Source organism: Emys orbicularis, chromosome 10, assembly GCF_028017835.1.
Source record: "Emys orbicularis isolate rEmyOrb1 chromosome 10, rEmyOrb1.hap1, whole genome shotgun sequence".
NCBI classification, from domain to species: Eukaryota; Metazoa; Chordata; order Testudines; family Emydidae; genus Emys; species Emys orbicularis.
In genome coordinates, this window is record NC_088692.1 from 33,807,765 (window position 1) to 33,868,835 (window position 61,071).

The 61,071-nt window shown below is 48.7% G+C and overlaps 1 protein-coding gene across 1 annotated transcript; it reads left to right on the top strand.

Moving 5' to 3' along the window:
- Positions 1–26,314: 26,314 nt before the first annotated feature.
- CDIP1 (cell death inducing p53 target 1) lies at positions 26,315–57,358 on the top strand. Its single transcript, XM_065412157.1, has 5 exons — positions 26,315–26,465; positions 51,869–51,967; positions 55,090–55,236; positions 56,016–56,277; positions 57,156–57,358. The coding sequence occupies exons 2-5, from the start codon at positions 51,883–51,885 to the stop codon at positions 57,265–57,267; spliced, it is 606 nt and encodes a 201-aa protein (XP_065268229.1). The 5' UTR covers positions 26,315–26,465; positions 51,869–51,882; the 3' UTR covers positions 57,268–57,358.
- Positions 57,359–61,071: the final 3,713 nt, after the last annotated feature.

Below are 61,071 nucleotides of genomic sequence, written 5' to 3' on the forward strand. Positions count from 1 at the left end.
GACACTGATCCCACTCCTCCCTTTATGGCATCAATCATGACACCACCCTGCATTATGGAGCTCAGATCAGCCAGGTATCTGAGCTAACCTTGTTGGTGTGCGGGCTCAGGGGTGTGTTGAGTGAGGATGCAGGCTGGTGCCAGTTGCTATACTCCAGGGTGCAGGGCTGTGGCTGCTAGAGGTCCCCCATAGATTTCAGAGGCCCAGTAGCACAGGGAGTAGAGTGATTGGCTGGGGACTATAACCAACCCCTGCAATAATCCCCAGGGGGCATTACTGGATGCTGAGGATTGGTCATGAAGGGGTGAGCCGATCCCAGCAGCAGGCATGGACTGCTGGGTTACAGGGCAAGTGTGTGTGATGGCAGAGGAGTTTAGTGTGACCTAGCACACCCTGAGAGTTCAGAGGCTTCAACTTTGCAGCATTTTCTTCCCTCTCTGAGACACCAACCCTCTTGTGCCCTGGATTGGAGCTGATCAGTGATGAGACCTACATGATCTTGATCTCAGCATGAGTCAGTACAGTAGCCCTGCCTCACCCTGCTGGCTCTTAAAATCTGATCAAATGGTGAACAATAATCCACAGCAAAGCCAGAGGGAGCTGGTTTGCCCCATTCAAAGAGTTGTGATGGACACAGGAACACAATTCTCATTGCTCCCAAGATGCTTCTGCTCAACTCTCCCTCGAGTGACCCCTCAGTTCAGGATAAGGTCCCCCAGGCAGGCGGGAATCTGCACCTACCTTGTCAGTGAGCGAATCGAAGAGAGAGCTCCACTGCACTATGTCCACCTGCTCGGGGAAAGAATTCAGCTGTGCCTGCATCTTGTCCTGCATGTAGAGGAAGAGAAAAGGAGCTGCACATCAGAGGGGAATGGCCTTGCACTTTATATCAGAGTGAGGGATGGGCAATCCGGGACAGGGCGTGCAGGAACAAACCCAATCCTGCCTCCTGCCAGACCCAAACCTCTCAGCAGATTCAGCAATGGCATCATCCCCGCAGTATCTTTCCCTTGCACATGGCCATGGAGTTCAGGTTCCACCTGGCACTGGAAGTGCGGAAGTACCATGATAGAGCCTGTCTGCGGGGGATCTCCAGCCCCAGGAATTTCATTAGGCAGCCAGCTCCCAGGAGATTGTCAGCTCCATTTTGCAAGTTGAAGAGAGGACCGGTCCTAGGAACTGGTGGCCTTCTAAGGTGCCTGAGGGCAGTCCATTGGTAGCAGGCAGGCAGGGAGAGGCCAACGTGTATGTCACGGCTCAAGGATGCGGCTGGAGGTGGTTCTCAGCAAAGGGGATCAGAGAGGACTGGGAGGGGAACCTGAGACTCTTTCACGGTGTGTGTAGGGGTCATCACTGCTGGGAAGCACAAGGGGGGGTCACACCAGAGAGGCGTGCTGGGACACTGCACCCACACCCAGCAGGGCACACCCTGTGCAGTGACACCCTTAGCCTGCTCTAGAGCCAGCCTCCCTTGCATAGTTCTCCAGGCACTCCCCCAGCCGGCACCTCCCCAACCGGCAGGCCGATCGCCCACCACCCGCTGCCATGCGTTGGGCTGTGCAGGGTGCGCTGCTGTGCTGAATGCAACTCCCCCTGCCCGAGCCCCAGGCAAAGCGAGAGATTATCCGAGCTGCCAAATTCAGAGCAGAATGCGAGGCCCAGAAAAGGCGCATGTGGCTCACGGGCCATGGACTGAGTACGGCTGCTACACCCTGTGAGCAGCAGGGGACATTACTGCAGATAATCAGGGGCCAGGGCCCCAGGCCAATGCCGTTCTCAGGAGCAGAGGATGGGGCGAGGACAGGATACACTCTGCACACTCACCCACTGAGTGCGAAGGCAGCAGGAGCCTCTGTCACCCTTCCTGTGGGCACCCTACTTACAGCTGCCTGCACTGGACGGGCAGGGTGCACCAATACTACAGGCTGCCCTCTTCTCGGGCTGCACAGCACAGCAGCAGGACACAGGCCAGTGCTGGCAGGTCCAACCACCTTGAAGACAAGTCGGTTCCCCCACTGCCAGTGGACGGTGTGAAGCGGCTGCATGAATGTTGACCGGGCAACCTTTGGTGTAGAGGCCTGGCCGTGCTGTCAGCTGCTCACCCGCACAAAGCCCGGCTTCCGATCCAACGAGCGCACAGGTAACATGGCTACTGAGCTGGAGACCTCTACCCATCTGGACTGACCAGGCGCAGGGCCGGCTCCAGGCACCAGCTTACCAAGCAGGTGCTTGGGGCGGCCACTTCGGAGAGGGGCGGCACGTCCAGCTGTTCAGCGTCAATTCAGCGGACGGTCCCTCACTCCTGCTCGGAGTGAAGGACCTCCCGCCGAATTGCCGCTGCAGATCGCGATCGCGGCTTTTTTTTTGTTTTTTTTTGTTTGGCTGCTTGGGACAGCCAAAACCCTGGAGCCGGCCCTGACCAGGCGTAAAGACTGCCGAGGGACTGTGTATATTATACACCGCACCTAGCTTGCCCTTTGGTGGAGCTGTTTGTTACTGATGCTATCACAAATACAGCCACACGGCTGGTTAGGGAATGGAGATGGATTTCACCAGGGGAGGTGAACTTGTGGGTCCAGATCCTCCACTGGCGTAAATCATCCTCGTTCCGCCAAAGTCAGTGGAACCCTTTTACACCAGCTGAGGATTTGGCCCATTGTTCCTAAAGATTGCTTTGGATTGCCTTTGCAGCCCGGGGTGGTTTGTGAGCTGCTCCCTTGAGCTGGGCACGGATAGTGCCGTGGGACTGGTCACCTGCACTATGTGGTATGGAACTTAGCAGCGTAACTAACCCTTCAGAAAGGCCACGCTCTGGGGTCTATGTGAAGGGCACTAAAAATGCAGCATCACTAAGTTCTGTGCTCTGCAGGGCTGAGCGGAGTGGCCAGGGGAGTTGGGCAGCTCGTACCCTGCACTGGCTCTGAAAAGCTTATCTCCCGAGGTTCCCAAATGAAGGGGCCAATGCCCACGGTAGGGCTGGAGCAGGCTCTGTGGCAGCCCGGCCTGGCTCCTCCTGGCTACGCTCCCTGAGTGTGCGGGCCTTCTCCAGAGCCCTTTGCCACCAGGTTCTCTCTGATTCCCAGAATCTCCCCACTCACCAGCCTGTCCAGGATGGCTTGGATGAGCTGGCTCTGCTGATCCAGCTGCGCGAGTCGCTCTCTCATTTCATCCATGTTGACCTGTTAAACAAACCACATCGGCGTGACGTGCAGAGGGAACGAGCGGCCAGCGGCGTCCTGCCAGCTCCACACTCCAGCCTGTGCCCTGGCTCTGGAGTGGCCAGGGAATACCTGACTAACTGCACAGTCGAGAGCCTTCATGTCTCGTACCCGGGACTAGCCGAGGCTCACTGATCTCTGTGGTTACACACAGCACACACCACAGCACGAGAGGGCTGAAAAAGGGCCCCCCACCCCCTGTCCCGATTTTTCACATTTGCTGTCTGGTCACCCTAGCTGCACTGGGGCTGAGCCACGCAGGGAGCCTAGTCTTGTGCTCCTCACATTAGCAGCTCAGCTCCTCTAATGGTGAGGCAATGTTCTCTGAGACTCAGTGGCCCCCTCCGGGTAATTCAGGAATGCCCTTGGCCAAGGACGCTGTGTCCTGGCTTCAGTGGTTGGATGGACGGGAGCTGGGGGACAGGGCCTTGGAGGGAAGGGTCCCACAGGGAACAAAGCAGAGGGGCTTAGGCAGGAAAGGGAACTGCCTCACTTGAAAGACAATAAGCATGTAAAATAATCCCCAGCAGGGGGCAGCCTCCGGCTATATGTCAGCACCCAACTCTGTCAAGGGGGACCAGGCCTCATGCCTTGGCTCGGCAAGGAAGAGCATGGACCAAAGTGTGAAAGGAGCCCTGTGGAGAGCAGCCCTGGAAGGATGTCGGCAGCACTGCAGCAAGAGTGTGCGCACGCCGTGATCTCGGCTGTGCTTGGACTCAGGATTTCATGGCTACTTAATTTTGTCTAGCGGGAGGCTTGTTGTTCCTGTGTCCCCCCATCAGAGCACCCAGGTCTCACTCCAACCCCCACCCCCATCATTTTTCTTTGCTATGGCGAGCAGGAGCACAGGCAGGGAAGCCGGATTCCCTGCAGGCCAGTGCAGTGCTACTGAGTCACCAGGGCGCCCCTTTGCCAAGAGAGCTCTCCAGAGGCAGCTCCCCCAGCCGCCCCTTTGCCATGGGCAGACGTACGTACTCGTTGGAAGTTATCCTTCAAGACCCCCAACTCTTCCTGGAAGGTGCTGACAGTGCTTTGCAGGGAGTAGATGTTGGTGAGCAGATCCTGCAGCGTGTTCATGGCCTGAGGAAGCGAAGAGGACAGGGAAATGAAGGAGTCAGCACCAGCTCGAAGCAGACTGGGCAGGACTGGAAACAAGCCAAGAGCGCTCTGCATGGACAGTCAGCCTGGCATGACGCAGGAGCACACACTCTGCCCATCCTGGTGCCAGAGGGCCATACCCAACTTGCTGCCGACCGAGCCGACTACAGCCAACCAACCTCTCCTTTAACCCAGAGCGCAGCCATGGAGACTCCAGGGGCCCAGAAAACAATGTTCTCTCTGGAGCCAAGTAGCCTCTCCCGGGATAAAGATGCAGCATTGGATGCTAGGATCTGTAGTTTACATGGATTACACCTCTGTGTTAAAGGGCACCTGGGGCAAACTCCTTGGGAGACTCCCAGGTCACATTGTCCATCCTGCAGAAATTAATGAGTGGTCACAGATTAACTGTGGCAGAATACACCCTCAGGGGCCTCTGGGAATGGTCCGCTTCCTTACCTGCCACCATGAGCTTATTATCTCTCCTAAGGTACAGCTGGAATAGCCATGCCTCCCTGCTGGAAATCTGGCTTCCAGTTTTATCCTGGGGGTACCGGGCTGTGATCAGGCGAGCATCCATGCCATCGCGCAGGTTGATTCAGTTCAGCTTCTATGAGCCCAGTTCCCATTTCCTCTCTAGTCATTGGTTTCCTCCCACTGGCCCTTACCATGGGCAGAGCAGTGTGAAGTGGTCTTTGTGCAAATGAGAATCAGACCCTACATTTTCTGCCAGGACACCTAGGAGAGCAGTGCCATGCCCTAAGAGGTGTTAGCCATCTCTGGCAGTGGTGATATTGACTATATGGAGGAGGCAGCCTGTTGGCTGTTCTCCCCTGGGGAGTCCCTCAGGACTCAGTCCATGCAGGGCAGTCTCTCATGTACAGAACACCCAGCAGAAGGCTCTGCCTAAAAACAATCCCCAAATCTAGTTTCCAGAAGGGATTCGCTCTCTTCCATCGCCCTGCTGGAGCCAGAGCGGAGAGGGCTGAGCCTTGCTGAGGCTCTGTGACGTCATTTACACTCGTGCAATGTGGTTCTAAAATGCTACCAAGCGAGACCCCTCCATGTGGTCCCGCCTGCTTGGCATGGCTGTAAATGGCTCTATGGGGGAGAATCCAGCCCTGTACATCACGGGGAGTATGAACTGCTGTAGGTCAGAGGAGAATCAGGTCCTGGATACTTTACAACGGAGCTGTGACGGGGGTGCAGAGACCCCATGCGGAGGAGGAAGGGGCCAGAGAGGTCCTGGGGGCAGGGCTCCTCCATCCCTCTGGCCCTGTCAATCACACAGGACAGGGAGGAGAGGAGACCTTTAAAAGGGAGGAAGCTGCAGTCAATGAGGGGAAGGAGTGGGATTACCCTAGGAGTGACTCCTGAAGCTGTGGAGGGAACTGCCAGGCAGGAAACCTTCACCCTGCCCCGAGGAGAGTACAGCGCACTCCCTGGTAACACAGATAGTCTGAGCCTGCCTCCCAGACTCAGCCAGAGCCATTGTACGGGTGCTGGTTTGTTGGCAGCACTGTAGATTTGCCACCCCTGGAGTGTGTGTGGGGTTTATGACTTTCCTTGTGATCCCCCAGCTGGAGAGACTTAAGGAGGCCCACAAAGGGCAAAGCCCCCCTGCAAGGAGTGGGGCCTGGATTGTGACCACCCAATGGATGTTGCTTGGGAAGGGATTAAAGCAAAACTGAAAAAGCTGCTCATATAAGAGCAGCCACATGTAGGATCTGACTGGTATAACTGTGACTGATTCACTGGTAAAACTTCCCATGCAGACAAGCCCTCAGTGACTAGAGGCAAGGATCTGATTCTTCTCTCACGCTGGTGTAAATCAGGAGTAACTCCCGCAGAGTAACCCAATGTGAAACCAGTGCCCATTAGATCAGAATCAGGCCCAGGCAATCCAAAGGCAAGGCTGAGTCTCTGGCCCCAATCCTCGGCTATGGCCAAGGACTGTGCAGCGCAGCTCAATCCAGGGCTGGCTGGACATCGGGCTGGTCCCCAGCCTAATTTAGAGCAGCCTGGAGGCTGTGTAAAGTTGTGCAAGCTAGCGACAGCCCCAAGGGATTGACCCAGCAGGAAGCACTCAGCAGAGCGTGGGGCTGCTGCCCTGGTTGCAGGGCAAGGGTGGCATAGAGCCTGGCACTCTCTTCACTTCCAGTTGCAATTCAAGGCTCTGACTCTGACCTGTCAGACCCCATAGCAGACTGGGGGGCTCCTGCATCGTAGATGTAAACATCAGGAGCAGGGGGAACTGAGTGCTCCCCAGGAGTCCAATGCTTTGCTGCCCTGCCAGGCCCAGAGGGCCCAGGGCCAGGCCCATCACAGTGCTCGCACCCAGGGGCAGTTAACTTTGGGGAATGCCCATCTCTCCAAGAGGCAGACGCTGCCCGCTGCATTCCAGCGCTTCCTACACAACGGAGCACGTCGGACTTGGGCTCAGCTGGGGTGCCTGGGAGATTGTTTGCTGTTAACAGAGCCCCCACAGCGGGACTCGCAAGCTGAGCTGCTGAGCATGAGCCAATCTTGATGTGTCCAGGCTTGTGCTCCTAGCTAGCACTTGACACAGTGTCTCTCAGGCCCTGACAGGAATGCCCAGGGAGAGGTAGGGTTGCCAACCCTCCAGGATTGTCCTGGAGTCTCCAGGAATTAAAGATTAATCTTTAATTACAGATTATGTCATGTGATGAAACGTCCAGGAATATGTCCAGCCAAAATTGGCAACCCTAGGGAGGGGGCAGGTGTGTGCGCACAAGGAGGTCTGACACTGCTTGGCAATCCTCCCTCCCCACTCCCCCCCCAGGATGGGTGTGTAATGCAGGGCAGTCCCATCCTATGGAGAGCTCTGGGAACCAGGGATTGTGCTTCCCCACAGCACAATGGGGGGGGGCATAATCCCTCCTAGAACTCCCTGCATGCTGGGGACTGCCCCCACCCTATATGAGTGTGCAGCTCCCCTCTGCAGCCAGCCAGCTGTCCTGTGAATTGGGGAATGCCCTTTTGGGGTGGATATGCCCCATGGCACCACCAGGGGACAGGCCTAGAGCTCCCTCACTGGCCTTTACAACATCCCAGCAAGTTGCAGCTGGAAGGCTGTGCAGGACCCTTTAAGGCCACATCCAGACTAAGAAAACAGGCCATGTTTTAAAACACGCCCCCTGCTCAGGTCAATCCTGGGAGGAGCCTGGATTGGCCCCGGCCAGCTGTCACAGTGCTGAGACCATTGCCTTATGGTCTTCTTGTTTCCTTGTGCTCCCCTGTCTTCCGTACTTGTTACTTCTTGTCTTGTACTTTGGGGCAGGGACAGTCTTTCTCTTCTGTGTCTATACAGCGCCTAGCACACTGAGGCCCCAGCCCATGACAAGGGGTCCTAGGTGCTAGGGTAATACAAATAAATAATAATTAAACTCAATTTGCCCTGCCTAGGCTAGGTGCAAAGTTCTGTGCCAGTAGTGATTGCTCAAACAGGCAAGCTAGCACATTTCCAAACAACAGCCAGCCTGCCCCAAGAGACTGCGGCTAGAGCTGGCTGTGAATGATGCTTCATGAGAACATTTTAAACAAGGTTTTAATGCTATTGGTGGAAGGGAAAATCATGCTGTTATTTTTTTTAATCTCTCCTGCCCCTCCCCCTTCTTTTTTCCTTCCTTCCAATGGAAAAAAGTAAAAAAAAAAAAAAAAAAAAAACGAGAGAGAGAGGAGAGAGCGAGAAAAGGGATTTTCATCATTTCAACCCAAAACATTTAGAAAAAATTTGATTTTTTTTTTCGGTTTTAAATTTTTCCTTTTGAAATTTCATTGGAAAACAAAGAGCTGTTGATTAAAAATGGCATTTTTCTGCAGGTTTCAGAGTAGCAGCGTGTTAGTCTGTATCTGCAAAAAGAACAGGAGTACTTGTGGCACCTTAGAGTTTTGTCATCTTTAAACCCCCATTTTTTGGTTAAAAAACAAACATTTTTGATCACCTCCTGTCCCAAAGGGGCTGCCAGGGAGGAGCGGGGCCAGACATCACCATGGTAACAACATGACAAACATGGAGCACGCTAGTTACTTCTCAAGTCCACGCCCCATTGGTTCCGCTGGGGTCAGAGGTTACCAGGGTCTGACCTTGCACCGTAACTCCCATTGACTCTGTGGGCACTGCGGGTGTTCAGCATCTTTGAATCAAGCCACAGGTTGGCTGCACTCACAGGTAACAAGGGCAGCTGGCCCAGCGCATGTTAGGAGCCAGATTATAGCAGCAGCAAGAGATCGGACTGTGCCTGGTAGCTTCCAGCAACAACAGCCCCTGTGCCATAATGCATTTACAGCCTACAAGCAAGCAGGTTCCACCCCAACATGCAGCAGCTGATTGCCCCGCACAGTCGGCCGTTCACACAGAGAGCTTTCCTCCCAAATGTCCCCTTTGGCCAGGCAAGGGGAAGCCAGAAATGTATCCCTCTCCTCTAGGTCTGATTCAAACAAATTAAATAAGAAATCTGAGCAATCGCCTGCCCCAAGCCAGCACTGAATCTGTTGCATTAACCCCTCCTAAGGGTTCGCTAACCTTCTTTGCCCTGATGGTGCTTGTCCCCTGCTGCCACACACAGGCAAGCAACAGGAGCAGGCTGGCACACCAACAGAAGGGGAGCAGCGAGCCCAGCTGGCTGGTTGCACATGTGTTCGTGTATCAGCAAGCAGAATTGTCCCAAATAAGGAGCTGACACAACAGCAATCCCCGTGCACCTGTGCCAATCCCTGGGCCCAATCCCTAGGCAGCAGGGCTGGGTAATCTCTTTGTTTACACAGAAACAACTTTCTCATATTCCTAACTTGGGAGGGAGAAGCACCAAACAAAGGGAGGCTAGCTAAGCACTGCAACAGGTCACCCAGGGAGGTCATGGCATCCTTGCCTTGTCACTGAAGGTTTTTAAGAACAGGTTAGACAAACATGTGTCAGAGATAGGCTAAGTTTACTTGATCGTGCCTTAGCATGGGGGATAGGTGAGATGACCACTCAAGCTCCCTCCTAGCTCTACATTTCTATGATTCTATGACCTAGTACTGCTATCAAAAATGCTTCCATTTTGTCCTCGAAATGTTTATTTAAAAACATAATAATACCAGATGTTTCTAGACTAGAGTGCCCTAAAGGAGACCGTTACAGTGATATGCAAACTCTAGTATGGTGCACGTGTGAATCACTGCACCTACCACTGAAATGCAGCCACTTCTGGGAAGGAACCCAGCTGCATCGTCACACAACAATTGATGAGAAGGTGTGAATGGGAATGCTACATCTGATTGAGCTGACAGGAGATTTAGTGAAACAAAATGTCAAGTCCCAGGAAGTGGGTTTCTAACTGGCTAGAGCTTGACAGACACAGCTGAACATTTGTCAGCCAGCAAGGTCAGTACACCACTAATTCAACACGGGCTTACGCTGGGATAATAATCTTAAAAGGCAAGATGACTAAATATGGCAATTACATTCTGGCCTCCATAAATTCCCCCTGCAGGTTCAAATGAATCTCATTTCCTGTCTGTCCTAAAGTATTGTGTGATGTTGCTATGTGCTGTTAAGCAGCTGCCGCATTCCACCCCAGAGATGGTTACATTTCAATGGTGGGTAAAGTCCTTGCTCCATGGCCTTCATGTGCCTCACAGGTGCATTGTCAGTTGTAGTCAGTTAGCATTTGTGAAGCACAGCAAGGCCCTCAGGTGAAAGGTGCTATGGAAGTGCAGAGTATTATTAGTGTTGTGACTTGCAGTATGTTTAGCACCATGATGTGTGGTTGCTGGTGGTACTGGCTGTGTGCCCCTTCGGGGGGACAACCTACTGAAGTGATTTGCTGTCTGGCATGTGCCCATACAAGGGACATCTGCCAGCTGCCCAGACTGCGATGCTGGCCCTTTGGTACCATATGCAGGGGGAGTGTAGGTCTGCGCTATTTGTTCTCCTACTGCCCCATTGTTTGACTCCTTTCTCTCGCCCCACCTGGCACAGCAGCACCACCTGTCAGTCATGGGGAGGAAGTGCGTGCTCTGCCAAGGTGGCCTTCCCAGGTGATAGGGCTCGGTGCCTCCCGCTCAGGGCACGTCATACTCATCTGTGTGCTCCTGCTCACGCTGTTTCTAAACCCTCGGAGCTGAGTTAGATTCATGGAAATGCTGCTGCACGCAGAGAAGAAGTGGACTGAAGTGACTCTCTGTCCACAGTGGAGAAAGGAGGCAGGAGAATGACCCTGGAACAGCACATGGGACCCATGTGGGGAAACTTCAGAACAGCCCATTACAGCCAGCCTGTCCCTCCTGCTAGGGGCATGGCAGCCCATGAGCCATTGGACTGGTGGGGAATACAGGGCAATTCTTATGCATTTCCTCTGGGAAAGCACAGATTCATCCCTGGGTGACCCCCACACACCCTTTCCCAAAAGGGAAATGAATGATACTCAAGGGGAACTGCAGAGACAGACCAAGGATTACATCAAGGGCTGTAGGTGGGATGAGTGTCCCAACTCACCGGGCTCAGGGGGCACCGGCACCCTCTTCCCCGCTAACCTGGCCCAGAGGCACTGGCACCGCCACCGCTGCTAACCTGGCTGCTAATCTGACAAGATCATGTGCAGACGGCCAAGGAAAGCCCCTCTCCATCTGACCAGGAACAGGACAAGGAGATGGTGCTTAGAGAACTCACAACTTTCCCTTGTTTCACGTCCTCAACTACACCCAAACCAGGCAACTGGACTGGACCTAGACTGAACAACTCTGTTCAGGCCAACACTCCTGGAACAACAATGCTGGTTGGGGGTAAACTGCCTGCCCAGACAGTGAGAGAACACCAGCACTTGCTACCTGGATGGAAAGCCAAGAGGACCATGGGAGGATGGGGAATGGAGGATCCTAACTGGGAAGCAACAGCTGAGCTAGTTGTGCTGCTCTCTGTCTGTGCAGAGCTCTGAGTGAAGGGGCTTTCTCTGACTATACTGGGAAGGGGTTAGACTCTTGTGTTTTCAAACTCCCTTCCTGAGCAAGTAAATGAAGAATTTAGCATGTGGTTCTGCTCTGGAGAGGGGCTCGGTGACAATCACATCACGGGGTCCCAATTGCCAGATCACGTGGGCTCTGTTTACAACTACAAAGATTTTTTTTTCTGCCAGTCCTGTGTCCTCCCCATGGACTCAGAGAGTCACACTGGGCTCCTTCCTTCTGCACATCAGTAGCAACAGTAGTGAGGACTTTGCAGGTAAATTATGTCCTCACAGGCAATTCTGATGATGCTGGAGGAGGTGTGGATTCCAACTCCTCCCAGAGCCGAGCAGGGCGGAGGGGAGGGTAAAGCACTAAGCAGTCATGGCTAGAAGATGATGCTGTTTTTACATAGTCACATATCAGGGTGACAAACTGCACTTTAACAACAAAATAAGCTGCATTCCGAGCAAACTGAAATTCCCTGTGCAATTGCAACGCGTTTTCTAGGTACAATATGGCCTTTTAACATGAATGAGGTCTCCCAGAGTTAAGCCCGTTGATTTAACATCAGAGAACAGAAATAAAAAGGATCAGATTTTAGATAACGCAGAATGTCCCTCCTTGCCTGGAGAGTGATAGATAAGCTCCCAGGGTCAGGGTCTGACTCCATCTACATCTGTGAAGGACAGGACAAACTGACAGTACTTAATAATGAAATAACACAGTAGTGTTGGATAAAGAGGAGGTGCCAGAGGAACCATCTTTCTCCTAATTCTTTTCCAGCTCCGCCATCAGTAATGTCACCTAAAGCACGTAGGGGCTGCCAATTAACTACATGCTCAAGTCTCCTCTTCGGCCTGTCACTCAAGACCAAACGCACTGCTCTTCTGCAGTGGGTGGACCACCACTTCCTGGAAAAGTTAACACCGCACTCTTGCCCTTGAACCCATGTCTTCAGAATGGCTGTGTGTATCTTTAGCTCAGGCCAGGAGATGATGTGTCTCGGGGCCTGATTCTCCATTGCCTTGCACCTTGTGCAGTCATTCCCATCAGTGCAGAGGGGATGTGAGACCATTCTGATTCGGTGGCGTTTTATACCCACCTTGCCCTGCTGTCAATGATAATACAAGGTGCAGGGCAGCAGAGAAGTGGGCCCTCTGGTTTCCTTGTCCAGTGCAGAGTCTTACCAGAGGCATGGTGTGTCGATGGGTAGAGGATCTTGGATCGCAGTAATGACCTATCAATACTGAAATGTGTTGTGGGGAAGGTCTAGGAGGGACCTTTCTCAGGGGTCACAGGCCTGCTAAGGACTTGAGCCTGCTCCCAGTGGAGTCAAAAGCAAAACTGAAATGGACTTCTTGGGACGCAAGAGGGGCCCCCAAGTGAGTTATTGCTAGGGACAGACATAGCGAGAGCCTATTCCAGTGGAGCAGGGACTGAAACCCAGTTCTGGGTGTCCCATCTTCTGCCCGGAGTGGATTAACAGCAGTATGAGGGAGTCCTCTCCATGCTATGAAATAGACCACATCAAACCAGTGCTCGTCAACTCAGTTTGATCCTTCCTCTATGAACTGGACCAAACTGGGCTGTAACCTGCTCAGATAAACCTGCATTAGTGCTGATCAGATTCCTAGGAGACATTTCCCTATAGAGTCCATGGCCTAATGATTCCCAACTGCACTCTCTGGGCTCCTGTGGACCAGACACCCCTTCTAGCTGGCTTTGGCAGGACACTGCCCTGGGTATGTCAGTGGCAGGAGCTGTAGGCAGTACGATTTACACCCAGTGAGGATCTGGCCCTGACAGACCGGAGGGAAGGGAAACAGGAGCTTTCCCAAAGCAGGGCTGTCTCACCTTAGTCATTCCTTCCTCATTCATTTCCATCTTCTTCTTCAACTGCATCATTTGCCACATTTCCTCAGCGGGCTTGTTGAGGGACTGGCTCCGAGACAGCAGCTCTGCTGTGGTAGGGGGATTATTCAGATGGAGCAGCTGACTTTCGATCCTCGTCAGCCTCTCCTGAAGCTGGTGAAAGAGCGAGCTGGATTTCCTCTCCAGGGAGACCTGCTCCTGGACCTGGCCTTCCGCTGTAAAGCTAGGGGGAGGCTGGAGAAAATCCCTCTCCTCCTGGGAGATTTCCTTCTTGACATTTTGGAGCTGGAGGTGCTCCAACAGGCCGTGCAGCAGGACATGCAGGGCATTGAAGTTGACGTTGCCGAGCTCAGGCGTGCCAATCGCAATGTTCACCAGCTCCGCGAACGTAACGGAGAAGCTCATTTTTCGTTCAGTCTCTAGCCTTGGGAGACCAGCAGCTGTGAGCACTGAGGCGGCCTCGATACAGTGAGGTTAGTTCCCAGGACCAGTCGTCCTAGGGATCCACAATAACACACCCTGATAGGCTCAAAGTTAATAAGTCACGGCCATGGGCATGTGATTGGCTTATGGGAGCATCGGTCTGGTCTGAGCTCTCCTCGGAAAGTTTCTGCTGGTTGCTAGGATACCAAGGAACGTGCTGAGATCTGAAAGGAGATGGACAACTTAAGAAACGTGGCGAGATGGTGATGAATGGGGTGAGTCACTGTGCTGTTTGGCTGTGGACCAGGGCAAATCAGAAGCACGGTGACACCTGGTACAGGAATAAAGGAATGTACTCGTGGAAGCAGGAGAGCCCGGTTGTTGAGAGCATGAGGTAACTGTGGCCGGTTACCTAGGGATTCTTCTTGAGATTCCGTGCTCGTCTCTCTCACGCCCAGGATTTTACTCAGCTCCTGGGGATAAAATACAAACCGCTGGCAAAGGCAAATCCCCCCACTCTGGTGGGAGAGTTAGACTGTGTAAAACATCCCGGGACGTCCTCTATCAGAGAATGAGTGTTCACCCCAGCAGCCTCACCAGATTCCGGTGGGAAGGATTATATGGCACCTGCCTAAGATGATCCTCATCATGTTGTCTGGAAAAAGATGCCCCTGGCTTTTCTGTCCATGACACGTCAGGGTAATTCCACCTCCCTGGCAGCCAGGAAAGTCTCTGTTTTCAGAGCCTGCCTGGCATCCCAGTCACTTCTATAGAAACAGCTGGCTGGTCCTGGTTTTTGCAGCCCTCATCAGAATCTGGCAACCTGAGGCAGCTTCTGGCCAGCTGAGCCAGCAAAACGCCACAGGCTGGCTGAGAATGGGGGTCCCTTGGGCCACGCCTCTCTGGGCTGCCATCTGGCAGGATGACCCCCCCTGACCCAAGCAGGGAATTGCCAAGCCCCAGCATTTTTTCCTGGGTTATTATTTTGTAGCATCTATGAGCCCCAGGAATGGCCCAGAGCCCCGTTGTGCTAGGTGCTGTACAGACACAGGACAAGAAAGGCAGTCGCTGCCCCAGAGAGCTTAGGCAGTTTGTAAGTCTGCTCCCAGCCCTGATGTATGGTTGCAGGAAGGAAAGAGAGAGATTGTAAGGCCGTTTGGACAAGAGACTGTGTCTACCTCTCTGTTTATACGGCTCCTAACTCAATAGGATCCTGATGCCATCAGATCCCTTAGGTGGCATAATAATAATTAATTGGCAGGCACCCTTTCCCCCTGGATTCTCCTGGATGACAGCCACTACAAGCAACACGTCTGGGCCAGATTCTGCCAGCTGTTAGCCCAGGGTAGATCTCGAGTCACTCAATGGACTTGACTGGAGTTGCCCAGTGTAGAGTAACTCCAGTGGAGTCAGTAGAGTTACTCAGATTTAGGCAGGTGTAACTGACAGCAAGGTCTGCCCCATGATCTTTACGTAAAACACAGGACTTCCTAACTTGTATTTCTAGCCTTGGGCAACACTAACTCCAAAATACAAACCCTAATACAATAAAGACAGCACCAGATTGACCGATAAACTCTGTCTGCTTTGCAAAGCAGCTTTACACAGCGCAACTGGTTGGCTGCGCTGGGGTTATGGATGCCCTGCCTCACCCGGCTCCGACCAGCAAATCTGCTGGCCCACTGTCCATAGCTCTTTGCAAAGCCACAGGGTTTTAAAGAGCTCAGTGGGCTGCATTGTTATTTTGGTTTCTGCACAAAACAGTCACATTCCAGTTCTTCCCCTTAGGCTGTGTCAAGATGGCACCATGGTAAAAACGCCTCTGGCCTGGATATATCGCCATTGCTGGAGATTTCCTGACAAAAAGAGTGAAGTCGAGAGCTAAGAGATCACATGTGCTTAATCCATGGAGTGTACGTCACAGCAGTCTGGGAATTCAGCATGGAAGAGAGCTAACGCCTATGAGTTGCCACCATACCCTCCCCACCCCCTTCCCACTTGTTTGTCTCTGCCATGTGTTATGTCTGGTCTTTAGACCGTCAGCTCTTTGAGGCAGGGACTCTCATTTGCCACCTGCAGGTAAAATGGAGTCCTGATCAGCTGGGCCTATAGGTGTTAAGCTGTCTATAGTGGCCCAAGAAGGTGAGTGCCAGCCTCAGGGCAGTCTGTTAGAAACCAAGGCACAACCCCAAATTGGCTGTGAGTTCTTGTGACGCAGTGCACCTGGCCCTTTGAGGCCCCCTGCTGGAGGCCCTACAGTCCTACCATACCCCAACCCAGGAAGGAGCAGCGAAGGTGGGTCCTCCAGGCCTGCCCAGAAAGGCTGCACAGAAGCAGCCAATCAGAGCACAGCAGGCTCAGATAAAAGGAGCTATAGGGGCTAAGTAGGGCAGTCCCTAGCTGGGACCAGAGGAGCAGGGGCGTGGCGTGGCGTGGCTCGGCTCTTGTGTTGTATGTCACAGGAACTCAAAGGTTTCCCAGAGGATGGATTCTGGTGGTATTTTGCATGTAGCAGGAAGGAAGAGGATCTGAGAACTTCAGCACTGAGGTCAGGGTGAAGAGAAGGGGGCTACGGGGGAAAAGGCCCAGGGAATAGCAGCAGTGAACTGGAGGCAGTGATACATGACTGCTGCGTGTAGTGTCCCTGAGTTGGGACCTAGAGTAGTGGGTGGGCCTGGGTTCCCCCACTATTAATTGGGAAAGTGGCCTAAGCCCTGAGAATGGGAGAAGGCTTGTTTAGAAACTTGAGTGAAGGGTGGGAATTATAGGGCCCAGACGTGGGCTGAAGACCCTGGTGAGGGCAGACACTTTTGCTAGACTTTTGCTACCCCAGAAGGAGATTATGACCCTCTGCACCTCATAGTCACCATAGTGGTATGATTATGACATAATTATGATGCATTTTCTACAAAATATGTCATGTGAGGAGTCAATGGAAAAGTAATGGTTTGCTGAATATTATTATCCTATTTGTATGCATGTAGCATTTTTGTATCTGGAGTTATGAATATTGACTATACATCTGTATTTCAAATGTGCTCGCTCCTGGGTAAGGTAGTTTATATCCAGTCTAGCCAGCACGTTGTGAAGGGACTATTCAAGGTAATGGCCCATCAAGGAAAACAATGGGCCAGGGGAACGCTTCAGCCAGTATATGGGTAATGGCTGCTATGACTCATCGAAGCATGCAAGGGCATGTGACTAGATCATGTGATACTAGACTCCATGCATGTACTTTTCCACAAACTGTTCTGGGGCTTTGTTTGGGACAAGGAAGTTCCCTCCACATGGAAGACCCTATAAAAGGGGGAAGGAGGAGCAGCAGCAGCAGTGTCCCATAGCCCCCCAGAGCACCTAAGATTTAGTCAGGGTATTTATAGTACAAGTCATGGACAGGTTACGGCCTGTGACCTTTGTTTATTGCCCATGACGTGTCCATGACTTTCACTAAAAATACCCATGACTAAATCTTAGCCTTACTTATTTCAAATCCGGTCTAGTTTATAGAATGTAGATTGTGATTTTGTTTTTCTGAGGTAACCAAATTTGATCTGTACACTATTACTTATAATCACTTAAAATCTTTCTTTTTGTAGTTAATAAATCCGTTTTTTATTTTTTTTCCCTAAAACAGTGTGTTGTGCTTGGGGAATCTGCTTAGGAACAAAAACCTGGTGCATTGTCCTTTCCACATTGAGGGATGGACTGGGTTAAACTTACAGTGGTCAGGCTTTTGACCAGGACAGGACAGCTCTGAGATTTGGGTGGGCAGGGGGGAGGGAGCTGGCTGGAGTCTCTCTACTGTTAGTTCATGAGTGGCTAGGAGAAGCCTTCATGTAACTGCAGTTGGGTGTGTCCCTACTTGTGTAAGGCCTGGAGAGGACTGCAGCTTGTCACAGCCTGACAGCTTGAGAGGAGACCCGGATTGGTATGCCAAAGGGCTCTCTCTGGTATGCCAGTGGTACTCCAGTCCCAGGTTGCATCCTGGGGAAGTCTGTCACAGACATTGTCCATTATTGACTGTGTGACTCACCTAAACGACTGAGCCGCTGAAGACCACTGGTCTACACTATGAGTTTAATTGGAATTTAGCAGCGTCCACACAACGAAGCCATTTATTTCAAAATAAAGGGCTCTTAAAATTGATTTCTGTACTCCTCCCCGACGAGCGGAGTAGCACCGAAATCGATATTGTCATTTCGAATTAGGGTTAGTGTGGCCGCAATTCGATGGTATTGGCCTCCGGGAGCTATCCCACAGTGCACCATTGTGACCACTCTGGACAGCAATCTGAACTCGGATGCACTGGCCAGATGGACAGGAAAAGCCCCGCGAACATTTGAATTTCATTTCCTGTTTGCCCAGCACAGGAGAGCACAGGTGACCACAGAGAGCTCATCAGCACAGGTAACCATGCAGGCCGATAATCGAAAAAGAGCACCAGCATGGACCGTACGGGAGGTACTGGATCTGATCGCTATATGGGGAGAGGATTCAGTGCTAGCAGAACTTCGTTCGAAAAGACGAAATGCCAAAACTTTTGAAAAAATCTCCAAGGGCATGATGGAGAGAGGCCACAATAGGGACGCAGAGCAGTGCCGCGTGAAAGTCAAGGAGCTCAGACAAGCCTATCAGAAAACAAAGGAGGCAAACGGTCGCTCCGGGTCAGAGCCGCAGACATGCCGCTTCTACGCTGAGCTGCATGCAATTCTAGGGGGGGCCGCCACCTCTGACAATGGATTCCGAGGCGAGGGTAATCTCATCAGCCACACCTGAGGATTCTGCGGATGGGGAAGAGGAGGAGGAGGAGGAGGAGGACAAGCTTGCGGAGAGCACACAGCACTCCGTTCTCCCCAACAGCCAGGATCTTTTTCTCAGCCTGACTGAAGTACCCTCCCAAGCAGGTACCCGAGACCATGACCCCATGGAAGGGACCTCTGGTGAGTTTACCTTTTAAAATATAAGACATGGTTTAAAAGCAAGCATTTTTTAATGATTAATTTGCCCTGAGGACTTGGGATGCATTCGCGGCCAGTACAGCTACTGGAAAAGTCTGTTAACGTGTCTGGGGATGGAGCGGAAATCCTCCAGGGACATCTCCATGAAGCTCTCCTGGAGGTACTCCAAAAGCCTTTGCAGAAAGTTTCTGGGCAGTGCAGCCTTATTCTGTCCTCCATGGTAGGACACTTGACCACGCCATGCTAGTAGCAAGTAATCTGGTATCATTGCATGACAAAGCCTGGCAGCGTATGGTCCCTGTGTTTGCTGGTATTCAAGCAACATCCGTTCTTTATCTCGCTGTGTAATCCTCAGGAGAGTGATATCGCTCATGGTAACCTGGTTGAAATATGGGAATTTAATTAAGGGGACAGAGGTGGTCCTTCCTACTGGGCTGTTTGCCTGTGGCTGAAAAGAAATCCTTCCCTGTAGTAAGCCAAGCGCGGGGGGTGGGGAGGATTGGCGCTAAGCTTTTCACGTGTGGCTAGCAGGGATCTTCCCTGATACCAGCCACGCGGTGGGGGGAGGGATAAAGCGATCATCCCAGAGAATTGGATGGGGGGGGGGTAGTTTGTTTTCTGCTGCTGAAGGTTAACAGGAAAAACGCAGCACTCAACAGGCTTTGCTTGGTATGTGGGAAAGGAGGACGCAGAAGCTGAAAGACAATGGCTTACCATGGCCGCATGCAAGCCGAATTCTGTTGCCCGGACCTGCGTCTGTGATCTCTAACAGCAAAGCCACAGGCACTCAATATTAAGAGGCAAAATGCGACCTTGCACAGAAATCACATGTGCTATGTAATGTGAATAGTGTTGTTCACCATGAAAGAGTATAAGCATTGTTCTGTAAAATGTATCTTTTTTTTTAAATTCTCTCCTTTTTTTCTCTCCCTCCAGCAGCTGCAAATTTTTCAAGCCTCCCTCCTCCGTCCCGAAGGCTATCTCAGATAAGGCGTCGGAAAAAGAGGACTCGAGACGAGATGTTCGCGGAAATCATGGAATCCACCCGCAATGAAAGAGCTCATCTGAATGAGTGGAAGGACACGGTTTCAAAGTATAGGAAAGATGCCAGTGAACGTGAGGACAGAAGGGACCAACGTGAGGACAGAAGGGACCAACGTGAGGAGAGGAGAGACGCTCGAGATGAGAGGTGGCGGCAGGAAGATCAGAGGAGGCAGGATGCAACGCTGGGGCTGCTGCGTGAGCAAACAGACATGCTCCGGCGTCTGGTGGAGCTTCAGGAACGGCAGCAGGATCACAGACTGGCGCTACAGCCCCTGTATAACTCCCCTCCCCCCTCACCATGTTCCATAGCCTCCTCACCCAGACGTGTAAGAACGCGGGGGGGGGGGGGGGGGAGGCTCCGTGCACCTTCCCATTCCACCCCAGTGGACAGCCCAAGCAAAAGGCTGTCATTATTTTAACCTTTTTTTAGTGGCCTTTTCCTTCCCTCCGATCCTCCTCCCAAACCCCACCCGGGCTACCCTGTCAGTTCTCTCCCTCTTTTTATAATCAATTAATAAAGAATACATAATTTTTAAACGATAGTGACTTTATTTCCTTTGAAAGCAAGCTGTGATCGAAGGGGGAGGGTGGGTTGCCTACAGAGAATGAGTCAATAAAGGGGGAGGGTTTTCATCAAGGAGAAACAAACAGAACTTTCACACGGTAGCCTGGCCAGTCACGAAACTGGTTTTCAAAGCTTCTCTGATGCGCCGCGCTTCCTGGTGTGCTCTTCTAATTGCCCTGGTGTCTGGCTGCGCGTAATCAGCAGCCAGGCGATTTGCCTCAGCCTCCCACCCCGCCATAAACATCTCCCCCTTACTCTCAGAGATTGTGGAGCACACAGCAAGCAGCAATAACAATGGGGATATTGGTTTGGCTGAGGTCTGAGCGAGTCAGTAAAGTGCGCCAGCGACCTTTTAAATGGCCAAATGCACATTCCACCACCATTCTGCACTTGCTCAGCCTGTAGTTGAACAGCTCCTGACTCCTGTCCAGGCTGCCTGTGTATGGCTTCATGAGCCATGGCATTAAGGGGTAGGCTGGGTCCCCAAGGATAACTATAGGCATTTCAACATCCCCAACGGTTATTTTCTGGTCCGGGAAGTAAGTCCCTTGCTGCAGCCGTTTAAACAGAGTAGTGTTCCTGAAGACGTGAGCGTCATGTACCCTTCCCGGCCAGCCCACGTTGATGTTGGTGAAACGTCCCCTGTGATCCACCAGTGCTTGCAGCACCATTGAAAAGTAACCCTTGCGGTTTATGTACTGGGTACCCTGGTGCTCCGGTGCCAAGATAGGGATATGGGTTCCATCTATCGCCCCACCACAGTTAGGGAATCCCATTGCAGCAAAGCCATCCACTATGGCCTGCACATTTCCCAGAGTCACTACCTTTCGTAGCAGCAGCTCAATGATTGCTTTGGCTACTTGCATGACAGCAGCCCCCACAGTAGATTTGCCCACTCCAAATTGATTCCCGACTGACCGGTAGCTGTCTGGCATTGCAAGCTTCCACAGGGCTATCGCCACTCGCTTCTCAACTGTGAGGGCTGCTCTCGTCCTAGTATTCTGGCGCTTCAGGGCAGGGGAAAGCAAGTCACAAAGTTCCATGAAAGTGCCCTTATGCATGCAAAAGTTTTGCAGCCACTGGGAATCGTCCCACACCTGCAACACTATGCGGTCCCACCAGTCTGTGCTTGTTTCCCGGGCCCAGAATCGGCGTTCCATGGATAAAACCTGCCCCATCAACAACATGATCTCCAAAGCGCCGGGACCCGCGGTTTGAGAGAATTCTGTGTCCATGTTCATGTCCATGTCCTCATCACTCTCGTCGCCGCGCTGCCGTCGCCGCCTCCTCCTTGCCTCGTTTTTCTGGTCCTGGTTCAGCATAAACTGCACGATAATGTGCGAGGTGTTTACAATGTTCATGACTGCTGTCTTGAGCTGAGCGGGCTCCATGCTTGCCGTGGTATGGCGTCTGCTGTGTTCACCCAGGAAAAAAGGTGCGAAACGGTTGTCTGCCGTTGCTTTCATGGAGGGAGGGGTGAGGCTGTACCCAGAACCACCTGCGACAATGTTTTTTGCCCCATCAGGCACTGGGATCTCAACCCAGAATTCCAATGGGCGGGGGAGACTGCGGGAACTATGGGATAGCTATGGGATAACTACCCACAGTGCAACGCCCCGGAAATCGACGCTAGCCCTGGTACATGGACGCACACCGCCGAATTAATGTGCTTAGTGTGGCCGCATACATTCGACTTTATACAATCTGTTTCCAAAATTCGAATTCTGTAAATTCGGATTAATCCCGTAGCGTAGACATACCCTTAGCAAGGTTGGCAACCTACAGGGAGTGCCTGGAGCAGGAGGAAAAAAAGATTGCAGCACCGCACCCAGCTGATAGGAGGCTCTCAGGTGAGGTTCCCCCTGTTACAGTTCTGTACTTAGGTTTCACCAATCAGTTATCAAGTGTGGAAGAAACTAACTCCACTCTCAGGTTGGAAGCAACAAAGTTAGAGACAGCTTTATTCAGGACATGCAATTGCAAAGGAAGAACACAGCTGACAGAGAGCATCTCTGCCTCAGTTTCTTCAAAGTACAAGCAATATCACACAAGCATTTATACATTTTAATGGCATGCATTAATTAAAAACATCTGCAGTTTGTTTATGTTATGTCCTGCCCATTCCTATATTTTCTCACTTCTGTTCTCAAAACATCGCTATCTCAAGGCTGAGTCATGCTGACTCTACTCTGCTGTCTTCCCACCCGCTTCTGACATGAGCCCTGCTTCTACAGGTCCCGCGATATTAGGCTAAGACTTAGCATGACAATTGCTGTTTCTTATAATGGAGAGGCCTATATTTAAATCCTTTAACCCTGTTTCCACACAAGTGTAAATTCTTAAGGCTCTGTAATAGCCTAAACATGGAGTCACAGATAGTCCCCATGGATACTCCCAATAGTCTCTTTTGCCACCCAGGTAAGCTTACCTGTCCTGTGTGATAGAAGGTCCCTTACACCCAGAATCACAGCAATATTCAGGTTACTCCCAGTTCCAAAGGACCAGTCACTTACTCCAGATCAATTGCACCTTAGATCTCACGCCACAGCCAACGCTTGTCGCCAATCCTATAATAAGCTACATGAAGATTTATTAAATAGGAGAAGAAAATGAGAGCTATTCACAAAGTTAAACAGGTGAACAGACACACACAAATGAGTTACAATCTTAAGTTTGAGAAAGTTATAAAAGCTTCTGTAATAAGCAAGATCTATGTAGCCGTTAGGGCTAACCCAGGCTAAGCATTGGGGATTTAGCATCATTATCCCTATTTTACAAATGGGGAAACTGAGGCACAGGGAAGGGTATGACTGGCCCAACAGCAGCTCAGTGACAGAGCCAGGGACAGAACCCCAATCTCCTGAATCCCAGTCCAGGGTGCTAGTTACCAAGAATACGTTTATGCAATAGCTGTGTGGGATCTTCCCAGGCCGGGTAGAAATACCCGCATTAGCTCTGCTCGAGTTAGCATGTTAAAAGCAGCAGTGTGGCTGTGGGAGCATGGGTGGCAGCTCAAGCTAGCAATCAGAGTACAATCCGGCCATCCAACCACCTGGGTACGTACTTAGGCTGCACTTCTATTTTTAGTATGCTGGCTCAAGCAGAGGTAGTACGTGTACCTCTAACCATGCTGGGAAGCACCCTCGCAGATGCTGTGCAGACATACCCTCGGCCACATGGCACTAAGGCCTAAAGATTTAAAAGCACCTTCTGATTATTGGGGGCTTCCATTTTTTGTGCCTGATTGGGGTCCCCTTCTGTGAGGCAACCCTGCAGTCAGACCAGGACTGCTCATACAGCTGCCATGACTCACCCACCCCCCGTGACTCCCTGCTTGTGGCCCTGTGACCCTCACTCCCATCCCTGTTTTATCATTTGTTATCCCCTGAATGTATTTGAGCAATGTGTCCAGTAGTTCCTCCCCTTAGGCTGGGGGAGGGGCCTTTTGGCCCCAGGAACTCAATAGGTACCATGACTCATCCCTCCAGTGTGACTCATCCCTCCAGTGTATGTGCCTGGCTTCTTCAGTTCTTGATAAGAATGTCAACATCCTCCTTCTTTTCAAAACACTTCTCAATGTTGTCAGCAAACCCATCCCGCACAGCCCCGATCAGCCACTGATGTCACAGGCCTGTCTTGACTCTTAAGCCAATTTAGTTATAACATTTCCCCTCTTGAGACCTGATGGGCGCAGCTATCAGGGGAGTAAACAGGGAACGACTTGCCAAGGTGTCTTGCCTACAATGAAAACATCCTATACGGCTGAAACAAATTCAGAACATATCTAGTAACTGTCACACCCTACTTCTGGATGTTCCAGGGCCAGGTGATCAGCCCTGCACTCTGCATGTATGCTTAGATGCAACATCTAAATGTTTTAAGTGAGCTGAAAATATTTTGTTGCAGCCTATTGGACTGTGTCATCACACCTTTGTGGCTATTGCAGTCATAGACTCATTATTATTACCATCATAATGTAAGAAAAGGTGTAAGAGACAATGCTGTGTTTGTATTTACATTTTCCTGGGAGCACAGAGGAAAGGATAAGGTTTACATCAAGTGATTGCGAGCAGGTAGAACCTGAAATCAAAGAGGAATATTTACAATTTAGATCACCAGAAAAAGGTGGATCAATTGGTTAATTCTAATGGTACACAAGTGCCATCACTTTATATACGTTGCTTATAGAGGGGATAACTGTACAGCTGGGCCAACGCTCTCTGTGTGCACATCACAATCTACCATTACACTATCAGCCCTTCATTTTCCTGATCATAAAAAACATCCTGACCAGTGCTGGGCAGAGAAAAGGAGCAAGATCACCTTAAATATTAATCTAAAACGATGGTTTGAAATTTTGTCAGGCTAAAACTGATACCTGTGAAATATTTCAAAAGCTTTTCTACAAAGGGGAATTTTGGAAAATTAAGGTGAGTGCTCCACTGCTTTCCTTCTTCTCTTTGGACTTAAAAAATCAAATGTGGATTACACCCGGACTATACAAAACTTTAAAAATGTTCAAGACAGGTCAACGGCCTAATGATTAGTAGTAGTTTGGGAAAGGACTCAAGCAATTTTTTATGGGTGCCCTGACTGCCATTGTCAAAACTAAGGCGACTACTTCTGAACGAGAGCGCCCACACAGGGGTTTAAGGCACTGTAAATGATGTGCATTAACTTCATACCTTTAGAGTGTCTGTGTAGACAAACCCTTAGGCTTTGGCTACTCTAGCACTTTCGTCCACAAAACTTTTGTTGGTCAGGGGTGTGAAAAAACCCACACCTCTTACTAACATAAGTTTCAAGTGTGGACAGCTCTATGTCAGCAGGAGAGCATCTTCTGCCGAGTGGCTACACAGCACACCTTACAGCGGCGCAGCGCCAGTGGTACAACTGTGCCGCTGTAAGGTCCGTAGTGTAGACATAGCCTTAGTAAGGGAAAGGGAATAAGGGAAACTGAGTGGGGGAAAGCCTCTGTTAATTCCTTTAGTTTAAAATGCAGTAACTAGTTTTCAATTATACTCACATAAATGGGGAGGAGGCTGCTGATATTCATACACAAATATCTCTGATGGCAAAGGGGGCATGTTATTAGCACAATCAGTATCAGAGTTGTCAAGCCATAAACAATAATGGTGCATTTAACGTCTTTGAGTCAGCATTATAGTTTGTCCCCTCGCTGCAAAGAAAATGTGTTTTTACCGAAGGGTAATTAACATGCATTAACTATCCCACTGTAAACACATAGTGGACACAGGGTATTTTAATTTCACCAAAAGACAAACTATGCCTCCTGCTCACCAATGCAAAGGCGTAACAGAATCATTTATTTTTTAAAATCCCTGATTTCGGCAGTACAAAATATCATAGCAAAATATGTAACATACATAAAAGGCTATAAATGTCAGATATGCATTTAGAAATATAAACAATTCAGTAGAAAATTCACCATCTTTGTATGCAACAAGTGAAGTAACAGATGAGTAAAGCATGTGGTTCAGCGTTGGGGGATTAGTTACACAAAAAAGGATTTTTAATACATTTTCAGTTAAAAAGGGAAGGAGGGGGGCGGAATCACATGCTAACGGAAGTCCAAAACAGTACTGAATATTATAGGAATGTACAAATGTTTTAGGTATATGGATTTTAGGGTGCAGATTCTTTGAGAAAGGTAACAGCAGAAGTATGATGCTGGTGCACCACCAACGACTCGGACACAAAAAAGCAAATAAAAAAAATGTGTGCGTGTGTATTTTTCAATTTCATAACTTTTGGTGCACAACCCATGAGTTTTGAATTCTTGGGGCTGTCAATCTATCTCAGGGTTATCTATCTATGTAAGAATTACAGTGGAGTCTGCCTACAGAAGGATCTCACACCAGCTAGCAGCCACAGAACCCCGTGGGCCAGGCTTGTCCAGGTGTGTGGCCTCCCAGTGAGTGACAAAGGCAGCCAGGTACTCCCAGGTGCCCCCCCAGGCACCTAAACAACAGCTGGACTAACCAGGCCCCAGGGCCTGGCCTGACCTTCACCCCATGCCCTCCCTTTGTCCCTCCCCCTGCCACCAGCTAGCTGAGTCTGACCCGCTCTTGCACAGGCTCCGCCCATCCCCACCCCTCCCCTCGGATTGGCCCCGCGCCGCTAGCCGCAGGGACGCCGCTGTCATCCCAAGTGAGGGCAGAGCAGGGCCGCGGCTTCAGCGGATGTTACTGCGCATGCTCAACTCTCCATCGCGCATACTCAGTGACAGCAAGGCAATACATCGGAGCGGATTCTCCCACTACCTCCCGCTGCTGGGTCTGTCAGGGGCCTCCCGCGTCGCCGCCTTGCTATCCGGTAGGTGGCACGTTAGGCGAGGGGGGCCTGGCGGTTCCGACAGTGGGGCGGCAGTGCGCCCTCGGCTCGGTACCTGCGCCGCGCTCCCTCAGCAGGGTTGGGGCAGTAGGGAGCCGGGCGCGTCCCACAGGGTGGCCCTGCTCCCCGCGCGGGGCATGCCGGGGGCTGGAGTCTGGCCGGGCCTCGCGCTCCAGGGAGAGCCGGGAGAGGGAGGGGCCGAGAACTACAATTCCCAGCGGCCCCCGCGACGCGACCAACCTGCCCTGTGAGGCAGCAAGCCGGGGGGGGGCGCGGCCCCGGTCCTTTAGGTGGGGGGTGTCTCTGGGCGCCGCTCGGCAGCCAGCGCCGGTTTGGGGGCGCCCCCGGGGGGTTTGTGGACTCCAGCGCGTTGCGGCACCACCTGGCGGCTCGCTGGGGAGTCGGCACTGTCCGGATCTGTGTCCTCCTGGGGCTGGAGCTGCGCCCCCTGCGCCGGGCACCAGTCAGGGGCAAGCTGGAGGGGCCGGGGCAGCTGGCGAGCCTGGGGCACGAGAGGAGCTGCTAGTCGGGTTGAGCTGCCTGGAGGATGTTGTTGGGGTGTGTCTGCGGGGCAGGATTCTCCTCCCCCCCGTCTCTGTTTACTTTCCTGAATGGAACTGATGAAAATCAGTCGGGCTGCTGCGTGCCCTCTTAGCCCTGTCCGTAAACCATGACCCAGGGGCAAACGTTACCCAGGTCTTACGTTACCCCTCATATCTTGTGAGGCGAGGCAAAGGTCAGGCTCCCAGCCACGCACCCCACTCGTGACACGCAGCCATAAAAATACTTTATGCTTGTAGAGCTCCTTCAGCATGAGCATCACAAAGCGGTTTAGAGAAGTGGAAAATCATAAATAGGTGGAAACAGATCGAATGTAAGGCCTGGGTGGTGCATGAAAATTCTCTCATTTTAACAGTACCAGTATAATGAAAGTGGGACAACTTCCTGGCATGGACCTGGTATCAAAGTGCTTGTATCAGTATAGAATTACAACCACACTTGCGATTGTACTGGGATAACTAAATTGGTTTAAAAAAACTATACCCCTAACCAAAATAGTTACCCTGGCACAAAATCTGTGTGTAGAGCAGGCCTTAGTGACTTGCCCAGGGTCCCCGAATGAGGCTGTGGTATAGTCAGAAATGCAGTGCTAGAAGTCCTGTACACTAACAGCTATCCTTAATTTTTAGCAAAATAGCTACTATTTTTTCCATCCAAAAATCTGCAATTCAGTGAATTTCAACTATATTAAAAGGTGTGCCTTGGATTGTTTCCCAAATATCCCAGATTTTTTTCCAAATATCCTGGATTGTAGTTTTCAGATATTTCCTGGTATGACTCATATGAAGGAAAGTAGGTGTAAAATATCAGAGGGGTAGCCGTGTTAGTCTGAATCTGTAAAAAGCAACAGAGGGTCCTGTGGCACCTTTAAGACTAACAGAAGTATTGGGAGTACTTGCATCTGAAGAAGTGAGGTTCTTACCCACGAAAGCTTATGCTCCCAATACTTCTGTTAGTCTTAAAGGTGCCACAGGACCCTCTGTAGGTGTAAAATGTTGTTAGTGTTGGTTTCATGGGTATGAGACTTTTGATTACAGATTTATATTCTTACTGAGTTTTGAAAGTGGTTTCATAAATACAGTTTTTTTTCATGCACTATTGAAGAATTCCACTAAACTTTTTGTGAGTGCTTTGTAAATTGTAGCATTCCATGTCATGACTAAAATGGTTCACTTTTAACAAATGACAGACTTGGTTAAATGTGGTAATGTTTTCTTTGTTACACTTTTAAAACTTTATTTTAACTCTAATACAAGGTTAAAAAAAACCCCTCTCCTTTATAGTAGAAGTTATTCCGAGGAACTCGTAACTCATTCAGAGGCACTTTGTGAACACTTCAAACATCAAGATCATTCCCCTTTGGCATCCTTTGGGCCTAATATTCCAAAATATTTGGAGTTCCACTTTGACATGGTATTGCTCTGAGCTCACCTTTATATATTTACAAAGAAGGCCTTCCCCCTTCAAGTAAACCTGAGTGAGCTGAGGTAGGAAATGACTGTTTTGGGAGAAAGTGGTGATTAGTTATTGTTAATTTGTAAACAACTGATGGTGTGCTCTGCCCTTATATAAGATCCTGCCCTAAAGATCTTTCAGTCAAAAATCTGTAATTGAGAAGACTGCAGGCCCCTATAGGCCCAGAGACAGGATTAACATGATGTATTTTTTTCATTTCTTATGGGTGTCATGTAAGAAGTGAATCTTTAAGAGGGGTTTGAAACCAGAGAGGGGCTGGGGAGTGTCTTGGCAATGTGGTAAAGGCACAGAGTGAGAGGAAATTAGTGGAGTACTGGCAGTCATCAATGGAGGAAGGAAGTGGGTGAAGTTCATGCATATAAACTAGTTCAGAGACTATAGGCCAGAGCACAGTTCTGAAGGACTTTGAGAGTGAAAACGAGTTTAAACTTGATGATGTGGTGAATAATGGGGGAAGCAAGGGAAGGAATTCAAAGATGGGCATGACATGGTCTGAATGATGGGCAAGATCATAATTTTAGCAGGTGCATTTTGGAAACACAAGAGTAGTGATGTGAGTATTGGGGAGACAGTAGGAGGAAGTTGTAATTAGTGGTGCCTGTTCCTTTTTGAAGTTGAGGAGGGGGTATTTCAGCCATGTTACTAACCCTGCATGTCCATGGCACTGGTAATTTCCAGAGCTCACTTTTTCATTCTTTCACCCTGTCATATTGGAATGTGTGTGGCATAGGCAAATGCAATGGTCTCATTTGTATTTAAAATGGGGGGTAATGTCAAACCTACATTAATTGCCTCTGATGTCAGTGCAGCTTCACACAGTTGGAAGCCTGAAAGGGGGGGGAGGTGGAGGGCCTTTTTTCTTTGACAGTAGAAAACTCAAAGAAAGGCATGAGTTTGAATCAGTTTGGGAAGTAGGACAGAATGAGTGTGTCTGCCCTTAAATTCCTCAAACTTCTGTTCTAACCTATTGGTGATCCTAAGGATGGGTACTTGTCAGGTTAGAAAGCAAAAAGCACTGAGGAACTTTATTATGTTAAAACTGATTTTTGTTGTTGTTGGTCCAAGTAGAAAATACTGTTAAAAGCAGTGACTAATGCACAGCTCTTCCCAGTCTGGGGGTGATTTGGTTTTGGAAGGAGATATGGGATACACACAGTCCTTTAGCATGTTCTCTGATCCAGAGATATTTGGTTGGAATACATGTAGCAAAGAGGTTGCAACTGGACCCTTTTGGAGAAGTTCCTTAATGCCCCCTTAAAAGGCCTATATTAGAGCTATAGGCTATAATATAGATAATTGCTATAATCTGAAAGAAAGTGTGTTGGGCTCTAAAGAAGTTTATTCAAATCTCCTAATCTTTAAACAAAAAATAAAATGCAATGATTTGTGTAGGACCTAGAACAAAACAGTGTTTTGTGCTCCCCTGCTGACATCACTTCCAGAGTTCTGTGAACATAATGTCTGATGTGGCTGAACAAAGAGTTTGGGGTTGGGAGGCACTCTAGTAGTTATTAAATACAAGCAGGCATGTTAATTTCAGCGTTGTGTAATGTTTGCCAAGTGCAAATAGGACAAAATGGCAGCCTGGCAGAATTTACATTTTCAAGGTTCTAAACTGGCATACCAAATTGCTGGGTAAAAAACAAACCATGTAATTGTGGGTGCACTGCTTCCCCAGACTGAACTTTGTGAAGTTGGTGGGTTTTTTTTTTTTTTGCGACTGTGAGATGATTCTGTTGTTCTCCCCACACAACCTTTAACCATCTCTCCTAACTTAACTACAGAGGAGGCTTGGACAGGATGTCCTACTTGCAACCAAGGTGAGAAAGGGTGGTGAAAAAGTAATCTAATAGAAGCAAGCTTTGTGTTACAGAGATATCATCTTACCACTTAAGAGCTGCATCTGTGACATCATAGAGGAAAGCTTTAAATCTAGTTCTCTTCCATCCTCCCCCATATGGCGGAAATGATATTTTATATGAAACATAGCTATTGTATCAACTCCTTTTTTTAATAGGAGAAAGGTTGATTAAGGGCCTGACCCAGCAGCTTTTATGCAGGCAAAGCTCACTAAAATAAAGCTGAGTTTTGCCTTCATAAAGATTGCAGGATCAGGCCCTTGAGCAGGCTATGCAGTTTTATTTTCAGAGAGCAAGAGTGTCAACTTCTATCTTTTGATGTGATACTTACATTGTTCTTTTTGTGCTTTGATTTCTGACAGAAGTAATTTGTGATCATGTGCAAACCAGAAAGAAAGCAACTTGATTTTCATAAGTTATGTTAGACCCTTAAATGTGGAACAAAGCATGGGCCTTTTTCAGCTGTTAAAATGAACCAACATAGTGTAGGTGCCATGATGGACCATACAGTGTTTTAGAAGAGAGACAAGGTGGGTGAGGTAATATCTTATTGGACCAGTTTCGGCTGGTGAGAGAAACAAGTTTTCGACTTCTTCAGGGCTGGGAAAGGCACTCAGAGTGTCGCAGCTAAATACAAGGGTGGAACAGATTGTTTAGCATAAGTAGTTAACACATGTTACAATGGGAAAGTGGCTACAAGAACACTGCATACATACATCATTTTATCACTAGTACCGAGAGCCCCCTGGTGGAGGGTTCAGAGCACTGTGTGCACTCTCAACATAAAATTATGATGATGGAAACATTTGGCTGCTGTGCTAAGGTGTCACTTTGGGCTCTTTAATTTTGGGGAAACATTTTCTGTAGATATTGAATTTTTGGTGTGGTTTTTATACTTGTGAAAGATGCCTGTCTGACAGACTTGGACTGAAAGCCTGTGTTTAACGTCAAGACAGATGTAGCATGGGCAGTGCGTGATGAGGCAAACTTCCTCCATGTTCCAAACCTGACCTGAAGGCACCAACTCTAGGGCCAGATGTACATTAGATCTATACTGGAAAGGGTTTACTGGTTTGCTATACTGGCAACCCCTTCTAGTGGAGATATAGCTAGATATAGTGGAGAGTGCTTTTGCTGGTATAGTTTACACCAGTTTTATGAACAAAGTAAACTCTGCTGGCAAAAGCAGTTTGTTGCTAGTATAACTGTGTATACACTAGGGATTTTTGCCAGTATAAAAATGTCATAAAAAAATCACCACTATCTGACATTACTATATCAGCAAAAGCTTCTAGTGTGGACCTGGCCTAGGTGTAAGAAGGCAGCTTGGTCTTTGTGACTTATTCAGTCCTCTGTCTCTGTTAAAGAGAGTCAGAAATGCCCGTTGTGTTGGTATTTTTGTAACATGTACACCTGGCTGCTGGGAACTGGATTGTTCACACAGGCAGCCATCCGGGATGTATATGGTCACAGTCATTGGTCATCACCAGTTTTGGCTGGATTTGAGCCTGTGATGTGCTCACTAACATTAAGAATACAATGAATATGTTCGGAAAGGGTGCGAGCTGTGTGTATGTCCTGTAGTCATCTTTGCAAGGTGGCTTTTCAGATAGAACTAGGCATATGGGCAGAAACCGTGGCTTTTTCCACTGAAACTCTGAGTCACAATTATCCATCAGCCTCTAAGTGGATGCATCTCACACAATCAGTTTAGTGAGGGGGTGTATGCTGGTGGACCTCAGTCTTCCTGCCTTCATTGTTTCTTTAACTTAATTATGCGTCAGACTCTCCAGATAAATGAGATCAGATTTTTTCCCCCCCAAAGGTAGTTTGAGGCTTAAATAGCCATTGCGTGAGAAGTAGAGCCCTCCAGATGGGATGTGAAGAATAGCTGAATATTAATTGCATTAAACCTAAACCACCATCACTCAGAAATCCCCTGTGTTCCCTCCAAAAGCCATGCAGCTGGAAGAGTAGGTATAATCTGTTAGACAAATGAATAAGCTTAAATTCCTGTAGAGAATTACTGAAATATTGATTTTTAATTTAGCTCACAGAATAAAGATTGTGTTGTGGACAGATTTTAGCAAAACTTAACTGTGGCTTAGCACTGGGGGTGGACTCATTGCTTTGTTGTGGGCAGGACTGAGGTTGGCTGCAAAATAATTGCACAGGTAGCAGACCTACTGTAATTGCTCTCATCCTTTTTGTTTTGAAATTGGGAGGTCCTGAGTTGTTGTTGTTGTTGTTGTAGTGAAGTCTGCCGATATGTCACACTGCACATTGCATTCTTCTGGTGTGGGTGGTGGGAATAGTTCCTCTTAACCCAATAGCAGTGTCCCTAAAATGGGACATTATATTTGAAAGGCAAATATAGGTTATTCTGGCAGAGTGTCTGCATGACATTTAAATGCTGAGACAATCGTTATCCTGTCTTTCCTTCCTTTGAATTTTTCAGGTTCTTGTGATTCAGTGCTTTCTTGATGTTTCTGTGCTTCCCGGTGCCTGAAATGGCAGTTCTTGACAGTGCTTCCTGCCGTTGACTGACAAGGGGTGCTGTTAAAGATTTTCTCAGTCTGTCCTGTGATCTTTTCTCTCTTTCCCAATCATCTGTTTGTTTTAAGATGCAGGATTGCAGCAAGGGCATATTGTTGCCCTGATATTATGGTAAACAAAACCTCCAGGGACTGTTTGCATTGTACAGCTGGTTGTTTGCATGGTTGTGCTTTTGCAATTCTGTGTTACAAACAGTACCACTGCTTGGAACTCTTTCAGAGTCTGAAGTAATCCTCTTTCTCTGACACTGTTGCACCTATCCATATGTATATCATAATACTTTTTTAAAGCCTTGACTGTATCCCTCTAATTCTCGGGTTGCTGTCAGGCTTGGGTTTTCACTGATCTGCCATGCAAGACAAAATTGTGAGGGTTGTAGACAATCCCACAGTGCATCACAACATTGTATTGTACTGTCTCAGCATTGCAGAAACACTGCAAGTTTTGACCACAGGACTAGAGGAAAATGCTGTCCCATTTTAAGCTAATGGATAAGGATCATTTTGGGAGCCTACTTCTTTCTATATAACTTCACAATTGGGGAGATAGTGTGAACTAGTGTGAATCCTTTCGATGGCTTTCTTAGTTAGAAACAGCCTGTGTAATTTTTTTAAAAATGTGTGTGGGAGGGGGCTTCAGGGATTCTTTTTATGTTCTCTTTGAAACACCTTGTGCTGCGTGATGCATCTTCTCATAGTGGAGAGCTATTGAGCTTCTTCTGGGAGTCCATCAACTTACTGCATCACTGGCTGGAAGAGGCTTGCTTACCAGTGACAAGTGGCACATGCCGGGCCGATCATGCTATCTCCCCTCACTTGTTGATGGGGCAGTTTGAAGTTAATTTGTATTAGACACAAGCAGAGACAGATTAAGATAACATTGTATCAAGAACAAAACTATATTTACCAAGACTCTTGAGGTATTGCAGCCCCTGACTTGAAATAACTGCTGCTTTTTATAGAATCTTGGTGCATTGTATATTGTCTCAAAAACTGGGGTTACCAATAGCCATTGTCCTAACAAAAGTAGGACAGGGCTTGGAACACAGAGTGCAGTGTTTCTGTTAAGAATCCCCTCCATGTTTTTGGATATGCTATGTTGTTTAGCCAACTAAACTAAAAACCTTCCTAGCCAAGGAAGTGCTATAAATGTTCCAGTACAGGAGTAAATTAGCCCCTTTGAGAATAAATTATTTGATGAGATGCTACATCCATTTGTGTCACATTTGCAGTACACATTTTTATATATTACAATCTGTTTAAATAGTAGCTGTGAACCCGCAAAAACTAAATTCAGAGTTGAAGCTTCCAGCTGCATCCTTACATCAGCCAAATGGGATCCTATCTGACAGCTGATAGCCTGGTTTGCATATAGTTATTGTTTGCCATTAATCTTTAAAACACAGTTTGTGCCTTTATTGCTACCTTATGATAAACTGAGAGTGCCTCTTTTTTAAACAGAGCAAGTTTTCTGAAGGCTCAAAATACTCTCCCTGAAGTTGGAGAGAGATGCAAGTTGGCTTTCAGTCACCTTGGTCCTCCAAAAATTTTGCCAAACTCTGCCAGTACTGTGCGAGAAGGTAGGACCTGAGCTGCCTGCCATTTCTACTAACAAAAATCAGAGAAGTATTCTCTAAACTGTAGATTCCATCTTCATCAACCTCAAAAGGTCCAGGAAAGAACACAGATTTTTTTTTTCACCTCTATGTGGTGCCATTGATATGATGGTGTAAGTTAAGGATGGAGTAAGATTCCTTGACTCTGAATTTATTGGTGTATGGGATTTTGAGGCTAACCCTAAATGTTGCTTTTAATGTAGGGCTTTTTGTGGATGGGAAAGGGAGGCAGAGTGTAAAGGGAGAATATTTCACTAGATTTGTTACAATTCCTCTTTGGAGATGCCATCTGAACACATTTGTCCTTTGAGAGATGAGAGATTCCTTTGAAACACTCTGCTTCAAAGTACGATTGACATAAGTTGAAATCCTTTAGCAGTTGTTTCAGGCTACACCAATTCATGCAGGTTGGTAAGAGACGCTGTAAGATGCATTAGACTGATGGGGGTTCGATTCTAAACTGGCTGAAGGTGTGCTCTCATGGAAAAGGCAGAGAGAGGGGTTTCCCTGGAAGGGTTTCACAGCCGTGGCACTTGGTATCAGTCTCATGAAGGAGTGGCTAGTCTTGAAAGCTTTAGACCTTTAGAAACTTGGTCGCCAATAATACATTTACCCTGCCCAAACAGTGATGTTTTAATTTACACTGACAAAAAGGAGAGGAGGGGGAATTAGAATCACCCAAAGTTTAGGCGTGGGGAAATCTCTCACCAAGTCCTGGTTTGGCTGGCAGGAGGTGTTCCTTCCACTCCAGATAGAGGTTAGTGCTTGTACTCAGGTAGCCCCTTATTAGTGCTCCCTTTGTCAGGTGAGGAGAGGCAGAACTAGAATGGGTAACTTTGTCCAACACCCAACAGGAAGCTGCATTTCTCTGTGTAGGAAAGCTTTATTCAACCTTGACTAAGAAATGGATAATATGTTTCTCTCCTACAGGATCTCTTGTGGTGATGGTCCTTATTACTAACTTAATTACAGATAGGGGATTAGTACTCCTGATTTCTTCCTTGGCGGTGGCAGTTGGCATCCCTGTTGGAGAGGGCCTTAGCAGATTCCACCAAGTTCCCAATTTTGTCAAATTATTGACAAATGAAACAGTGCAAGAGTAGAGATCAAACTTTTGTATTCCCAAGGATCTGTCTCAAGTGTTCCTAGCTTCCCATAAAACATTCATCATAAGTAGGCCTTCTGTTTTTCAGGGTTTTTTAATTTCATTTTTCAGGGTTTATTTTTAGCAATTTTTGAGTTTTATGTAGATGTCCAAAATCAGGGTTTTTGGATGGGCTTTCTTTTTGTACAGTATATGCTGTCATGTGTAATTTCTTTGTAATATTCCCTAGTGTGCTTTAATGTACTACTGTTTCAAACAGCACTAGGGAACACTTTCACAGATTTGTAATGCCTTCACAATAGGCCTGTCTACACAAGAGAAACTTGCACTGGTGGGCCAGTGTAATAATTTGGATCAGTGTCGTTTTGGAGGGGGGAAGGGGATAGAGGCCAAGCCTGTGTCTCTCTGTGATTCAGTCACTCCAGATTACCTGCTGGGCTCTTTGAAATGCTGCGACCGGAAGGTGATGTTAGTCCAAGGTCTTGTAGGGCTTGCTGTAGGATATGCCCTGACTTGGGTGGGGATTCAAAAGAGCTTATAATCAAAAGTCTGCATCCTTTTGCAATCAGAAAATATTTTTCTTTTGAATTTTGGTGTCTATGAAAGTGTCACACAGAGAAGGGGGAAATAATATGGTCTAGTGGTACAGGCGTGGGACTGGAGGTCAGGAGAGCTGAGTTTAGTCCTGACTCTCCCACCTGCTCATGGAATGATCTTAGGTAAGTCACTTAACCTTCCTTAAGAACATAAAACAGACATACTGGTTCAAACCAAAGGTCGATCTAGCCCAGTATCTTGTCTTCTGACAGTGGCCAGTGCCAGGTGCTTCAGAGGGAATGAACAGAACAGGTAATCATCAAGTGATCCATCCCTCCCTCCTCTGTTTCCCCACAGTAAAATGGGGATAATACTTGCGTTCCCTTGTAAGGTATTTTGAGATCTTTGGGTGAACGTTATTTGTTGCTGTAACAGACTTGGCTTAGTCTAATGCTGGTAAATACTGCATGAGCTCCCTATCCCAGATCTGTCAATGAACCTTGAAGTCTTGACTTACAACATCTCTTCAATGCCCTGCTTATTGAGCACTAATTATGTCAAATGAAGGCGTGACTTTGTTAAACATGTGTTTGTGGGGATCACACACTTTTCACCTCATCCTGCACTTTCTTTGATCCTGTTTGATGTATCACTCTACAGGACCAGGCCAACCATGTCCAGGCTGTGCCTCTTCTTGGCATCTGCCAAGTGGCTGCCTGGAGGTCTGGGCAGGGTCTTGAGGCCTCACTGCCATTCATCTCACTTGTGGAGGTGACCTGCTGCTCTAGCCCTGCTCTCATAAGGGAGACCGCGCAGTTAGGAGCAGGGAGAAGGAAGTGGCCTAGCAGATAAGTTGTCCTCTCCCTGAAAGACTAATTCATGCAAAGGCCAAGAGACCTCTGTACGTCGGGGGAACACCCAGCACCCCCATGTTCGTCCTTGTAAAATGATTGTCATGTTGGGTGTCTTTGGAAGGCTCATGATGTACTGAGCATTGTTGCTATAGTGATGTTATAGTCATGTTATAGGTTATAATTTCATGTATACGGTTATGAGGCTGAAAATGTATCCTCATGGCTTAAAGCAAGCCCTGACAAAAACTCTCCAGAAGCAGAGGGGCAGTTCACACCTCAACAGGGCATGGATGGGACAAACCCAGCCCAGCCTCACAGGAACAATGGACGCTGGCCTAGGCAGCAACAAAAGAATCTGTTAGACTCTCGAGGGAGTCACCCCCCTTCCCTTGCTCAGTTTGGAACTGCGATGGGATAATGCTCACCTGACTCTGAAGGGGGGGGGAGGGAAAGCCAAGAGGGAAGACAGGACATGATAAAAGAGAGAGACATTTGCCATGCTCTCCCTCTCTCTTCCACCTACATCTACAGACACCACACCAAGCGACTGAAGCGCTGATCAAAGGGGAGATCCTGGCTGAAGAGCAACCAGCCAGCCAATGGTGAGAAGTATCTAAGTTTGTAAGGACATTGAAAGTGTTTAAGATCAGCTTAGAATGTGTTTTGCTTTTACTGTATTTCATTTGACCAAATCTGACTGATGCTTTGACTTATAATCACTTAAAATCTATCTTTATAGTTAATAAATCTGTTTGTTTATTCTGCCTGAAGCAGTGTGTTTGGTTTGAAGCATGTCAGAGGCTCCCCTTGGGATAACAAGCCTGGTACATATCAATTTATTTGTTAACTTGACGAACTCATATAAGCTTGCAGCATCCAGCGGGCATAACTGGACACTGCAAGACGGAGGTTCCTAAGGTTGTGTCTGGGACCGGAGATATTGGCTAGTGTCATTCGGTTGCACGTAGCTGGGAGCAGCTTACATGCTAGAGGCTGTGTGTGAATAGCCCAGGAGTGGGGGTTCTCACAGCAGAGCAGGGTAAGGCTGGCTCCCAGAGTCAAGGATTAGAGTCACCTAGCGGATCACCCATCCAGACAACACCAGAGGGGAACGTCACACCCTCCTTTCTTCCTAACTACAGAGGGATGAGTAGTGAATTGGTGAAGGTGAGAAGAACGCCGAGTTGGGGGTGGTGAACTGGCAGAGAAGAGGGGCATCGGGGAAGCAAAGAGCCTAGTACTTCCTACACACTTACACATGTGAAATTCTAACATGTGAACAAGAAAGTCTCTCCTCCAGAACGGAACTAGAGCCTTGTTTTTGTGATGTAACCGAACCTTCCCTAGTGGCTACACTGAGCACTTCCCAAGCACTTGTGATCTAAACTGGCTTCCAGCTTCCAGAGGTGAAAGATTGGTGCTCTCACTACTGCCCCTCTTAGAGCCATCTCCCCAAACATATCAGCTTAGCTGGGGAGTTCTGTTAGCTGCTGTTATATGCAACAGTGCCTATGTGTGCCCCTGGTGTGTATGAACACGTGTAGCGATATGTCTGTAGCACCCAGAAATGTGCAGGGATAAGGCGCACCACAAGCTGGCAGAGTAGACTTAGCGATGGGCACCCCTAACATTTTTCAGGGTATCACAATGAGTTACCCCATGTGTGATCTGGGACCTTCCCAATGTGTCCCTATGTTAATCCTGAGCTAAATTTTGAGGGGGCTTAGTGAGGAGCAAAATACAATGTGACCGCTACCACCAAACTGTTAAAAGGAACTAAATCCCTGTTCTGGCGAGGAGCTGCTAGAAGCATGGGTCATTCCAGTGTCTCTGCATTTAAGAATAAGCCTGCACCATCTGTTGTGTTCCCTACCTTGTGAATGCAGGAAGATCTAATTACATCCTGTGGGCAGTAAGTAGTGTTTGATGCAGTACAGCAAGTGCAAAGTACTTCACTTAGGAAGCAAAAAACAAAGGCACAGCTACAAAATGGGGAATCACTGTCCAGGTGGTAGTATTGCTGAAAAGGATCTGGGGGTTATAGTGGTTCACAAATGGAACATGAGTGAACAATGTGAGGCAGTTGTGCAAAAGGCTAATCCCATGCTGGCTGTATGGACGACACGAGAGGTAATTGTACTGCTCTACTTGGCACTGGTAAGGCCTCAGCTGGAGCACTGTGTCCAATTCTGGGTGCCACACTTTAGGAAAGATGTGGACAAACTGGAGAGAGTCCAGAGGAGAGCAACAAAAAGGATAAAAGGTTTAGAAAACCTGACCTATGAGGAAAGGTTAAAAAAATCGGAGATGATTAGCCTTGAGAAAAGAAGACGGAAGGGGGGGACCCAATAGCAGTCTTCAAATATGTTACAACACTGGCAGACCAGATGCCAGCTCTTGCCTAAGCCATTTGGGCATTAGCTAAGGACTGATGGTGTCATAGCTGGAGACCTGGCCAGGTTACCTGTGTTCATTTTGCTCAAAATAGATATTAGTCTTATAAGAATGTATTTAGACTCTATGAAATGCTTGTATGTTGCTGCGGGCATTAATCTCACTTCTAATATCTACGTCCCCTGTTATAAGGTAATAGTTGCAGAGCAAACACTTAACTATCAATCCCCACAGTCCGGAGAGAAACATTACCCAGTGCGAAACACAGGAGGTGTTATCTCCTGCCCAGCAAAAGAAGGCCCATAGACACCAGACAAACCATTGTGGAACATCAGAGGACAAAAGACTTTGTTGATTGCTTCTCCCCATACCTGCATGAAGAGGAGATGTGCACATGAACTTGTCCATCATCTTGAATTCTGGGGGGAAGGAAATAAAAATCCCTGACAAGGAACTTCATCTTTTTGGCTGTTTGACCAGAGACTCTAAATTGAAGCCAGAGATCTGCAGGGGCTACCTTCTGTGTCTGCCCTGAAAGACACTTTTAACTGTCAGATCACTCTGTCACTCTTAGGACTTAGATGATAACTCATTTGTGTGTCTGTTTGCTTGCTTTAACCGGCAAATAACTGTCTTATTTCTTTTTCCTAGTGAATAAATCTATGGATAGTTTATTACAGGATTGGCTACAAACATTGTCTTTGGCATAAGATCTAGGGTACCAACTGATCTGGGGGGTAAGTGACTGGAAGCCACCTGAATGTGGTGTGATTTTTATTTTATTTTTTGGTGTAAGTGACCATTGATCACTAAGTCCAGTTTGTCTGGGTGGCCGGATAAACTGGAGAGTCTCAGGAGACTGTCTGTGACTCCATGGTAAGACTGTTATAGTGATCCAGGGGTTCATGTTTGTTATTGGCTTGATTAATCTAATTATAGAACATACCACCAGGGTGTCTGCCCTGTTACTGACAGTCTGCCCTGAGGTAGGCACTCACGGTCGTGAGCCACTCCAGACAGCGTGCCATGTTAAAGTCTGTTATAAAGAGGACAGTGTTCAATTATTTTCCATGTCCACTGAAGGTAAAACAAGAAATAAAGGGCTTAATCTGCAGCAGGGGAGGTCTAGGTTAGATATTAGGGGAAAGTTTCTAGCTATAAGGGTAGTTGAGCTCTGGAATAAGCTTCCAAAGGAGGTTGTGGAATCCCTATTATTGAAGGTTTCTAAGAACAACTCGAACAAACCTGTCCAGGATGGTCTAGATTACTTGGTCCTGCCTCAGCACAGGGGGCTGGACTAGATGACTCTCAAGGTCCCTTCCAGCCCTACATTTCTATGATTCTAGAAGTTCCCTCCAGTGGAGATACCTCTAGTAGGGTCGGTGTGTCATTTTTTCACTTAGCATCATCTCATGGCCCACAACTTATTAAGTTGATCTGCCTGAGTGGGAGCCATGGGGCTTTCAGCTTCTGATTCATCCTTTTCCCCCCATCTTTATCCTACTGGTAGACAACTCCACAAAACCCATGCAGCATCTGGTGAGAAGTAAGCAACCTCCTCCAAGGCTTCAGGGTCTGCTTAATTGGGATTCAGTTTCTCTGTCTTAGGTACTTACCATTGTATCTGAGCACCTCACAATCTTTAATGCTTGCTTGCAACACCTCTGTGAAGTAGGGCAGGGCTGTTATCCCATTTTACAGATGGGGAACTGAGCCACAGAGAGGCCCAAGGTCACAAAGGAAGTGGAGCAGGGAATTGAACCCTGGTTTCCCAAGTCCTAGGCTAGTGCCCTCATCATTGAACCATCCTTAGTGAGTCTTTCTCTGGAACACTGCCTTAGTGATTATGCCCCACCCGCATCTCTGTTAGCCCAAGGAAGGTGTCCTGAAGCTGTGCCTAGCTTAGCATGCTATCCAAAATCTAAGGTCTTTCATTGCCAGGAGTCCACCTTCTAGATGGAAGTTTTATCTTCCATAAGCCTTGGTTGAGTATCTCCAGACCCTTTGCAAATATTAACTGAACCTCACACCATCACTGAGTTAGTGTTGTCATTTTGCAGATGGGGAAATGGAGGTATAGATCATCTGTGACCTGCCCATGGTGTCTCAGTCTGTGGCAGAGTTGAGAAAAGAACCCACATCTCCTGACTCCCAGGCTTCTGTTTTAACTGCAAGACCATGTATCCTTGCTAGAAATGACCCTGGAATCTGAAAAATCAAAATGACTTAGAGGATATTTCTCACAAGTCTTCAGTAACAACAGCTACGTGATATTTATAGCAAGCAAGCACAACTTCCCTAGTGCTAAGATAAGAATATCTGCAGAGAGAGAAAATGAAAAATCCACACCCCTGAGCGATGTAGTTAAAACGATCTAATCCCCGATGTAGACAGTGCTAGGTCGATGGAAGAATTCCTATGCCAATGGGAGACCCCTCCTGTCAGCGTAGATTGTGTCTACACTTTACACTGAAGCACGACAGTGGTGCGGCTGCAACATTTCAAGTGTGAACAAGCCAACTGCATCATGAACTCAGCCTTGTCCTTCCTGCTTGTTTCATGGGATACATTTTATTGCAATAAACAGTAACTTATTAAACTACACATTCCAGCAGAAGAAATAGGAAGAGAAGCACTTTGTATATGCAGTGATGAACTTTCTAATTCTTTGCAGAATTGCTGCATTTAGAGTTTATCTAAAATAGGAACATTTATCTTATTTCACTCAATAATATGTTAAACTACAAAATAATGTAACAAGCCCAGCACAGATTTCTGCTGGACAGATTATTAGACTACATTAGTTATAGTGCTCTGGACAAGATTATGTGATTTGGGGTTTATGAAATTTTAGACTAGAGATTAGATCCAGGTATTGGGCCATATCCAACTGCCACTGAAATCAAGGGGAGACTTTCCACTGAATTTATGGAGCATTGGATTGGGCCCACAGTGAGACGTGCGAACTTCTCTGCCAACGTGTCTCAGTTCTGGCTTGCAGCACCCCTGCCATTCTAGCTTTGGAGCCGTTCTAGAGCAGAGACTTGTAAGGGACAGAAGAATTAAGATTTGGGTTCTGCTGTTCGTTTTAAGTGAGTTAATTACATCCACTATAACACCCAGAATACTGCAGCCTGTCCTTTGTGTTCTGAATCCACCTCACTGTCCGCACAGGGCAAGACAGCAAGTAATTGTGGGGATATTCATTTCTCAATGATTAATGCTACAGCCTAGTGTGTGTTGTGCTCTGGGTCTCCATGTCATACTTAGAAAACTGTCTGAAGAAACAAATACAACTGCTTTGATGGTGCAAAGTAGAACACATGCCTGAGCTGTCCTTGTGTGCTCTCGTTTAGCAGTATCAAGGCTGGGGTTTGGTTTCTGGTTAAGGTTTTAGTTTTAAGTGTAGAGCAAAGAGCTGCAGCCTAATTTGCTGTTTAATTTTATTTTATTTTTAAGCAGGCTTGTTTTAAATGTCCAAGTTAACCATCTCCTGCTAACTCGGCTCTGGCATTGTCAATGCTGAAGACAAACCGTGCATGATCAAAGCAGCCCACCTGGAGGCACAAATGGCACAGCACAGGTCCTTCTGAGTGCTCCTCCCACAGTGTAACCCTTTGAGGGATGCTGGGGGAGAATCGGCCTTTGTTTTAGTTGGGAATTTGTTTGCAGTTTTTCCTGATCTCCCTTGCTGGGGAGCTGGATGGGGAAAAACAAATCTGATTTTTCTGGCGAGGAGCAGGTGAACCGTAACAGCAGCATGCTGTTTGTTTCGTTGTGCTTGTAATTTATTTCCCTGGGAATCTTGCCTTGGATGCAGCATCTGGTTTTCAGTGAGGTTTCTACTGCTTATTCAGTTTTCAAGCTGCGTTAACTGAGGCACATGGAAGGTCATGTGACTTGCCCAGGGTCATGTGATAGAATGAGTGTCTCAGCGGTGACTGGAACCCAAGATCTTCCTGCAGAGAAATGCAGGCTGTAGAACAGGGATGGGAAGCATTATCTGTCTGACTTGGATGGATTTAGGGTGACCAGATTTTTGGGTCTTTTTCTTATATAGGCTCCTATTACCCCTCCACCCCCGTCCTGATTTTTCACACTTGCTGTCTGGTCACCCTAGATGGATTTGCCAAGGTGAACGTTGTTGTTTTTCTATGTGTGTGTGTGTGTGTTGCTTTTGTCCTGCTCTGCCAGCAGATCTCTCCAGCCCTGCACCAAAGAAGCTTGCCACCCTGGAAGCAGCAATATTTCTACAGCTGGAAGCTGGCAGGAGGGTGTGAGTGGCAAATTATTTTTCAAGGTGTTTTGGGAAGAGGGTACCGGTGTAGAGCTGGCTCTTTCAGCATGGTGTGGTTCTGGTCCTGGAGGATAATGCTAAATACACACAGCCTGTGCCCAGGAAAATACAGTAGAGTAGTTCAGAAACATAACTGACCTTTCATTAGATCTAACTGGATTTCTAACAGTTTCCACTGCTCATGCAAACTGTAGTCACACCCCTTTGCTGTCTTGCCCACTATCTGGTAACAAGTGTTCATTTGTGAGTAGGTACTCTCAATGTAAGTGCCTGGGTGAGATAAAGGGAGAGTACGACATAGCCAGGTGTGGTGTCAGGTTCAGTTGTCATTTATTCTTTTCCTCGCTTCCCAGCATGTTCCCCAGACTGCAGAACATGCTTTAGTTTTATACTTTGTAAAATATATTTAATGTCTTTAGTGCCTTTGATCTTGAAGGATTCCAAAGAGCTTTACAAGCTACACATTTCTGAAAAGAGACCTGTAAAAGAAACTCAAAATTGGGTCTGTGCCCTGTTTTTTGCTGGGGGAAAAGTGGGAGGATTCTGCTTGTTTAGCAGTATCTGGAATCTTGAGCCTTTTGCTCTCTGCTGTGCTGGAGATCTTGTAGGGCCCAGAGATGTACATTGGAAGCATTCTCCGTCCTTAATTGAAGGGCCTGGGATGCTAAATCTGTAACAGAGTTTTAATTCTGTGGGTTTGTCAGGTGTTTGAATTAAATGAATTTTAAACCAAACAAGATTTAGGAAGTGATTTTAATTCATATTAAATTAATTCAGATATTCAATTAATATCTCAATGGCTTGCATTTTGTTTCCTTGATGCTTATGATACTGACTTGTAATCCTAGTTTTGCCACATTAGCCGAGACCTGAATTTCTAATGAAAAATCAAGCAGAATGCTCCCTGCTTAACAAACAAAAACAAACATGAAGGGCCTGAGTTTTGTTTCTCAAATACATCAGGAGCAAAAAGGGCACAAACCCATATTTTGTTTCCTTTGCATGTCCGCTTTAGCCTTCCAGCTGAATGATCCCCAGAAGGGGGTGTAGCTCCTGATCTGTCTTGAAGGCTGGCATACTGAACAGTGTGGTGCTACTTAAAAGTGACTTGCAAAGAGCGTGGAAATTGTTCGTGGCTTTTTTCCTGCTTCATGATGTATAAATGAAACCTGACAGATTATTTTTTTAATCTTAGCAATGTCAGGCATGTCAAGTTTTGCCTTCCCTGTTTTTCTTCTCTAGTCCTCCAAGAGGGCCGTCAGCCCTCCTGTGAAGGTGGAGGGAAAATACCATTGTTAAAGATTCAGCTCCCAACAGATTGGCCAGTGTTTTGAGTTTGCTGTTAACAAAAAGCAAATGGAAAAATAGAGCTTTAAACGGTCTGACAAAAATACCCTCTTCCCCCTATAGCTTCGATTTCAGCATCTTGTGGTGTCACCAGCCACTAGCTCTCCAGACAGCCGTAGAGTCCTCCAGCAGTAACAGGGTAGAACAAGCCATATGTTTCTAGTGTTAAAAACAAGCCGGAAAAACGGCAGCTTCTTTTTAGGGGGCTAGCAGCTTTCAGGCTTTCTGCATACACCTTAGAGAAACAACAAGGTGTGTACAGATATTTCTTGCCCTTTACATGTTTCTCTTTATGGGCACATTCTTACAATGGGAAAAGGGATGAGTACTTCGATGGCCTCATTTGTTTATACAGAATTTAAACTTTCATTTACAAACTAATTCAGTTCTTAGCCCTTTTTGTAGCAAAGAAAACACTCTGACCCTGACCTGTTGTGCAGCTGTCTTGCTGAGTCTGCAAAATCACAACCTGAAACAATAGCTTGGCAAGGTGTGAACTGCCTCTGTTCCTCTTAAGAGGATGGTGATTCAGAAGCCTAATGATGACATTTTAGTTGCCAACCTTATTATCTGTTTCACTTCTGATTATTTTAGAAGAGCTATCTTGCTGCCCACCATGTTTTTTCCAAACCGATCTTTGGAGGGGGTTATTTTCCATGACACACTGGTGTGCCCAGCAGTGGGGTTCAGTTGTTGAAAGGGAGCCATGTGGATAAAATTCTTCAAATGAAGTGTAAAAAAAAAAAAACCCCACACAGAAAACCGTAGCACTCCCTTGGGGCCATCGTAATCTTTGAAACTAACGTTTTAATCGCATTGCCTATTACAGGGGTGGTCAAACTTCCTGGCCCTCCAAGCCGTATACAGCAATCTTCAGAAGTTCAAGAGCCGGGACACACGTGCCGGGAGCTGGGGTTGGAGCTTCAGCCCCACTCCTACTCAAGCCCTGAGCCCTGGCAGGTGCATCCTGTAGGGCTGAAGCCCCGAGACCCCCCTCCCCGCTGGGCAGAAGCCCCTACTGCACCACCCTGCTGCAAGGCAGCGGTCCTGAGCTCCCCCCACCTCCAGTCTGGTAGGTGGACAATAGGGTCCATGGGGGACTCCGCAAGCCGAACTTTAATGGTAAAAGAGCCGCATGTGGCTTGCGAGCCACAGTTTGGCGACCCCTGGTCTATTAGAATGGGCAGATCCTGTGGGACTATAGTTTAGTATGTCCTTTTTCTCTGTTCCCTGAAGATCCTCTCTCTGTCCTACCTCATTGCCTCGATCCTATAGCACCTTAGGCTTTGTCTAAACACATTTGCTCTAGTTTATTGACACTCTTATTTTGGCTTAAAAGGGGGCTTATTTCAGTTTCGTTTCCATCAGTTAAGAATAGACTTAAGCTAAACAGAAATAAGCCTAGTTTAAACTGATAGTGTCCAAATACCTTTTGCAGCCCTTTAACTGCATGAGTTTAAAATAGCACCTTGAGTTAAACCAGTGAAACTTTGTATATAGATGATGAGCCCTTCGACTGATTGGTATCACCACTGCCTGCCCTTTGGGAATGCCTCACCACTGCTCTTCACTGGCCCAAAGGCTTTGTTTTTGGCACATCTGAGATACCCCATTCTTTCCCCTCCTAACATCCTGAATGAACTTGACTTACATGTTGTAGTGCAGCATCCTGACTTGTTGCAGTTTTGGAGGAAATGGCAATTTAGCAGCCACAGGCAGAGAGGGGTGAGCAGTTGGTGTTTTAATGGTTGCTTGAAGGGTCAGTCCCTCTGAGTATTTAAAAGATGGGTTATTCCTTAAGCGTCCTTATTCCCTATTTCCAGTGAGCAGAAGTTTGTCACACACCCTGAAAAAAAGTGTATTAGCCCTAGAAACAGGAGAGAGGCTTGTGGCCAGGATAATCTCTGGACTGAGAGTTAGGATTTAAAAATCTACTGTATTTAATTCTTGCCCTACCCTGCCAAAATCTGTAGAGCCTTTAAGGTGACTGGCAAACACAAAATGTGGGTTTGTGCTCTCTCGCTGCTTTATGATTTATAAAGAAGGCTTCCTGGGCTATTTCCCCCCTCCCTGGGTTTTCACATAAGACATTTAGGTCTTGTCTGCCCTGGAAGACTATCTGGATGAGTCGTGAACTATTAGGATAATTGAGATTACATGTATCAAGTAAGTGATACCTGAGCAATTGAGAGTGGGGAGTGACTTTTAGTGAAAAGATCAGTGTTTAAAATATAATGCTTTTGTTTATCACTTATTTAACTCTCACTCTGTGGGGCAAAACAGCTCTCTTAAAGGATTTAATACCTCTTCAATTCAGTGCTGAGAGAGCTCTCAATCCATATGTGAGTCACTCGTGGAGATCCCAAGCACAAATGGGGAAGAGCAGACCTGATATTCTTGTTATTTCAATTAAGCTAAAAAGGGTTTAAACCCAATTTCTTCTTTGTAGGTCACTCTGATAGAATGACGATCTAGAGAGATGCTGCAAATTGATTAAGCTACTCTGAAATAAGTACTGTTTTCCCTCAGGCATTTGAAAATGGAGATTGGCGAAGATTAATTGTTTGATGGATTTTCTCCAAGCGCTGCATTTACGATGCATTTTGAGATTACGTCAAGGGTGCCCTAGAGCATAAATCTAAGGGCTTGTCTTCGTGTACGGGTGCAGCTGTGTCACTGTAGCGCTTTAGTGAAGATGCTACTGTGCTGATGAGAGAACCACTGTAGTGCTGTCTACACGTGGGGTTAGGTCAGTACAACTGTTACTCAGGGGTGTGGATTTTTCACCCTGCTGAGTGATGGAGTTATTCTGATATAGGTCTGTAGTGTAGATCTGGCTTAAGTAAATAAATAGAGACATCTGAAGACATTTGGGCTTTGATGGATTCCCTTGCTCCCCTGGAGATATGAGAAATTCCCAGATGATTAAAAGTTTGTAAGACAAGAGGGTGATGTATGATTGAATTGTGATGACGTGGTAAGATTTTTCTGCAGTTTCCTACAAAATTCTCTGACTGGGTTACACTTTGAATGATCTGTTATAAAAGAAACAGGGAAGGTCATTGGAAAAATATGAGCAGAATAAACTAAACAGGCAAAAGGAGCTATAAGTCTTAACAGATGGAAGTTAGTCTCCCTCTGCCTCAATTTAGCTTTCTGTGAAATGGGTGTAATGCTTTACAGGGGAGACTTGCTGCATGTTTGAAGTTTCTTGAGAAAGGCGAGTGTTTGTTGTATAGATTTGTCCATACTCAGGTACTTGCCTTGTTTAATTTTTCATGTCAAGGCCTTGTCTGCATCCGCCTTACTTAGCAGACGCGTGGTTTAGAGCAGGCAAAAATTACATCCCAGTTCTGGGCATCTCCAAGTCACTCTTCCCCTTCTCTCCTGCAATGGGAGTCCGGAATCCCAGTTCTTCAGTGCTGGGCTCGGCTAAGGGGATGAAATTGCCCTTGAACTGGATGTGATGCGGTGAATTCTGTGCTGGCAGAGTCTGAGCTGTTTTATTATTGCTGCATTTCAGTGCCGTTTGCTCCAATAGCCAGTAATGGTTAACAATGACCCTAAAAAATACTCTGTTTCTGGGGGCTGGAGTACCAGGGAATAGATAGCTATTTTGAAAAACAAGCTGCAGCATGCACAAGATCTATTTGCTTCTATTTGGAGGGGAAATAGTGTTTCTTACCCCTTGCCAATCACTGTGAAATACTGCTCAAGGGGCAAGAAATGCTGTATAAACTTGTGTATAAGCCATCCTCTTGATCTCTTTATCTAAAGCTTTGCTAAATGAGTGCCCTACGGGTAAACTGATACCCATCCCCTTTCCCTCTCCCTGTCCCTTCCCACTAAGGAGCCCTACCTCAGCATGAGGTGCTCAGCAGATCATTCCCAGTGACCCTGTTGTCCGGACTGCAGCAAGGGAAAGATCCTGGTGGGGGAGAAGTTTCCAAATGGATTCCCATATGAAGTACATTCCTCACCCACGTAGAAAAGCTGTCTTGAAATACTGGTAGGAATGTGTATGATCATCACAAGGCTGTATGGTAGTGCTTGGTCTCCATGATTAATACTCTGTTATTATCACACAGTCTCAGTCTAGCGCCAGGGCAAGTCCCAGCTCTTGCCCCCCAACAAAGTGCTATCTATAATCTACATGCCTACCCAGTGGTGACTAGTGCTGCCAGTGTGCTTGACACCAGCCTGGGACCGCATGACCTGAACTGAACTTCCTAGTGAAAAGACAGAATGTAGGCTCCAATTGTGATGAGTTTATAATCTGCCGAGGAATGTCCTGACCCTGAGAGCCCTGGTTCCCCACTGGCACGTGCACTGTCTCCATGAGGAGTGTGGCTTTAGATAGCATGTTCCATTGCTGGGGGCTTTCTTAGTCATTAAAACATCCAGAAAAGAAGCCATTCCCAGTAAGTACAAAATAAAACACCCAGGACTTTCTGGATCCTGCCCTTCCGCCCATGCATCTTCCTTATTGATTCGCACAGGGAGGGGACAATCACTGGCCTGAATGGAGATTTGTGCAGATACAAAGTTCTTTTGCAGCAGCTGTTCCACTCTCCACACATGTATACAGAAACACATCCAGAAAGGGGTGTGGCAGTGGCGGATTTAGAGTTAGTGGGGTCCTGTGCTCAGCTTCATTTTTGGGGCCCCTCCTTGGGACCCAGCCAAGAAAAAGAACATTCTCTCTTATCCCCCCCCCCCCCCGTCCCTGTTTTTCATTCTTTTTTTCTTCCTTCTCTTCCTATAAGTAATAGGAAGTAAATGAAAATAAAGTGAGGTACCTTGATTATTTTTGTAGTCGAACTTATTTTTCCATAGACCACTTGAAAATTGCCAGGGGTCTCAGCGGACCACTTACCTTTCCAAATATTGTTTGTACCGTTAGCTAACTATTGTAAAGCGCTTTGGATAAGAGCGCTTTATAAAAAAAAAAAAAAGTGAAAAAATGTTGGGGTGCAGGGTCTGGGCAGGACTTGGGGTGCGGGAGGGGGCTCAGGGCTGGGGGTGCAGTGTCTGGGAGGGAGTTAGGGTGCAGGAACAGGTTGGGGTGCAGGGTATGACCAGTAGTCAAGATGCAGGAGGGGGCTCAGGGTTGGGGCAGGAGATTGGGGTGTGGAGCACTTATCTGGGGCAGCTCCCATTTGGTGCGAGTGGTGCAGGTGGGAATGTGGGGGGGTGCAGGAGTCAGGGAGGGCAGGGGGATGCAGGAGTCAGGACTGGGGGTGTGGGCTGGAGTTGTGGGGGTGCTCCCTGCCCTATCCCAGCCCCCTGCCCTGAGCCACTCACGGCACGGGGCTGGGGGTGGGTACGTGTAGGAGGACTGCGGGGGGCCCGCCTTTGCTCCGCCCTGCCCTGATTCCACCCCGTTCCCCAAGGCCCTGCCCCCGCCTCTTCTCCACCTCCTCCCCCGAGCGCGCTGCGGCCCCGCTCCTCCCCTCCGTCCTGGAGCAACTGGAGCGCTGGCAAACAGCTATTCGGCGGCGGGGGAAGCGCTGGGAGGAAGGGGGAGTGGGGAGCTTGGCTGCCGGTGGGTGTGGAGCCTGCAGCAGGAGTCCCAGGACCAAGCTTCTGCCCCTGCAGCTGCCCGGCCCTGGGGCCCTCTGTCGTTGTGGGGGGGCCCATGCCAGGGCACTCTGTGTTTTATTGTAAATCTGCCTCTGGGGTGTGGGGAAATCATTTTGCTCATTTGATAAAGTGTGTGTGTGTGTGTGTGTGTTTCCCCTCACACAGCTTCATCAGATTAACATGACTTTCAGCCTACAGAATTTAGACAAGAATTTTGTCATTTTCTTGACTGAATCAGGGCATCTGATTTGCCCAGCTCTAGGGAGAAGAAAGGTAAAACTATTTGGAAACTAAAGATGATCCTTTTCCTAAGTCTCTCTTAGAAGCTGACTAGGCACTTCTAGGAACAAATATTTAATTTCCTTCAGTGATTTATGGGCTTTTTCTTCCAGCTCTTGCCCCCTAGGTGTTGCTCTTTTTAACATAAGACAAAGCTTTGATTCTAACCTTAATGAAATGGGGATCCAGAGTTCAGGGTCTATGTTTATTTCAGACGTGCATCCTCTAGCTCTGATCCTACAATGATGCTGCTGATCTCTTTTGTAGAACAGCTTCCCTCCTGAATAATCCCAAAGCATTTAGGAAATATATGCAGGAATTGCATCAGTGACCTACAGCTGCTGTTTAACTCTCTACAGCCTTTTTAAGTAGGACCTGAAGAAGGATAATGTATCCAATTGAAACAGCAGGAGAATATAGGGAGGTAGAATGTAGTTACTTAAAATCAAATTTGGACACTTGGGTTAATATTTTCCCTTTCATGAAAAATGCCGCAGTGGTTAGGACAGTCTACTATTATGCATCCCCTCTGCAAGCTCAGCTCTTCCAGCATGGCACCTTGAACACTGAGCTGGGTTAATTTTAGCACTGGCTCCAGGGGCCGAGGGTCACTGAATCAGCAGCCATGCTGCCTGCAGCACCATGGGTTTCCTCTGTGTTCTGGCCCCAGCTCGAGCTGCTTAGCTCAGGAGATATGAGGACAAGATCATAGCCCAGGGTGTTAGGGTTGCAGCGAGTGTCCATTGATGAGCTGGATTAGGATCCCACAAAAATGACACTTCCAGAAAAATCTGGTTCCTGTCAGTAACCCTAAAGCTCTCCCTGTCTGCCTGCACTGAGCTGCACTGGGGGTGTGCGGGGGGTGGATGCCTCTGTACTTCCAAGGGTGATGAGTTTGTATGTACTGTAATTTTCCTTGCAGACCAGCTGTAAGCAATGTCCAGTGACCCGCCCCCACCCTACCCAGGGGGACCTTCTGCACCGCTACTACAAGAGAAGAATGGCCCACCCACCATGTCAGGTAAGTTGCAGAGGATGGGGCATCCTGGCTATGCTGTGATCCAGTCTCAATGGCAGTGGGGGCAGGGCAGATGCAGGGGAAACCCTGGGGCAGGTGGTCTCCTTACAGACACACTGCTGGGTGGGGTGCACTGGGGTCAATGCAGAGCGTCTACAGCAGTGAAGTCAGCACATTGCTCCACCTCGATTTCAGACCCTTTACTCCCTAACAGGGAGGCAAGGAGAGGTCTGTGATGCAGCGGGCAGCTGGAGAAGCTGTAATAAAACCATCCCAGACCGCCAAGAGGTCTGGTCACCCAGCCAAGTGACTCTTTGTGCAGGCCAGACCCTAGCCCAGCGTGGCAGGGCCTGCCTCTCTCCTGAACCTGCCAGCCAGTGACTCAGCTATTGGCCACTTGAGCAGTGTATTTCTCGTCCTCGCCCAAGAAGTGACAGACTAAGGCTAGGTCTACACTACAGCGGGTGGTCGACCTAAGATACGCAACTTCAGCTACGTGAATAGCGTAGCTGAAGTGGCGTATTTTAGGTCGACTTACCTGGCTGTGAGGACGGCGGCAAGTCGACCGCTGCCGCGCCGCCGTCGACTCCGCTACCGCCTCTTGCCACGGTGGATTTCCAGAGTCGACGGCAGAGCCATCAGGGATTGATTTTATCGCGGCTTCACTAGACGCGATAAGTCGATCCCCGATAGACCGATTGCTACCCGCCGATCCAGCGGGTAGTGAAGACGTGCCCTAAGTCAAAGCAGGTTCACTACTCTCTGTAGAGGAGTCCCTGCCTCTGGCTCCACGCAGACCACTCTCACCAGGGCCCTTGGCCAAATCTCGCTTCCTCTCCTCTGCTTGTGCTCCATGACCCAGCTGCTGCCTCAGTTGATTGCCCTCCTGCTGCCTGTCCCTTGTCTCTCTGGGCTTCCAAGTAACTCTGCTCTTCTGGGGGTTCTGACCCAAACTTTGGGAGCTTTCCCACCTCCTGCCTCTCAGCTGGTGTCTCTCGGGGATCCATCCTTGACGACTCCTCCTGCCCCGGATGATCTCACCAGCTGTTGTGGCTCCACTGTACCCCCTCACAAATCTGCCTCTCATCTTCAGTCCTGTCTTGTTTCTCTGTCTGTCTCTCCAGTGTCCCATCTTGAATGGCTCGCTGCCACCTTAGACCCAGCATGGCTAAAACAAAGTCCCTGAGCTCTCCCACTGGGCCTTCTCCCCTCCTGCTTCTCACAGTACCAGCTCCTCCCATCTCATCCTTCCTTTTTCTCCCCTCACACCTAGGCCCTGCCCAAAATCCTGCCACCGCTGCACGGTGCTGTATAACTGATGAGCATGCAGCACAGTTCCTTGGGGTTTGTAGAAGGTTTCTATAGCCACAGGACCCCTCATGAACTGAAACAGGCAGAGAATTGTTCCAGTTCTGTATTTCTCTCCATACTACCTCCTCACTGCTCTCCCGGCCACTTGGGGTTTGGTGGGCCCCAAGCCGGTCCCATTGCTCCTGCTGAAAAGGTACCAAGATATGCTTCCTCAAACTCCTGTCTCAAACCCATCTGGCTGTGCATTTGCCTGCACCTCTTGTCTGGTAGGAGGGCATTAATCCCAGCATGCCAGGAGCCCTTTACCTTAAAGGGCTAGTGATTGGCTGCTCACGAGTCTCCCAGAATTCCTTTCAGAAGATGCTTGGCCCCAGGATCACTGGAGTCAGGCTGGCTGCTCAGCATTCTTTGTACCTCCCAAAAAATCAGAGGAACAGCTAGTAGCAACTGGGTGGGATTTCTTAGCTCCTTAATGCAATGATGTGAATCGGCTTGGGGGGGACTTTACTGCACTTTGAGTATCAGCCCGTGCCCTGGCATTGCCCCTGTGTTGAGCGAGGGGGAGAGCTGTGCTTCCCGGTAACTCTGCAGCTTGGTTTGAGCAGCGAGTGCCAGTCTATACTGGGGCATGGATCAGGTGCTCCCCAGGGCCCAAGGAGGCCCTTGAGACACCCAGCACCAGGATGCCTCTGCAGGCATGGCTGACGCAATGCAGCACACAGCACATTAGTCTGAGGCAGCGTGGCTGTGGCAGGTCTAAAATCCTAGTGCTCTAAGAGCAAAAGGAGCCAAGCTGCTGGTGGAGGCCTGCTGGGACCTGCTGTGCACCCCTGGGGTGGATGCATATATTTTGGGACTCCATGGTCCCCAGTTCGCATCCATCTCAGAGCCTGGCTAGATGTGGAGATCTCAAAGGAGGACTGGGGCTGAAACCTGCCTGTCTGGCACAGCTGCAGCCAGAGGGGAGATGCAGGAGAGTCTGATGTCGTGTGAGAGTAATTGGCAGGCCAGTTCAGCTCCCAAATGGTCCTGCCCATCCCCCTCTCGTCCTGGCTGCTCCCCCAGCTGGCCAGACTGAATGACGGTAGTTCATAACTATCCTCCCAAAGAGTCCATAGCGCTCTGCAACAGAACTCACATCAGCCATGGCTCAGATGGTCGCAGAGCAGGGAGTGAGGCACTGAGCTATAGACGTGGGCTGGAACTGCAGGGGGCTGTTAGGCCAGTGCCTAAGCAAAATGCAGCTGGTCTCCAGCTAATGCCCCTTCCAGAGTTTGGGCCTTTAATCCCAGTGCTCAGGGATCTGCTCTAGGTTTAACTGGATCGGCACAGCACCTTTTGCCTGTGCGGGGGGAATTCCAGTACTGGCTGGGAGGGAGGGGTGCCCCCTGCTGAAGTATGTTCACTGGAGATGAGTTGCTCCCTGAACACGGTGGGTGTTAAAGCCCCCGAGTTGGGAAGGGGAGATGTTGGGGTTTCTCTGGCAGAGCTTGCTTGGCTGAGACACATACTTCCCGATTCCCTCTAGCACAGCACAGGGTTTCCAGTTTTGCTGGATTCTTCCCATTGGCACTGCCCTGTTGTGGGTGTGGCCCTCACTGCAATATTAAGTTGGTCTTCTCCACCTGGTTGGTCTTTGCCAGGCCCCCTTTAATGTTGCACTCTATATGCTGGGGGCCTGGCTGCCACTGCAGCCTGGCTTAGAACGCCTCAGCTCAGCTGTGCTTTGCCACTCGCTGCCTCGCCCCTCCACTCTCCCCAGCGACCTCCTTCCAGTCCAGCTAACCCTTCATGCCTTCTGCCTTTCCTTTCAGACGGAGTCTCCACTGCTGGAGTCCAGCCCCATGGGATGCCTGTGCCCCCTTCAGATTTTGGGCCACCCCCGTACGAGCCACCCCTGCAGCCGGGGTACATCCCCGCTCCCGTTTCTGCAGATGGCTCTATGCCCTACATGCCCCATGGTGAGTACTGGAGGGGCTGGGTAATGTGGAGAATGGCTTTCAGCAGGAGCTCCTATGAATGTGTGCCCCTTCCAGATGCCTTGTCTTGGTGCACTGAGGGGAGCCCAGAAATCTGACTGGGCTGTTGCCTGCTCTCCACAGCAGCCTGGGCTTCTCACCATGCCAGCTGCCCTGCTAGTGAATACACAGTCGCTGCTCTCTGTGGCATGGCAGGATAGGCTCTGGTGTCCCGTGAGCCGGTGCCAGTTACTGTCAGAACCAGGCAGGCAAACACAGTGGCTGCTATGTACTCTCAGGAGCTCCCAGAGCTGTGGTGCTGGGTTCTGTGCTGTGGGCAGAGGAGATGTTCACTAGGGGTCTCCTAGAACCAAGGAAGGAGCCTCAGCTCCCAGGCCCCTGCAGCCTGCCTTTCCGGAGAGGCGTCGGTGGTAATCTGCGACTGACTCTGTGCGGTTCCTCTCTCCACAGTGCCCACTCTGCGCAGAGCCATGTGCTGGGTTAGCAGTTACAGGGCTGCAGCGTCCTCGGTTGCACTCGCTGGGGTACGACGTAACTAAGACTCGTTGTACAGTACCCAACTCAGTGGGGCCCCGATCCTGGCTGCCCCTAGGCATTACCATAATCCGTGTACTGACTGTCAGTGCTGAGCCCACAGAGCCAGCCAGCTGGGGAGCACAGAGCAGCTGGGTGCTAACGTAGTCCCGCTGCTCAGAAATGCGGCATAGGAATCGCTTGTTAATGTGCCAAGGCCTCTCACTGTGTGTGTTTATCAATGGCAGGTTATTATCCACCCCCAGGACCTCACCCTCCCATGGGCTATTACCCGGCTGCGGGACATTACCCCTCTCCTGGTGGCCACACAGCAACTGTCATTGTACCATCGGGGGCAGCAACCACGGTCACCGTGCTGCAGGGAGAAATATTCCAGGGCAGCCCCGTGCAGACGGTGTGTCCTCACTGCCAGCAGGCCATCACCACCGCGATCACACATGAGATAGGGCTCATGAACTTCCTCCTCGGCTTCTTCTGCTGCTTCGTCGGGTACGTGCCGGGAGGAGGAGGAACTTTGCCATTCTCCAGTGTCTTCCACTCTGGTCACTGATGGATTGGGGGAGGGAAGAGCTAAAGGAGCAAGCAATGGACTTGCCCAAGTAGCACTGACCTCTCCTCTCCGTTAACTGGCTACTCATCCAGCTGGCTTTATCCCCTACAGAGCCCCACACAGGACTGGGCCTTGAAACCCCTCTTGCCTGCTGCTGGCGGAGGAGGAAATTGGACCAGGAGGTAGTGAGGCGCCACGGGGACCCCAAGCTGCAGTGTGTGTGTGATTGTCCCTGTGTGGCTCTGCACCAGCCCTTTGCCTCGCCTTCCATCTTAGCTGGGCTGGAGGCCAGTTGCTGGTGGGCTCTGGCCACTCCCTAGTTCAGCTGCTGCTCCAGCGGCTCTGGTGCTAGCAGGAAGCTGCCCCCACTGCACTCACTGTGGTATCAGGAAAGCTCCTGTCATGGGGAGCATCTCTCTACAGAGCGATGGGACTGGTTTTTAGCTGGAAGGGGAATTTCCTGCTGGGCGTCCCTGCGCTCCCAAGTGTGAGCTTCCATCCAGCAGTGAGTGATGTTAAATCAGGTGTTTTGCTGTGTTCTTTAAATATGGACCCTTAAAAGGCTTTGCTCTTCTTAGCCTGTGGGGGAGGTGGTGTCTGTACCAGGCTCCAAAGGGATGCTAGGACTTACCAAGGAAGCCACTGGGGTTCAGTGGGAGCAGGTTTTACTGGGTGTCTGGGGTGGCAGCAGTGTCCCTGTTCTGGGGTGTGTGTGTAGTTAGTTGGCCAGGCTGTGAGGGGTGGAGTAGAGGCCCCCATGGTGCTTGCCATGCCCTGCCCCTGCTCACTTGGCTTTGATCTCTCCCTCTTTTTCCAGATGTGATCTGGGCTGCTGCTTGATTCCATGTTTAATAGACGACTTCAAGGATGTGACCCACACTTGTCCCAACTGCAAAGCCTACATCTACACGTACAAGCGCATGTGCTAACAGCACCCCCGGGAGCCACACCTGCTGGAATGACATCACCCCCTCCTCCACGCCGATCTACACATGCAGAATGCTCCTTTGCTTAGCCCTACGTTGGTAGTGTGTGTTTATTTCCCCTTCCATTTTAAAGAGCTTAGAAAGCTGTAGTAGAGCGACGGTACTCACACACTGACAAGGAAGCTGTAGGCCCACACTGAACAGCTAGAGCTGGTGTGTAGATGTGAGCTCTGACAGGTAGCTAGGCTAGGCTGTGAGATTGAATAGCTGCAACACTCGCCTTGCCGTTCCAGCTGTCCCGTCTTGTTCTCACCCTTACGGCTGTTTGCAGAGGGCTTAGAACTAGGATTGCAAATGAGGCATCAGACTGCACAGAGACTTTCCCTTCCCGGATTATGTCTGCCCGTCAGAGCCACCTCTGGTGGTTTGTCCTACCTCACCTTCCTGCACCCCTCCCCCTCACCCCTCCCCCCATCAGTCACTGTTGGTAGGCACTGTTAAAGGAGACAGTGATGTAAGGCAGACATCCTTCAACTGGCAGCATGCAGGGACAGCCATTCCAACGGGCTCTTGCCCAATTAGTGATAGACTGAGCCATTGCAATATGGGGGGGCTTTCCTTCCATTCCATGCAGGCAGCTCGCTTATTTCTCTAGAAGCTGTGAATATGCCGAGATGTCCCGTCTGCTCCCACAGAGAGCACTGTGGGGTGCTGGGGTACTCCTGTGCTCACCAGCTCTGTCTCTTTAAAGCAGACAGATCCTGTAGTTTAGTTGACTGTTGCAGTTCTCTATAAACCACAGATTCAAAGCAAGCGCATCCGTCCATCCCCAGGAAAGGGCGACCTATCTGCAGGAAGTGCAGTGCTTCTGACTGGTCGCTTTCTTTGGACGCCTAGACTCGCTCAGTTTCCCTGCTTTGTCTGTAGGCTAGCGACAAGGGGGGTGCATGTTGCTGGACTACGTGGTGTGAAAGGAAAGGTTTTATTTTAGGGCCAGTGTTCGTTCAGTTCTGTATGTTGTGCTTTTACATCTGGCTGTGCCATGCAGCTGAGCAAAGCTAACGTTTGTTTCCTGCCTTGGCGCCCAGCCAGCTCAGCCTTGCCCTGAGGAGATGGGGAAGCAGCGGCTCTGTTTAGTTTGCAGGTGGCCAGGGGATGTTTTCTGTTTCTTTTGAAGTGCTTTGGGATCTTGGAGCCTCAGGTGTCAATCCCTGGCTGTATCTCCCTAGGTCTGGCTCTTCCATGGGTGTAACGGCTCCTGTAGCCCCAGGGTGATTACACACAGCAGCCCAGAGGCAGTGGGTTACAGAGGGCTTCTGCCACCTTGAGGCACAGATGAAGAGACAGGCCTTTACTTGCAGCATGGGTGCAGGCGTTAACCCACTAGTTCTGTACGGAAATTGGCAGCTACTAGACATTCCCATCCTCGGTTGTAGTCTTGAGAAACTTCCATTACAAAGCCAGGGAGGGGGAATGGAGCAGTAGCTCCTGCCGTGAGTCTGCTGGAATCATGAAGCCACTTTTACCCTTTGGGTGCTGTAGACCCCACCTTATGCCTCTGGCACTGGGAACAGAGCCTGTGTCACTGAGGGATGTGAAAGCTCAGCCTGCGGGAGGGGGCGAGGGTTGGTTCTCTCTGGAACTCAGCATTAAGTAGCAGTTTTTCCCTGCTCCCCACCCACTCCCACCCCCAAATCTAGTGGACAATGAGCTTGGGAAGAGAACTAGAAAAATGGGCCTTATCTTTTTCCCATTCGTTCAGTGGAATTCAGGAGATTCGGGCCCTCTGTGCTCCAAGCTCCCACATGGACGAGCTGGAGCTGGAGCTGTCTAGTGTAAGATAATAGAAACTGTGTGTGCCATCTGCATTTCCTTTGCCTTGACTTTCTATTAAGCTTTTACCTGGGACTCAGTGGTGTAGCCATTAGCCTTTGTCACCAGCGTCCTGGGTTCACATTGGTGGCCAATCACAAGTGCAGTGGGCTTGGTGACCTCACTGGATGTCTTGTCCAAATCCATCACCAAGTCGGCAGTCTCCAGTCAAGAGCACTCCCCTATCGGAGTAAGAGGTGGGGATGCAGTCTGGATGCCTGAGGAGTCCCCACACTCGTCCGCCTTCATCACCCTTAGCCCTAGCCGATGCCGGCAGCCTCCCTCCCACCCCCTAATGAAACACCCGTCTATCGAACCCACGCAGTGCAGTGAAAGGGAAGGTGTATGGCTCTAGCTATTTCTGGCTGTGCCGGTCTCTCCCTAGACGTGTCGGTTTGCATCGTATGCCTTGTTCTTATTTTGTTCAGTTCACGTTTGTTTAATGTCTATGTTTGGGGGATAGAAAAACTGATAAATCTCCCTCAATGCACTTTTTCACTGTGCTACCTAGGGCCCGACATTTCATTACTCCCCACTAATGGCAGTGCGTCCAAGTGTGTAGATAACTCAGCGCAGCACTGTAGGGGGGCTTGTTTTTAATTTAATTTAACTATATTATTATTAAATGGCCACCAGGTCGTAACTAACTTACCGGAAATGTGAATCCTCTACCCTTCAAGCCCAATCAGTTTTTGCATGAAAACGAAGCGTCACTGCCCAGAGGTCCATCACTAATGGGTATGGTATGAATTATTCTATGCACGTGGTTCTGTTCTGGTTCCTTTTTTATACTAGGAAGAGGAAATGTAGATTTTGAGGGTTAAAACTAGCTGATGTTATTGAGATGCTGAGCCCAAGTCTATTCAGGGAGCCTTTGCTGAATCTCCATTTTTCAGTGGCTCTGTACTTCAGTTTATTCCAGCTGATGTAATCCTTTCTGGTTTGTGTGTCTTGAGTGCATGCCATCAAAACACAGTGAACATCTGCTCTCTCTCTGGTTGTCTGTCACCCCCCTCATTAAACTGGGTCAGATGTATACACGTGGGGGCTCTGGCCCTCCGGGTCATGAATGTGAAATGGTTGATTTTGTTCTTTAAGCTGATTGGTTAAAGAAACACAGCCCAAAGCGTGGTCCTGATTTTAAACTGCTCCAGTGCAAGGGTATTTGTACTCTGTATATTCAAGTAAACATTTTAAACCAACTGGAAGTCTTAAAATGAACTCCTTTGGGGTTGAGTTCTGACTTGTGGTTCAGGTGTCAGTTTTGTTTGATGTCAGGAGTGAATTATTCTGTACTTAGAAAAGCAAACTGTTGGCGCTTTTACATAATGTTTGTATATAAATAAAAGACAGACCCTGATCTCACTGTGCTGCTCTTCTTTAAGCTCTCTGAGATTTGGATGACTCAAGGGAAGGGTAGTGAGACCGTCTTTCCAGGCTGGGGTATGTGGCACACAAAGCCAGCCCAGGGCAGCATTGACCTGATGGCTGTTCAGTGGGTTTCAGCCCAGGCCTTGGCAGACAGATTTCCATGGTCACAGCCAGCACAGTTTCTTGGTTGGAGACCAAGAACTGAAAATCCTTGCCTTGCCTTGCCAGGTCATGCCTGAGGCGCACTGGCATTGGGGAAGCTTGCAGTGCTGTCTGGGACTAAAACAAAGACTTCCCTCTAGGGCACCAATAATAGTTGTATGTGGCACACAAATTGTATGTGCAAATTGGACCCCTTCCCACATTGAAGTGGGAGGAAAAGTTAAAACCGATTAGAAACATGAAAAGGTCAAAGTGGCTTCATTAGAAGGCAAGGGGCTTTCACCAGAACTCTGGGGAGGGGGGGAAGAGGGTAGGAAACTTTCCTGGTGAGAATAGAGCCCATGTGAGCAGGCTGGGAAGGGGAGCTTTTTCTGTATGAGTTTTGATGGATAAGATCAATGA

What these genes read in the sequence shown, in the direction of transcription:
- CDIP1 (XM_065412157.1), top strand. Translation starts at nt 51,883, where the DNA reads ATGTCCAGTGACCCGCCCCCACCCTACCCAGGGGGACCTTCTGCACCG. An exon ending in TGGCCCACCCACCATGTCAG is followed by an intron (nt 51,968 to 55,089) that starts GTAAGTTGCAGA and finishes CTTTCCTTTCAG; the next exon opens with ACGGAGTCTCCACTGCTGGA. An exon ending in TTCTTCTGCTGCTTCGTCGG is followed by an intron (nt 56,278 to 57,155) that starts GTACGTGCCGGG and finishes CTCTTTTTCCAG; the next exon opens with ATGTGATCTGGGCTGCTGCT.